Source organism: Protopterus annectens, chromosome 7.part0, assembly GCF_019279795.1.
Source record: "Protopterus annectens isolate FY-2018-M chromosome 7.part0, PAN1.0, whole genome shotgun sequence".
Classification (NCBI taxonomy): Eukaryota; Metazoa; Chordata; order Ceratodontiformes; family Protopteridae; genus Protopterus; species Protopterus annectens.
The window spans coordinates 1,817,780,022-1,817,852,110 of NC_056739.1; the positions used below are offsets into that span (position 1 = coordinate 1,817,780,022).

At 38.9% G+C, this 72,089-nt stretch overlaps 1 long non-coding RNA gene across 1 annotated transcript; it reads left to right on the forward strand.

Annotated features, from left to right (window-relative positions):
• The first annotated feature begins 31,337 nt into the window (after window positions 1–31,337).
• Window positions 31,338–40,391, forward strand: LOC122805876. Its single transcript, XR_006365480.1, has 3 exons — window positions 31,338–31,394; window positions 31,853–31,909; window positions 40,318–40,391. It is a non-coding gene; the product is annotated as an uncharacterized LOC122805876 (long non-coding RNA).
• Window positions 40,392–72,089: the final 31,698 nt, after the last annotated feature.

Sequence of the window (72,089 nt, forward strand, 5' to 3'; positions counted from 1 at the left end):
CATTCCCCATGGCCTACTTGTTCTCTAGGATACCTACAGGTCGTCTCGGACATAAAATCTGCCATAGCAAGTTCACACCAAAATATGATTACTTACCCAGCTACACTCATCTAAATCCCTTAAGCTCCTCCCACCCTTATCTCATTTCCCTCCAATCAATCCTCACACCGTTTAACCCTTTCACCTCCCCAACCCATTGAACTCCCATTAATATCAACCTAACACCCCCTTGAAGATGTCCCAGGACAACTTGGCCTGTGCCAAGCCTCCTTTATACTCCATCTGTCCTTAAAAAATTTGGCTACCAAAAAGCAAAAACATGTCCCTTTTGCTCCGAAGAGAATGTCGATATTCTCCACATTTTCTGAAGCTGTAAGAATATTTTCATGTTCTGGTGCTCTTTAAGAGTGCAACTTGAAAAAAAATTGGTTACAAAAAATCTACATTTGTCTGGGAAACAATGATTCTACATATAATCCCCACCTCAGTCAGAGGAATCCGTAAACATATTCTAGCCACAGTATGTGCCCTTCTTAAATTTTATATAACCAAAAATTGGGTAATCAACAACAAAATCTCATGGACAAACTTTAAAGACATGGCAGTGAAATATATCACCTCCCGCAAACCAGCTACAAAAAGTTTTAAAAAAAGAACATACTTTCAAACTCTCTTCTCGACAAAATCTTTGAAAGCAAATAAAACCCAAATACTTAAATAACATTCAGGTGGCTTTTATTTGAACTTCCTTATATTTAAACACAATAAGTTAATTGCTCAAAATGATATGCTCAAGATTAGTATTATCTAGATGGCATCCAACAGTGTAAATAGTTTATTTTTTGTACATAGTTTTAGGGTTTTTACTAAACCTTCTATAAGGAAGGTTACCATACTTTTACAAATCAAAACTTATAAACAAGGCCACAAAAATAATGTCACACTCCACTCTTCAGATATAACGATAATAACTTTATTCTGAAAAAGGGGTTTGTAACATATCAGTCAGAAGTAACAGATAAACTTGGCACTCTTTAGCCCCAGTACCCTCAGTGAATGGTGAATTTATTAGTTTTTCTTTTTTGTATTTTCTTTTCTCTTTTTCCTTTTCTTTCCTTTTTCTTCATTTCCTGTAAGTCTTCATGAAGCATTGTGAAAATTGTATTTGCTGCTACTTGACGTTTTTGCTGTAAAAGTCTGTTTACTTTGGCTGGAAAAAGCAATAAAAAGTATACTGGAAAAAAAAATTATTTACAAAATTCCAAAGAGCTGTGCTGGCAGTATCTCCTTTCATGATGAGTACTTTTCTTTTTTGATGGTTACCTTATGTTTGTTTTACAGTCTGAAGAATTAATTATGGTTTGTTCATTTTTGAAGCTTGAAAACCATAATTTAAAAAACATAAAAAAATCAAAATATTTTTTGAATGGGGCAAGCCACTCAGCATCACAATAATGGGAAAGTCAGAAACCAGTTCAAAAATGCGCTTCTACTGTTTTCTTAACTTTAATGCAAAAAGTAATAATTTTTCCCGAATTCACCAAACAGCTGAAACAAAGCATCAAAAGCACAGTTCTGCTGCCAAAGATTGTTACAGTTCTTCAAGATGAGAATGTCAGACTACAGGTGTGTCAAACCGTTCTACTATATACTTACAATACAGCTTTGAAGATCAGACCTGAGGTAGATATGTTCCACGTTAAGGAGTTTGGCAAGCTAATTTAATGGAATAAACTAAAAACTTTCTCTCTTCTGTCAGTATCTTGTGGGCGGTCGTTAACCAGGGATGACTCAAAACTTGAAAATTAAAAATATGGAGCAGCAACAGTGAAAATGGGCTTCTGTGTACCGACACTGATAATTGTCTAGCATGTTTTGCTAGTAATACGTGACCTCAATGGGCTGCAGCAGTCCCTGTCTTGAGCTTTTGTTTCTTCTGTGTTAGATGGCACATGAAACGTACAAAAGCAGTCCTAATCATGCCATTTACAGTTCTACTGAGAAACTTTTAACTTAGACATAAACATAGCAGTTGAAAGATTTAACACTATAAGTATATTATAACTCTATATAGCTCATTGCAAGTAGGCAATAAAGCAGACTATGCAAACTCAAATTCTGATCTTAAGAAGCACATATCATACCTCCAGCAAGAGTCCTCCCTCAAAGATCTTCTGTTATGATGAATGTCTCACACAGCTATTTCTCTCATACAAGTAATTATAATAATCATAGGAAAAAGGCAACTGAGTCTTGCGACCATTTACATCTTGCCAGTAATCACCATTAGACTTCCTTTTTCAGTGAAGGCTATGCAAGTCAAGCCATGGCAATTTTGTGAATACCTATCCAACCATCACACTACTTAAAGACTGGTGGCATCCCAAACAGTTTTTTAAACTAATCTAAGGTAGGGGATTACATTTCCCTACTGTATTACCCTATCAAAGCCTGTCCTGTTCCCAAGCTGGGCATCTGGCTTTCTGTGTTTAGTGAATTAATGACCAGAAGTCCGTGTCACAGTTCTGCGTATGTCTCAAGCAGGGACATTAATCAATAAAAGTAGCAACAACAGCTCAACTAAAACATGCTGAACATGGTTTCTCCCAACATTTTGCTGTATTCACCATAATACTGGTGACACAGTCAACAGCCACGCTATTTTGATAAAGCATATTTGGTCACAGCTGGATTGTGTCTTACCTTTACAGAAGATGCAAAGGATTGGTCATATTTCTGATATCTTTCTTTCTAGCCAAATAATTAGCAAGTATTCTATGCACAACAAAGGCATGCAGTAAACTTTTCCTTTGTTTTTTGATGATTTAGGAAGAAGAACGGCAGTCACACTGACTGTTAGAGAAACTGTTGAAATGACTTTAAGCTTGAAGAAGGATCTGTTCTCATAATTATATTTTTACTAAAATGATGTCGCTGTATGCTTGTCTCATGCTTTCTTGATTTCATTTGCTATTTTCGAACTGCCTACATATTCATAAAGGCTTTTCTATTTGACATCTACCCTATCAGTGAAACAGTACTTCCTTGTGCCTACCTTGTACCACAGACTTTGGCTCTTCTAATTGCCCACCTATGTCCTTATGTATTTCTGTTTTGAAATATATACTTCCTTAAGCCCTGTTGGGGGTTTTGAGGTATCTGGAAGCTTCAGGTATACATCTCCCACTGTTTCTTCCTAGTTATTATGAACACTAAGCTTTCTGGCTTATGATGCAGATCATGCAACATTTAGGTGCCTTCCTCTGAAATGGCTCTGTCCTATCTGTTAGTATGATGATGGTTTCTCCAGAAATACATACCTTACTCTAGACAGAAGGCTTACTAGCTATCTATAAAGTGAGACAATAACTTCACATTTTCTACTGATCTTCATCTTTTACATTCTCGGTATTCCACCTGCATATTCTGCTCATTTTTCAAGTTCATTGCCACTACAGAATCTTATACAACTACATCATATCCTTTTTCTCCTTTGGTTTCCATTACCATATTCTCCCAAGCTATCAACAGGTGCATGATTTAAGCTTTTTTTTTTTTTTTACAGTAAATTTAGCCTGTCATAGTTTATTCAATTTGTGAGAATAAATGAAGATGAATGAGTGTGGAGTTAATAAATATATGTTGTGTTCACGTCTTACAACATACAGGTGCTGATATTACTTTGTTTTTTTTCTGAAAACACTGGACCAATGATCAGGACGACCACTGATCACTGCAGCCTGAGACAAATATCATAAAAAAAATATATAGCAAGTTAAGTATCGTGTTAGGAAGATAAGAAATTCACCCTGGGGATCACGTCAATCACCCTGCTAGACAGGCGTCCATGGAAGTAAGTACTGTGGGAAGAAATAGCCAGGGAATTGTTACAGACAGGATTGCATAGGCCCTAGGGCCGACAGCCTAGTACCAACCTATGAATCTATGAACCTATGCTTCAGAATGACTAGATTTGCAATTATACTGATGTGATGAGTCAAGTAAAGATGACTACCTAATCAAGAAGCTGCTTGAAAGAACAGTTAGTAGTATACTTCTGCAGTAGCTGGTTGGAAGACATAGTGAGGAAATTTAACTGTTAAAGGCGCACATAGGTAAAAGCTTATAGAGATGGACCTCTGAACCTTTGGGCAAAAGGATTGTGGCTTACTAGGTACAGCAGGGGGCAAGAATAAGCAGAATGAAAAGAAAATGCTCTTCCCTAACATCTTTAAAATCAACAAAATAACCCTTTTTTTCCATGCTTGCTTCCTCTCTATTTTCTGCTGATAGCCTGGATGCAGTACTACTTCTGAAGATGATTTTGATCGTTATGAAGAAAAACATAAAAGGACAGTTATTAAGTTATAAAGGACAGTTAGAAAAAAAAAACATAAAACATAAAGGATTTCCTGTTGCCAGCAGCTGAGAGGGAGTATACCTTGCAAATGTTCTATGGAGTCTTTCAGCACATATATACCTTGTGATTAAATTGAACCAGTCAATAAAACTTAATTCAACAGGTCAGGAGATGGCTGAGTGTTCCATGCTTTCACCAACATAAAGGGTTTCCATGTCCTTCCCAGTGGAGCAAAAAGAGACACTCACAGACTCTAAGAGTATGATAAAAATGGGTCTATATTATATCTATATTTAGTTGGGGGGGTGAGCGCAGACCCCCGCATTGGGGGGTATGGGGGGCAAAGCCTCCCCACTTTGTTAGGTTTGTAATGCTGTGTTGTTTCTGCTTGGCCAAGTGATTTTTCCCCTAGGGAAAAGTTCACTGTTGTGGCCATTCAGGGAAATTACACTTCGCTGTATATTGATCAGCGAACTGGTGTTCGCTGACCTGAGCTATCAATATCGTAATATAGAGCACATAATAACCTTGCCAACAGCTGAAGTGCAAACATTACTCCATATTTCAGGGCAAAAATCCTCAGGTATGTCAGAGGTATAAAAACAAAGTAATGCAGTGTACGCAAAAAATATCAGAACAAATAGCAAGCACCATTGAACATTAGTACAACAGACACTACAAATATAAGAGAAATCAATCAGCACATTTCATAACATACTGAGCAGATAGCCCTACCTGTAAAAGAAAATGCTGAAAAAACAAAGGCATTGGAATATGCTCGAAAGAACTACACCAGATTATAGTGACAGTCAATGACAAAGTAAAGTGCCTACTTTTAGAGCAACAGGCAAATAATTATAATCTGCATATTGTTGGGGAGGGGATCTGGGAATAAATAATCCTTTGTTCTTTTATGGTAAAGTAGCTCATATAACAGTTGAACATGTGCAAGAGACTACAATGGTGGATGTAATTTACAGGACTTCAAACAAAGTTAAGCAAAGTTATCAGAGTCATTGCAGAGCTGTTTTAGTTAAGTTTCTCAGGCTCTGAGATCAGATTATAGTTTGCACATCCTGTTGGCAGAAAAAACTAGATTCTGTTTCAAGATATAGCTGTAAAGTACTTCAGTGACATTTAAAGGGCGCTTTGTGACAAACAAATAAGAAACATTTTTAAATATCTAGTAATTTAGTTCTTATATATAAAAATACATAACTGGTATATTACTCAGCCAAAGAAGCAGATAATAAACTGAAAACATTGGCTGTTATTTAATTAGAAATATCACAAAGTTGTGTATTTCATTTACTAGAAATAGAAACAAAGATGTTAAATGTTAATTATTATTATTACTAGTAGCAGTAGTAGTAGTATTATCTACTCTGATGGGCAAAGTGTGTATTGAACCACTTCAGCAGAACCAGAACCTAAACTGAAAGCAGTGCTACGGGCCCACATATAATAAGTAAGGTATTTCAGAAGATACAATAGGTAGAGAAGTTTGTGTGAGAAAGATACCACCTGCATAGTGATCCAAGTTCTGTGCGAAAATCGCAGTTAACCAAATAATATGACTACTATGTCTCAGTGTACGGAGAATAGCTCAGTGCAAAGCAGACATAAACAGCCATATTTGCACAACCTCAAGCAGTCATGTCAAATCTATACGCCAAGAAAAGTTGTTTGTTAATGGAAATTATTCAAGCTCAATGCAATTTACTGTAATATTTGAAAATTACTAAAGGAATAAAAATGTGGAGCAATCTATCTAGAAAGTGTAAAATATTCAGAGTTTTGGATATAGTCATAATTCACAGATGGGTATATATATATATATATATATATATATATATATATATATGGGTTACCTTTAGTTCATCAAACGGCCACACCATCGAAACCCACTGCATCGATACGGCGTAACATCGAAAACCTGAGAGCCAATGTTCCCCTCACGGTAAGTAACCATTTGGCCATCCAGAAGTCTTAATCTACTATTTAAACAAACACACAGATGTGGGGGGGCTATGCCCCCCACCCCCTTACTTAATATTCCAACCCCGAGAATGCACTACACGGGGGAACAGGGCAAAGTTCATGTTTATGGCCAAATGGTTACTTACTGTGAGGGGAACATCTGCTCTCAGGTTTTCGATGTTATGCCGTGTCGATGCAGTGGGTTTTGATGGTGTGGCCGTTTGATGAACTAAAGATAACCCATATATATACATATATATATATATATATATATATATATATATATATATATATATACGCTCACCACAATTTTGGAAATCTGACGGAATCCGCAAAATTTCTAATAAAAAAAAAATACTCGATCACAGTCTCTTTTGCCATAGCAAACCTTAGCCACCAATTGGTGCAGGTCATGTGTGGGGAGCACAAGTAATGCATACACCCAAAGAAACAGGGTGATAGAAAAGCAGATGTGGGATGAGAGTGAAGAACAGGGACACACAAGAGGTATGATGGAATAGGAAGTTAAATGGGAGAGGCCCAGAAGCATAGGCAGCTTTTATTTTGGTGGGAATAGGCTCCATTTTTTTTTTTTGTTTTCTGGAGAATAGAAGGAATGGAAAAAACACAGAAAGAGGAGGAGGGTAAAACAGCAGGTATAAACATATAACAAATATCACAAGGCATGAGAAACAAAGGTTGGAAATACACATAAAGGAGAGGTAAAGTTTACAGACAGCATACATACAGACTATACCACACAGGTGAAGGAAAATTGACAGACAGTGTAAGGTTGTGTACCAGCCATGGTGCAATGCTGAAATACATATGTATCAATGCAAAAGTCATTGCTCAAATGTTACAAACTGTATGATAGTCATACCAGAATATTTATGACCAATGTGTTGTTGGAGAACACTAAATGGGGAGTACAATCACTGCAGTACACAGTGGATACTGAATACAGTAATCTTCTAGGCTGTCAGCAATGCAAGTCTAAGCCAAGCAGCAGCAAGGATGAGCAAATGCAGGAAGGAAGTGCAGAACACAAGCAGAGGGCAGACTATAACTTCCATGAAAGCAAACAACCAAGCACAGTGTCAAACTGCAGTATGCAGCAAACCATTAATATGGCTGTGTAATACACAAAGAAGTGTACACAACATAAACACAGGCAAAATGTGATTCATATGTCAAAGACATATGCCATGTAGAGGCAACACATATGTGTTGTCAGGCAGACAATATATTTATATATATATATATATATATATATATATATATATATATATATATATATATATATATAACATGCAATGAAATAGCATGATCCATTCAGAAAGAAGTTTTATCACACATATACATGCCAATGACATGGAACAGAAAGTAACTGGTGATACGTATATGAATAATGACAGTTAAGGAATGCCAGCCTGTGCATATACAGGAATCATACAAATCCCTGGATAATGCTCAACACACAAGTACAACATGGTTAATGATGGAATCAAATCATTTGCCACCGCCCTGCTTACATATGCCTTGTATGTATATGATACCCAAAATGGCAGCACAAGGTAATATTGCACAAGTACACATACCTGACAACAATGGTAAAGCAGAGGAAGGTAAACCTACACATATCATATACCAAAGCTATAAGAGGGAAGGGAGATGGGCAACACAGGCCTATATCAGTGTGGAAATGCCAGCAAGAGAAACTAGGCACAGAATGAAGCAGGACAACCTTATCTAAGGAGACAGTGCATATGCATGTGTCCACAATGCAGGATGGACTGCAAGTTTTTGCAAGGTACATTGAAGCAAATGGCCAATGCCTAATACATGGGCATAGTGGATTGGTGATGGATTTAAACACATCTGTGCATAAATGACACAAACATAGTAATGTGCAACAGTTAAGCAGCAAGATGCATAGTTACACAGCAAACGTACTTTGGAGTAAAACATATACATATATACTGTCATGCAAACATAATATGAGAGGAGCCACAATTAACACTCATGATATAAATAGCAACATACATGTGTAGGACTGATCAAAGGACAATCCTGTAAACAAAAGTACAGGAAATAAAAATGGAATAAGTGCATATAACCAGTTGCACATTACAAAGTCATTTGTGTGTCAATCATAATATGGCTGTATATATGTACGTCCATGTACATCAGTGCATATGAACTACAAATATATACACATAGACTTGTATGGAAATCTGTGTATGCATGTCATAATAAAAGCGATTATCAAAAAGACTGGTCATTGACAAATGCAAGAAACGTACAAACAAGGGAGTCATGAATGATGCTAGAAAAGCATCACCTTGGTATATTCAGTAACGCACCACTGAATGTCAATGCAGTATATAAAGGATACATGCTTACATATACCAGTCAAAGTAATGTAATACAACATGGCACAATATTTGCCAGCACATGCCACACACAAGGCCATCATGTCAGTGTGTCAGCATGACTTAGCAATGTTACATACATCACATAAGCAAGGACCTTGCATGTTATTGAACATAAGACATTAACAACCAGTACAGAAATGGGTGCAATGCATACACATGGATAACATACAACTAAACACACCAGGCCCAACTCATTGTGTTATGTGAGAACAATGGGAATAATGTAGTGTGTGAGTTGTTGTCATTCCACCTAAGTATATGCCAGAACAATGTGAGCAGAACAATTGTGTCTTGTTTGCATTATGCTAACTGCAGCTATCATTTCTGTCACATACAGGGCCAGAGTGTACTGGGTATAATAATATTAGGCTGCACTGTATGCATAGGAGTATACATACACATACACATAGACTTAAGGAATAGCATCCCTGCCCTATGGAGCAATGTATGCAGTAATTAGAGTATGATCATATAAATCAAATTAGTTGCTGCACATGCAATTAGGTAATCTGTCATACTGCAGCAGCAGGATCACACCACATTACATGATATCTGAAGTGTACATTATGACATATGTCAAAAAAGCATGGCAGCAATATGCAACGCATGCACAGTTGTGCCTATACCATAAATAGCTGGATATGGAAAACACCTTGGTGGCACCATTACATAACTGAATCACACAGACAGTACTTACGGTCCTGAGAAGTCACTCAGACTGGATCAAACATCACAAAATATCTCTCTAGTGATCCCCTGGAAGGAGTTGCACATAGCCCAGGCTGTGTCCTGGAAGAAGTTGACTATCAGGTCCTTCACCTACCTCTGGTAGATGTCTGTCATCACATCCTGGATCCGGTCCCAAAAAATCATCTTCTTGGCATGGTGGCAGACACGTCTATGATGGGCAGCAGAAATGATGGCATGTGCAGATCCTGGTCTTTTTTAATCATCATCACCTCCATCATGGTTATCATCCTGGCCCTCAGAGTCAAAGTTGCCAGGCAATGACATGTCATCACATTCATTGTATGATAGGAGAGCTGCCACAGATCCCAACATGCATTTAATCTGCACAAATTTTCACAGAATGTCCAGATTTTTGTCTCATTTTTGTGGTTTATTCTGCATAACATTTATCAGGCCAATCAGTGAGAATTGAATTCACTAAATAATGACAACTATTTCAGTTTCAGACTTCATATCTCTCAGAAGATGTATGGTAACATGATGCCTTTTAGTCTAACAACTTTCTATGGTTATAAGAGCAATATTTAAAAATTGTCCCTAATTGTGGGCCTTTGTCCCTCCATTAATTTTGTTTTTGTCCAGATTTCTTTTACAAAGAGGTTAAGATGTATAGGTCTCACTCTCTGTCAAGGTTTAACACAGGGAAAAAACATTACCCATACATAACAGTATCCTGCAAAAGCAATAATTCAATAACATGTCATGCAAACTTACATAATCTACATGACCTTATGCAACTGTAACACCATATGTGATGAAAGACATAAATTCAATGCAGAACATTGTACAAAATGGTATGTAAAATATATTAGTTGTGTAAAACATTTCTGAAATAAAACACAATCAGATGTGGATCTACATAATGGTAAAGACAATATATGATATACAATTAACATCATCTAAATATATGAGACAGGATATGTGACATGTTTGCTCAAGGTATGTCACAGCTCAGTACATTTGTTATCACAACTTAATTGTCAGAAGATATGGCCCATAATGTTAATAAATAATTCACATAACAAATACAACACATATGATAATAACAAGTGTACTGTCATAATTGTGCAACATTTTCACTGTCCTAATGCCCATATATGGATGATCTGAATAGAAGATCATGTGTGGGCCATTGTGTCCATCATACAGTGTTAGTATGCATGTTACTGCTGTGTATCACATGTCATACAACACCCATTTTATCAGACAAGATGTTATTACTTTTTCATTTACTGGCACATAAACTATCCGCATCCATGTAAAACAGACGTGCACAGCCCACATTACATCTCAAGACAAGTATGCTATAACATCATACAAAACAACAATGAGGTAGCTTTGCCATTATTCTTTGCTCAAGGGGCACCTCACACATTTATGATGAGGTGTCAATATGCAAGTTCATTTTCCATTATGCTGTATTTTATGTGCACGTAATGTATCATATTGACATCTCATGAATAGAATATGTTTATTTTAAAGATACTGTAAGAGGAGCAAACAGTGTTACACTTAAAAGATATATGCAAATAAAATGAACAATGCAACATGGTTAATGGGTGACATTACAGCATCATAAATTGGAATGGAATAGAAAAGCTTAGAACCAATGGACAATCTGAGTACAGCAACAGCAAGTGACATATATATTTTTTGTGTATAACACACACATTAATGTTTCTCAACAAATGTACCATTGTCACTCCCTACATTTGTTTTATGCTTACATATGTACCTGCACAATTAAAACAAGATAAAGATGATTATGATTACTCTACATAACAAATCAGATGTACCAGAAAACATGAGCAGCTTATGTTGCAAAAACATTGACAAACAGTATGGTACTTTGTGTCAAAGAAATCATCACAGGGCAGTTATACAGCATTGCAACATATGTAGAACACAAGTACAAACCAGCAAATGTCGACCAACAGACTTCTGAGACAGTAGACACCCAATCAATAATAGAAAAGACAAGCTATACACAGCATAACAGTTAGTAAAAACTGCCCCCTGTTGTTACCACCAGAAGTAACAATATAACCAACCAACATACAAAACATTCTAGCTAACATCAGTATTACAGTTATACACAGATATCTGTCATTTAGGTTGTGCCAACAAAAATCTCATAAACTCCAGTCATCAAAACATCCTGTTGATAACACCAAAAGACATCTAACTTAAACTACTGTTATTCACAATAAATCATTGACTATTACATTTGCCTTGCAGATGTATTATGGGTAGGCTGGCATTAATATTACCATGGCATAAGGTCCAAAGAATATACATTTAAACCTGAAGTTTTAACTATGTTCTGAGTCTTTCTGGAGAAATAAATGTTTACAGTGATAATACATACTTCTTTCCCTCCACTGCTCCTCAAACCTGTGCAAACACTTTATGTACAACAAACAATTCCGGGCAACGTCTTCATCAACTGCAAACAGGAAAACAGGATGTATTACTGCAACTGAAGAATTCCAATGTACAACAACAAAACAATGAAAAATAGGAAACATTACATGTCAGCTAGCCTTGACATGTAATACAATATCATCTCTCAATACTGTACACACTCAAGGTTCACTGTATACAAATTGGAAGAACTGAGTTTCAAACTGACAACTCTCACCTGTCTTTTCATTAAAGACTTAAATCCTACCTATCTAACTAATCCATCTTGGCTGTGAGTGCATGGACTGATGGAAGTTAAAAAATGTAACTGCATGAATATGCAAGGAAAGTATAGTTGTGTAAAATCTTACCATAATGGTAGATGTCCTTGCCTTCACTGCTGCAGTATTCTTAAAAGATGGGATTCTCTGCCATGGAAGCCCAATGTCCAGCCAGTCTATCAAAGCATACCGTTTCTTTTAAGGTATGCTGAACATCACTCAAATGCTCTTTGCATAGCATAGGACATAGAGGTAATGTTCAGGCATACCATCTACAGAACTGATTGCCCCAGTAGGAATACCAGTCCAATGAACCCAAGAGGTAACTTATACATCCAGGAAGACAAAGGACTAGGGGGATGGAGGGAGGCAGTGAATACTGTAGCAGTGAAGGCAAGGACATCTACTGTTATACTAAGATTTTACACAACTGTACTATGTCCTTACATTCACTGCTGCAGTATTATTAACAGATAGGAGAGTGCCAAAGCTCAAGAGGAAACTTGGGAGGAGGAAGGAGCAGAGGACTCCCCTAAAATGCCATGAAGAATGGTATAAGGAAAACTAGCCCTAGCTCCAGAGATACAGTCCAACTTGTAGTGCTTGGTAAAGGTATGTACAGAAGTCCTGGTAGCTGCTTCAAAAATATAATTAGTATCTAAGCCCTTGAAATAAAGCACCAGAAGAAGCCACAGCTCTAGTAGAATGAGCCTAAAATGAAGAAGGAAGGCTCTTACCATGAAAAGTGTAACAAAAGGAGATAGCCTTAGAAATCCAAGACAAAATAGTTTGCTTGGATACAGCTAATCGCAAAAATTTAGGATGAAAAGAAAAAACAGCTGATCAGATTTTCTAATAGCCTTAGTCTTGTCTAAATAATCCTCGAGTTGCCTATGCACATCCAAAGTATGCAGCACCCTCTCACTGTCAGATTGCGGAGAGGGGAAAAAGTAGGCAGATTAATAGATTGATTAAGAGATAGCTCATTGGCCATATTAGGCCTAAAAAAGGATTTGTGCCAAGGACACCCTGTCCTCATGAAAGACAATAAAGGAGGAGGACAAGCCATAAGTGACTGCAACTCAGACACCCGTCTGGCAGAAATAGGAGCTAACAAGAGAATAGTCTTTCAAGAACAATGTTGCAAGGAAACTGAAGTAGCAGGCTCAAAAGGAGGCTGTCAATTTCTCCAAAACAAAATTAAGATCCTGGGGAGTAGAAACAGGATTCCTGAGAAGGTAAACAGGTGGATTATTGTGTTCTCAGTGTTTTTGGATCCACCTGACTGCTCCATGCTTAATATTAAGAACACCTTTAAGAAATTGCTTAACCTCAAATCTAGAGGCTAAAGGAGGAGAAGAAGGTAGACAAGCAGAGACAGCTGATAAGTGGGCCTTCCTGCAGGACTTGCAGCATGCCCTCAGAAAAAAAGATGTCGATAAGGAATCAGAAATCCTTTCACCCACAGTGGCAGCTGATACATGGACAGGTGAGTATGGATGAGAGATCCCTTGTCTTGTATGAGTAGATACCCACTGTGAGGTACCTTGTGATGATTACCCCTGGCTAGATGCAGAAGTAGAGAGAAACAGTGTTGTCACAGCCAAAATGGATTCACCAACAAGATTCTATTGAATCTTGAAAAGGACTTTCAGTATAAGAGGAAGGGGAAGTAATGCATTAAGAAACGCCCCCTTCCAAGAGAATGACAAGGTATCCATGTTCCAGAATAGAGGACCTGGACCTCTGGAGCAAAACAGAGGAAGTTGTCTGTTCATAGGGGAGGCAAAAAGATCCATTTGAGGAGTACCCCACTGGTGGATAATGTCCAGAAACACATCCCTTTGAAGCATCTATTCATGGGACTTATTTAAGGACCTGTTCAGAGTGTCTGCCACAATGTTCTGATCAGAAAGGATATAAACTCCCTGTTGAGTCACTTGATACTTCACAGCAATATCCTAAACCAGAAGTGTCAACTGGCAAAGAAGATAAAATTTCGTTCCTCCCTGTTTGTTGATATACCACATCACAGTGGTATTGTCTGTGAACAGCTTAAGAGGCTCTGGACAGAAAAGATGATGAAAGGTCTAAAGAGCCAGCAGAAGAGCTATCATCTCTTTGACACTGATGTGCTCCTTCTACTGAGGTGACCACACTCCCTGTACCTTTAGGGAGCCATATGTTGCCCTCCATCCATGTCTGAGGCATCTGTGAACAATTTCTGAAAGGGAAGAGGAGAATGAAAAGGGATCCCTGGATTCAGAGACAACTGCTGAATCCACCAGTGAAGTTCCTGTCTGAGACGAGGAAGAAGAGGAACTACAAAGTGTAGAGGATGTGCATGCTGAAGCCATACTGACTTCAGAAACCACTGAAATTTTATCATAAGAAGTTTGGCCAGAGGCAGCATCAGAATAGTGGATGCCATGAAACCCAGATCTCTCAGAAACCCCCTGATGATAAGGAAGCCAAAGGAAAAAGTGTGTAAAAGAAAGAAATGAGAGTTAAGGCAAGGAGGAGGCAAGGATGCAAGCACTGGCACCGTCAGTATCCTGCAAACCAGAAAAACATGATCCTGAGGAGGAGTCAGAGAAGCCTTTTTGAAATTTATTGTGAACCCCAGGCTCTGAAGAAGGAAATGGCAAAATGAAGATGAAGATCTCTGGAGAGGACACCTGAATCAGCAGGTCATCTAAGCAAGGGAATATTTGGATCCCTTAAAGCCTAAAAAAACTAATCACAGGAGCAAGGCATTTGGTGAATATCCTCAGGGGCAGTAGAAAGGCCAAAGTGCAAAGCAGATAACTAAAATTGCCGGGAAAACAGCAAAGAGTGGCACTGCAAAGGACCAGTAACTCGAAAAGTAATGCCAATGACCAAGGACTGAGTTCCACAAAAATTTATTCACTCAACCAGTAGCAAACAAAAATCCACATAAGCGCCTTTATTTCACCAACATATATCACACGCGTTTTCGTCCTAAAACAAGGACTTCTTCAGACAAATTAAACTAATTGTTTTTGGTTTAAATACATTAATCATGTTAAAACAATTTTCCAAACTCCAATAAAAACATTTCTTAAAATTTAAATGAACTAATCACACTATACGTCTCATTAATATTAATATCTATTCAATTCCAGATTAGTTAGTCCCCTAACCCATCTCATTAATATTACTGCCTTTTTCCAAGATGCTTGGGTGCTTTGATTTCCTAAAGTGTCCAAGTGCTTTAATTCCCTAAAAACCTTTTACTTCATTTGTTAGTTATATAAAAAACTTTTTTAAAAAGAAAATAAATATATAGTTATATATATAAATATCATATAAATGTATAAATAAATGCATAAGAAGATTTATTAAAAATTGTTATAAAATTCATATTTGTTGGTTAATAGTTATGGTTTTTATTAAGTACTCGAGACCATTGAACATTTTGTAGAGACAAAGGATAAAAATGTAAGTAAAAAATATAAGTAAAAAAATGTATGAGAGATTTGTAGGTATCAAAATAGTGTTTTTTTATATATATTATATACACGGAGCATATACGCCCTCTAGTGTCCATAATGTTAATTTAGCTGGAATCATTATATTTTGCTGGCTCTCAATTTGAGTAGTGGGGTAATGGTTACAAATTCATTCATTCCAGGTTTAGTACTTGCATCCAGCTTGACCTGCCACCAGAGCTCTTTGCTTTCTAATATTTCCTCCCATAAGCCCCCTCTTGTGTTGGGTCTAATCTGGTCCAACACAAAAAATTCAAATTTAAAATCAGTACAACTCATGGTATGTTTATAAAGTGTGTTAGTGTGTTTACCTCTCAAAATGTCATATGTATGCTCGTATATCCTTCTCTTTAAATACCTTTCTGTTTTGCCCACATAGAAGGACTGACATTTTTGACAAATAACAAGGTTGGTGAAATAAAGTCGTTTATGTGGATTTTTGTTTGCTCCTGGTTGAGTGAATAAATTTTTGTGGAACTCAGTCCTTGGTCATTGGCATTACTTTTCGAGTTACTAAAATTGCCGGGAAGCAACAGAAAAATGCAAAAACTTTCTGAAAAGAGGATGGATCAGAATATGGAGATACAAATACATGATATCCAGAGACACCATAAAGACCTGAGGGAGCAAGAAAGGAAGCAGAGCTGAAGGAACAACACCCAAAAGGAAGGCACCTTCAGAAAAGTGTTTAGATGAGAGAGGTCTAGAATAGGTCTCCAAGTGTCCTCTGTTCTGGGCAGCAGAAACAGTCTGGAGTAGAACTATTTCCCCATGTAGGACACAGGCACCTCTTGAATAGTACCCTGAGTCAAGAGATCTTGAAGAACCTCTGGGAAAAAGGGAAGTTCTTCCCGAGGAAGCTGAGGAATGCCCATAAAAGGAAGACAGGCCTTCCACACCATGAAGTACCCCTGACGAATGATAGACAAAACCCAAGAATCCTGACTGATCTGAAGTCAAATAGGAAGAGAAAGGTGAAGAGAAAGAGGAATGTGGCTGGGAAGAGATGGAGAGACAGTACCCATTCTTTCAGGAAAGGAAGGCTTCGGAATCCCTGAAAACTGAGTAGCATTAGCAGAAGGAGCCCGTTTGCCACTTTTACCTTTAGTTAAAGGACAGGATTGCCCATGAACAAAGGTTGGCTTAGTGGGATAGTTTCTCTGAAATTTATGGACAGGAGAAACAAGCACATGTTTAAATTCCTGTAAGGCCTTATCCTTATCCTGAAGGGACTTAAACAAACCAGCTGCAGCTTCCCCAAGCAAAAGTTTAGGATCTAGAGGAGCATCCTTCAACTTATTCTTAATATCATCAAGTAGAGGTTGAAGCCTAAACCAAGAATAACTCATCACTGAACCAAAAACAGCAGCCCTAGAAGAGGCATCTGCCACATCATAACTACATTTAATTGAATGACAAAATACTTGAGAATAACTCCCTAGCAAGGAAAGAACAGAAGTTTTATCCTCAGAGTCTGGAAAATCAGAAAGAAGTTCACAGGCCTGAGAAATAAGAGCCAACACATGCCTAAACATATGGGTCAGATAATTAGTAGTCTCAAAAGTTAGGGTAGCAGAAGTGTAAACCTTCTTACCCAGCCTTTCCATGGTTCTGCTATCCTTGTCAGAAGGAAAAAACTTGCCAAGGGAAGCAAAAGAGATGGCTTATCAGAGCTTACAGACACCAGAGATGGGTCAGTAGCAGGACATTAATACAATAAAATAACAATCCTCAGGTACCCTATAAAACAGATTGGGCTTCTTGGGAGCAGAGGGCAAAGAATTAGGTGCATGAGAGGCAATGGAAAAAGCATCCAGCAAAGCAACTAAAACAAGAGGAATAGCCACAGGTTTAGGAGATTCCAACTGCAGCAACTCATAGTACCTCTTATGGATATCAGAGACCTGAGCACAATCCCACTGAAAATATTCCAACATCATAGAGATTGTATTCCCAAAGGAAATTTTCTCAAAAGGAACATCAGTACTAATAATCCCAATCCCTCGGAGACACACGCTCCAGGGATCTAAACCTTGTCATCACAATGAACAAAACATGCTGGAGGGATAGGTTCCTGATCCAGAGATTCCCCCAACTCTGGAATAGACTGCCCATACATGTCAAGCAAAGCACCTCTTTGGCCCTCTTCAAAAGGAAGCTTGATGATTGGATGGGAGATAGGAAATTCACCTGGGGGAATCACGTCGGTCATCCTGCTAGACAGGGGTCCAGGGAAGTAAATACTGTGGGAAGAAATAGCCAGGGAATTGTTATGGCTAGGCTTGTATAGGTCCTAGGGCTGATAGACTAGTACTAACCTATGAACCTATGAACCTATGAATAGGTTCCTCCTCCTCTGATCCATAGTCCAAGGGAGAAGGAATTTGCGTAGACTAAATCAGGGATTTATCATTAGAATCAGACTCTTCCTCAGAAAAATCCTGTTCTCTAGGTGTTTTGAGGGGAATAGAGGATCAAGGCAGAGGAACAGGAACTGAAACCCTCTGAAGAGGCTTTAATGACATTAAACCAGTAAATAGCCCCTGAGCAAAGGCCTGCCACTCACTTTGTGGATCTCGAGAAGCAGAAGAAACATTTATTTTTTTGTTTCTTTTTTAAAGGAGCATCCCCCTATAAAACTGAGAAGGTTCAGACCCAGGATGGCAGTCAAAACCTTAGTAGGAACTTCTTCATCAACTAAAACCTGAGGAACTCCCCTAGTCCCCTCAGAAAAAAATTAACTGTAGTTCCTGAACATCTGAAATGGTCAGCTGCAATGCCTTTTCAGATGTGCTTCCAGGAAGATCTTCACTGGCCTCCAACCGGTCATGGCATAGGAGTAAAGTTTTCTTTAAAAAGGGTAATTGCAACACTAGGGGGGTAGTCTATTTGGCTTGGTGTATAACTAGTGGACATTTCTATGTAGGCAAGACAGAACGTATGCTTAAACACAGAATTTATGAACACTTAAATGACATTAAGAATAGTAAAACTACCAATGCCTTATATAGACATTCCCTGTGTTGCGATAATTTTGAAAAATACATGTTTGGAATTTTAGAAATAGCACACATTAACCCCAGAGGAGGTGATTGGAAAAATATTTTAAAGAAAAAAGAGAGCCAGTGGCAACTTAGACTGGCAGCTATGTTTATGCCAGGTCTTAACGATTATGTTTCCCTGGCACCTATGTTACATGAAAAAGCCAACATTATATAGATATATTAAACAATTTTAACATATAAAAATTTTAAATATATGGAATTTTATATATATACATATATAAAAAACAGTTTATAAAGTTGTTCCAAGGCTGTTTTATATAATTGTATTGTGTTTAGTTATTCAAAGGAATTTTTCCTGTGTGTCATTGTCTTTTTAAATTGACTAAATGTGATGTCATAGGACTTTTAGTATTTAAATGTAAATTGAATTATGTTCTGGTTTTATTTCTGATGAAGTCTCTTAGGAGATGAAAGCGCTAAAATGGTTTATTAAATTCAGTATTTCATACAGTTTTATACTCCGTTTTTGTCCATACTAGTTTCCGGTTTTTATGGGGTGTTTTTTTTTTATTTGTTTTTTTTGGTTATGGCATAGAAATCTGACAACACAGCCGGGTGAGCCTTCAGGTTTGTAATGACCTCAGAAGAAACACCAGGCTGAGGTTGGACAGTGGAAGATTCCATTCATACCTTTTTCACCTTCTTCTTCCGTAATGGCTGACCCTCGGGGCAGGAGATTCCTTACATTGCATCTTTAGCAAGAAGCTTAATACAATGGTTCTCAAGATACAAGGAAAGGGAAGAAAGCTACTGCGAGGGGTTTTCAGGATGAATGCCTGGCAAATTGAACAAGATGTATGGTCATGAGAAGCTCGAAGGCAGAAAAGACACATATCGTGGCAGTCTTTATGGGGAAGCTATCTCTCACATTGGCATTTACCCTTCCTGGCTGACATTAACCTCAAACAGCACATAAAAAGGCAAGAAAAAAAAACAAAAACCCCAATGGGGCACTTATCTGTAACTTGCTAGGATTCATCAAACAGGCATAGGCATTATCCATAGGATGAAAATGCATGCAGCTGGTGAAAAACAGACATAGGCAAACAGAATAATGGTAAAAATAAACGTTCATTCTGGCGGCAAAGAAGTTTTGTAAATGGTGCACCTGAACATCACCTTTATGCCCTACACTGTGCAAGAAGCATTTGGGTGACGTCTGACATACCTGAAAGCAATGTTAGGCTTTGGTAGACTGCCAGAACAATGGGCTTCCATGGCAGGGAATCCCAACTGTTAGGAATACTGCAGCAGTGAATGTAAGGACATGTATTTCTAAATTAAATGTCAAGCAAAGGAAAAGTACAAGCGCTGCCATGTGCTGTGCATTTGAACAACAAAAGTATGCAATTGTGAGTGCATGTCAGCACACTGCTCACACCAATAACAAAACAACTATAACACGTCAGAGTTCCAAGTGTCATAGGTGCAATAAAACATGTAACTGCACTTGAAACACATTACACAATAAGAATTGCTGTTTATCTGTGTTATTTAGTACATAAAATGCAATTTAGGTAGGATGGCAGCCAACGTTAAAAACTAATGGACTATAACATGATCCCATAAATTTATAGGTAGCATATGTATGTATTATCCAGCATTTACGCATTTATGTCCCTTATTGTCAGAAATATGATTTTTCCAGAAACTTTGCAGATAACAGAGATATCTGTAGTTATCCACAGCCTAAGCACTACAAGTGTCGATGCACCACAGAAATGCTAGAGGTGTAAAAAGCTGTGCTGTATTACTTACTGACAAAGTATAGATCTCCCATATCTGCTGTTATATAGGAAATAAAGAACTGTAAAAATCTCATCCAAAGCAGTTAACAGAGTTTCAACCCCACACATATTCACAAAGCTTTCACACTGGTCTATTACATAAACCTCCCATTAATAGTCTAAAACTCTGTTCAATAATTATGGAAGACACATTTATCCTCCTTATAACATTAGCATGTATCAACATACTGAATTTAACTGTCATAGGTTGCAAAAATAAACAGCAGTAGGTACTTTTAAAATAAACAAACCATTAATGACATTAGTGCACAACCATGTGATTCAATAACACATGCCTCCACATACAGTGGTAAACCTGCAGCCATAAGACAAGAGTGTGGATTACAGATCCACACTTCTTGGACTCATAGTTTCTTTAACTAACTCCAACATATTTTATACATGCTGGCCTGCATTAGTATCATTTTCATGAAAGTGATTAGAACAAATATGGATATTACAATAATGTAATTTCTATAATGTACAGCTTACTAATGTATATATTACTCAGCATCAACACATATAAAAGTATACTAGGTGATGGTTCTAGAAGCTTTGCAGATAACACAGAAATGCGTAGCCATCTAAGGCCCAAGTGCTATAGGCCTCAGTGAACCACAGCCAGGCTAAATGTGTAAAAAGCTGTACTGCACAACTTGCCAAGCAAACATAGGTTTTCCATATGTGATGTGCAGTATTACCTAAATTGCCACCAATATTTTCAAAAATAGGTTACAACTGGATTGGAACCCACACATAAGAGATCAGCTATTACTTTACCCTAATGCTTAACCCTTTGAGATAAGCGACATAAAAGTTCATTACAGATTATAAAAGCATAATTTATGTAATATCAGTTAACAGTTATATGTGTAACATCTGTATGAATGTACAGTCATAATCAAAGATCCTTCAAAATATGTACACTGGCCCAGTACAATTGCTGATAACCTCAGAATGCATCTAAACCCTAATGGTAATTTTAATGAGTGTAACTTAAATTCCTACATTTGCATTACTATTATCACTACGGATACCCATAAAACATATTTAAAACAGTCTCAGAAACAGATATGTTTTTCAAATACATTTATGATAATGTAGGTATTAAGGTGTGTAAAATGGAAGTTACTGTAGGCATCTGCTGACTGTCGTTGGACCTCTGTAACTCTCCAGCAAAGATCCTCTGCATCTCTCCAAGACAGGCCATCATAGCAGTGATGGACCTGTATGTCAGTACAGTAAATTCCAGTCCCATCTGTGGTGCTTCCTCACAATCCAGTTCCAGACAGTGATCATTGCGAAGTTCCTTGGGTGTGCTCCCATTCCCTGCTTATGTCCAGCATCATGAGCATCATGAGTGTCTGGGTAGTATCCTCAGTTCACTTCAGCACACAAACATGCCAGACCCTCTTCTCAGTTGAAATTCTCAACATTTCTCAATATTTCTGTTGACGCTGGTAAAAAAAAAAAAAAAATGCCTTGAAGACATCCTAGCTGAAGTCCCACGCAGTTTGCAGGTAGCAACGGTAAATGTATCAATATCACATTGTCAAGTTGGCGCAAATAAGATGGCAGCAGACTACTGAAGGAAATCAGGCATGTGTTACAGATATTTCCTCTTAGTGATACCGACTGGGTGTACCATACAGTTATGCTGGACTATTGGTTAATGCACAGAATTTCAAGAACTTACATGGATGTTCAAATGTGAAATAGTCTGCATTACAATCTGTCTGTGACATAAAGGAGGGGGTAGAATTCAACAATATGCATACAGATGGGTAAATGCCCATCAGTGACAAGGAGATTTTTCCCCATATGCAGTTGTATGGCTAAATAGGAAACAGCCCCAGTAAACTATAGATACGGATGGATGAAAAATATATCCATGGTTATTTCTGATTAATCTGTAATCTCTGTGGTATGTTTATGGAAACTAATGATGTCCAAGGATTTCTGTAAATTGCATGTTAACTGACTAGTTTACAGGTACTCTCTGATGCTTTGTAATATATTATTAATTGTTAGTACATTCTATCTGATAGACAGAACATAACATGGCTTTGAAAGTTCATTATTTATTGAGTTGATATGTAGCCATGAGTGCATAACAGTTCATTTTAATACACTGACTTTTGTCTTCAGTGTATCTGTATAACGTCCATTGTGCATAACATATAAATTACAGCAGCATTTGTTATAATGTGTGTCATTGACTACAGTTGTATATGAGAGTCATCCAACATTCTTGGGGTACAGTTCTGTTTAAATGTGCATGCAACAGTAGGGAAACCATTGCTAAACTGTTTTTTCATTGCTTTTGTGTGATATCTACTGACATGAGTTCAAATCCTATGTATGACCAATACAAAACCTTTTAATGGATTGGTAGATGTGATGATGGTGTTACAGATTACATATCCATATGTGTTTCATTTTCATTCTGATTATCTGTGCATAATACTGATATACGTGAAATGGATTGTTTTGCATAGCTTAGCTTTGCTAATGGGAGGTGAGAAATTCAATTCACATATGTTTCTAACATTATCATGTCAATCTTTGAGCCCTTATATAAAGTCTAACATGTGCACATCACACTGTCTTCCACATGTCAATCAGAACTAGGGGAGTCAGTTTCTCACACAGAGAGAATGAATCTATAATCAAGGCTCTGTGTCAGCATGACCACAACCTTCTTGGACAGACAGGTAAGACTGCCTGGAAGAAGGAAGTGTAGATAGAGCTGACACACATAGGTTCATAGGTTCGTAGGCATTTACTAGGCTAACAACCACAAGGGCCTTTTTAAGCCTAGACATGCATGCCAAATCTCTGACAAGTTTTGGTATCCTTAATAAGTATAAGCAGGGGCATGGGGGTGAAACATTTACAAATAGGGGCCTGTGAGATGACCAGTTTTACAAGCTGCATGTGTTCATTAGAGAAATAGTTACCAAACAAGGGATGAATTTCCTGCTCCCCATCCAGTTGTCTAAATTACTCTTGAATTGTATTCGTGAGGAACTCTTCTTCACATGAATGGGGAGCCTGTTCCAGAGAAGTGGTAGTCCCTGGGATTAATACCTGTCTCTCCAGCAGGTCCTATTTATATCACAGCAAGTTTTAAGTCTTTAGAACAGATAATTCTGGTGCTGTTTGTTTTGCCAATAAGCAGGAAGTCCATCACAGTGGGGTTTGACAATGCCTTGTATGCCAGGCATAGATCTCCCCTCAAGAACCTGTAGGAGACAGAATACAAGGATAGGGACCTGAGACGGTTTACACAGGGCATGCTACTTATGCCCTGTATTCTTTTAGTGAGGAACCTCTGTGGATAAGCCTGGTTAGGTACATACCATAGGGGGCATTGTACTCAATGATAGGTCTGAGGAATGCCAAATACAGTGGAACAATTACTTCCTAAGACCTAAATGCCATACCTTTGTTTACAAGTTGTACAACACTACTGTGGACACATGATGGTTAAAGGTTAGATTACTGTCTATGTGCGTCCCCAAGTCCTTAACTACTGGGTCAACTCTTAGGGGTGTGTTGTTGATATGATAGTTACCAGGGGCGAATGACTTTCTGTAGGATATTATTATGCATTTTTTGGCATTTAGGTTTAGTCCATGGCTATGGCACTAGCTGTTTGTCTATGTCAGCCCTTCCTGGAGAACATTGTGTTGGTGGGAGATTCAATCACAGCTCCTAATTTGCAATCTTCTGCAAATTTAGTCAGCCAGAGGCTATTGATATTGGCTTGACTTCAGAGAAGTAAATGTCAAAAAGGAGCAGTCCTAGGATCAATTCCTGATGAACTCCGCTTGTGACTGCCCTCTTTGTAGAGGTAGACACCCCAATTCTAACTTTCTGGGCCCTGTCTGTGAGCCAGCTGGCTATCCTCTGGGTGACATAAGAGTTTGTACCTAACCTCTTAAGTTTGTCAAGAATGCAGACTGGGGGATTGTGTCAAATGCCTTGGCCAGGTCAAAGTATGCAATGTGAACCATTTTGTCCTCATCCATTGCTTTGGTGACCTTCTCAAAGAAGTCCATCGGGTTGAGTAGGCATGACCTGCCCTTGATGAAACCAAATTGGGTTGGGTCCAGTGTCTGGAGGTTTCTTATGTCATTATTTATCATGTCCATGATACTTCTTTCCATAGCTTTGCATATCAGACTAGTGAGACTTATGGATCTGTAGTTTCCATGGTCTGTAGATGGCCCACCTTTGTGCGGAGGGATAATAGTTGCTGTTCTCCATTCATGAGAAATGAAGCCTGTTTGGACAGTTAAATAGCAATTCCAGGGGGCCTGATAGATCATGTTCCATGCTATTTAGAAGGAATCTTGGGATATTGTCTGTGCTCATTGATGTAGTGTTCTTGGCCTTAAAGACAGCATTAAAGACCTGTTCCCTAGTGAAAGCAGGGGCAAGTTATAGTTCATGGTATTTCTTGATGAAACGTTGATGGGGAGAGAGGCATAAAGATGGAGCTGAATTTGTCGGCCAGTAGGTTTGCTATATCGTCTGGTTCAGTATAGGTGGCTGCATTTACAATGAGATCTGCACAATATTGTGTATTGTCTTTGAGGTTGTCTACATAGCTGAAAAATGCCTTGTGGTCGTCCTTGGCATGGGAGGCCAAATTGACCTCAAATTTGGCTTTGGCAGACTTTGTCCTCTGAATTGCTTGTTTAGTTTGATGAGAATGCTTTTTTCCTGCTGGGTGCTGCACCTCCTAATTTTTGCCATGATTTTCTTTTTTTGAGTTAGTTCTGTATTTCTGTCTGGTGGGTATGGCTGCCTCTCTGCAGCTATTAACATGCTTGTATAGGGTTTCTGAGAACAGTTCTGTATAGGCAGTAGTGTTCTCAGGATTTATGGGGGCCTGAAATTTTGCCAGGTTATCACTTAATAATAGGAAGTTAGCCTGAAAGTAGTCACTGAATATTCTAGGGTTAGCTGGGGTTCCATATTTTATTTATACTTCAGCGGAGAACCATTTTGTGATCCGAGCTTACCAGAGAAGACATTACACAGGGGGTGTGCAGCACTCTCCCATATTAGTGAAGACCACATCCAGTGTGGTTGCACCCCTTGCTGGTGTACTGACAATCTGGTTCAGGGAGTTTGTGTTTACAAAATCAAAGAATCTCTGTGCCTGTACATTTGGAGTCATATATGATTCCCAGTTAACAGTGTGGTAATTAAAGTCACCCATTAATATGGTATTGGGTTGGATGGAGAGTGTTTCCAATAAGTTTAAATACATGGTATAGGTGTCCTGGGTCATAGAGGGATACATATAGCTTGCAAGGAAGTGGTACTGGAGTTTGCCCATGTTGATTTGAAGGTGGAGAAGCTGAAACTCATTGTGCTGCTTGACCAGCTTTGAGGTATATTTATTTTTGATGTAAACTGAGACACCTCCACCTTTAGTCCCTGCCTGTGTAGTAGCTGATCTAAACATGTGGAAGGCATTGTAACCTTACACTATCAATGTGCTCTCTGCAGCTTTAAACCATGTCTCAGTGACCGCACATATGTCAGCATTCTCTAGGGTGAAGAGAGCTTCTTGGTCGTAGAGTATTTTGTTTAGACTCCTAGCACTGAGCAGTAACATCTTTAGATTTTCTTGGATTTGATTTGCTTTGTCATAAGTACCTTCAGTTTGGCATTGCCTAAAAAAAGCACCATAGGAGAACACAATATTTTAGGTAATATCTGAAAGCCTAGAGGGGAGACATGCAGATCATCCCTGGCAAAGCAGCATGGTCTGTTGACCATCTCTTTCCATGCTGACAAATATTGCATCCCCTTAGAATGACACCAGAAACTGAGCCAATTATTAAAGTCAATCATCATTTGTTCATATTGTGGCATGGAATTATCCTTGGAGAGTGTAAAATGCTGCTCAATGCTAGGCTCATACCAGCCTGGGACACATATTCTGAGAGCTCCACAATGTATTTCTTCATATTGTCTAGGGGAGGGGGGGATATCTCAGGTCATTTACACCATCATGGACAATGATTGAGTCATACTGGCACTTGTGGTCTAGTGACCTAAGTGCATGTGTAATGTGGCAATTCCTGGACTTGATCAGCAACTGACCGTGACTTTCTCCTTACTCCGCCTGGTGAGATGGACATCAGTGAGTCTCACAATGGAGTCTCCAATGAATAGAATGTTGGATTCTGTGGTGGCTTGCCTTATGGGCTTAGAAGAAGAGGCTCTGTGAGATATGAATCGTGCCATCCCAAATAGAACCAAAATGCTCTCATCCAAAAAAGGAAGCCAATCTGGTGGTCCCCTGCCATAAACAAACTTTACAACAAAAGGAAGAAACTTTTGCAGAAAAGAGGAAAATCCCAGGATGCAAAAAACTCCCTTACTAGCCTCAGTAAGAAACTGAGATGCCTCATAAAATCCTCCAAAGCTAGTTACGAAAATAAAATTGCCAAAGATTCCAAAGACAACCACAAAGCATTCTATAACTATGTCAAGAATCTAAATGGCAATGCTCAGATCTGCTCTGAGCTAAAACAGAATGGCATTAAATATACTGATCCGAAGGATATTGCCAATATCCTGGCAGATCGATTCAGTGCCAACTTCACCCCCCTCTCACCCCCTAAATGGCCCATCTCAATACTGGAAGATTGCCAAATTCCAGTAATAACGGCCACACAGGTACAAAACGCACTCTCTAAAGCCAAGAATATAGCATCCATGGGACCAGATGACATCCTGGGCTGTGTACTACATGAACTACAATATGAACTGGCACCTCACCTAAGTGTCATGTTTAATCGTAGCCTCATCTCAGGTTTCGTGCCCACTGAGTGGCGCAGAGCTACAGTTATCCCAATCCACAAGGGGGGATCCACCTTGGATCCTGGAAACTACCGTCCCATCAGTCTGACAAGCCTTATCTGCAAGGCCATGGAGCGTATTATCATGGAACTTATAAACAAAGACATTGGCAACCTTCAAACACTGGACCCCACCCAGTTTGGATTTGTAAAGGGCCGATCTTGTCTCCTGAACCTGATTGACTTCTTTGAATCAGTCTCCAGAGCCATGGACAAGGGTAAGGTGGTCCACACAGCCTATCTAGACCTTGCCAAGGCCATTGACACCATCCCCCACTCTGGAATCATAGATAAACTTACTAAGTTGGGCATTAATCCCTATGTCACCCAATGGGTTGCTAAATGGCTTACTGATAGAACCCACACTGTAAAAGTAGCCGACTCCAAATCCAGCTCCAGGCAAGTGACAAGTGGAGTACCTCAGGGTTCAGTCCTGGGGCCGCTCTTGTTTGGCATCTACTTCTCTGAAGTACAGGTCAACACTAAGGGACTCTGGCTAACAAAGTTTGCAGATGACTGCAAACTGGGAGCCATTATTGAATCCCCAAATTATGTGGATACTCTACAAAAGGGCCTTACAGAAACAGATGCTTGGTGCCAGAGCCATGGGCTCAAGCTCAATGCCAAGAAATGTACTGTTATCCCCTTTGGGATAAAGCATGTATCCATGAATTACCATATAGGTGGCAGTACACTAAACACAGAAAGTGTGATAAGAGACTTAGGGATACAAGTGGACAGTGGTCTCACCTTCGATAACCACATCGCCACAACAGTCCGGAAATCCTTCTATGTGGCACACCTCATCACGAAGGGCTTTTCATCTAGAAAAAAGGAGGTCATTGTCCCACTGTACTCATCCCTCATTAGACCCATTATAGAATACAACGCCCCATTTGGTATGTACCTTTCAAGACATCTGCAACAACTGGAAAGGCCTCAGAAATACCTCACTAAAAGAATCACAGGCCTAAAGCAGATGCCCTACACTGACCGCCTTAAAAAACTCCAGCTATACTCTGTCACATATCGTCTACTCAGAGGCGATCTCTGCTTAACATACAAGGCCATGTCAAACCCAGAGCTGTTGGACATGCTACACTTAAAGAAATCCCAATCCCTCAGAGCTACACGCTCCAGGGATCTAAACCTTGTCATCACAATAAACAAAACATGCTGGAGGGATAGGTTCCTGACCCAGAGACTCCTTAGACTCTGGAATAGATTGCCCATACATGTCAAGCAGAGTGCCTCTTTGGATCTTTTCAAGAGGAACCTTGATGATTGGATGGGAGAAAGGAAATTCACCCCAGGGATCACGTCAGTCGCCCTGCTAGACAGGGGTCCAGGAAATTAAATAATGTGGGAAGAAATAGCCAGGGAATTGTTATGGCTAGGCTTGTATAGGCCCTAGGGCTGATAGCCTAGTACCAACCTATGAACCAACCTATGAACCTATATGGGTATATGTGTTGATATTGGTGTTGTTTTGACAGAGTGCTTTTGGGGTGCTGAGGGTGTTTGTTATGTGTCTTTGGAGTTTAGGTATGTTGCATTTAAGTGTCTCAGTGGAGAAAAGCTCAGCATATGTGGGTCTATGTGTCTGCTTTGAATTGGGTGTGATGGGTGCAGTGTACTACGAACAACCTTATTGGCATTAGGAGTGCTTTTATGTAAGAACTTTGCTTCCAGTGCCGTTATGTAAATGCATCTCTCACATACCATATCAGTTTGTTTGAGCATTAGCTGGTTGCCAGTAAACATGAGGCAATTTCTACATTGCCTCAGGATGCCCATATCCACCAAGCTGGTAATGGAAATAGTGGGAAAGTTCATTTCCATGGCAACAGTCCTTTTTTTTATTGATTAGACAGTTGCAGTGAGAATATAAAGTAATATCAGGAGTACCTGGTTTTCTGCTCTGGGAGGCAGTACTTGTGACTGCAAACTAGTTGTCCTGTGTGCAACTAGGTATTGGTGAAATTTTAATGGTGCCTTTACAGAAAAAAATGTCAGCTCAGAGTGTCTGTGGCTATACAGGGCACTGCCAAATACTTGAGGGGAAACTAATAAGTAGAGCCTGATGATTTACAGATAAAGTATTTACACAGATATTCTGAAGTTAGAAGTGAATTAAGCAGCACTTACTGAAAAGAAAGAATCATCTGAATGGCTACTGCCTGACTACTACTAGTGTTGGTCTCACCACAGCTTCACTCTGCTGGGATACAATGCTCCTTTGCTTCTTCTCTCACCAGAAGCAAAACAGTAGCACTAATCCTAAGATGAGAAGCAGGCCACAGCCTGTTTCATGATCCACAGTCTTGTCCCAGATGATGCAAGGGTGTGTGGGTTTGTTGTAGCCTTTTCCTGGTAGAAGCCCTGAATATCAAACAGACCAATCAGGAAGGTTAAGCACAGACTCTCACTTCCCAACCAAAAAGAGTCAGAAATCTATGCAGTCTGCTCCTTCTCTCACCAGGAGCAAAATGTAAGCAAAAATTCCAAACTGGCACTATGAAGCAGTTATCAGGTATTCTGGTGATCAGCAGTCCCCAGGAAAAAATGTCCCTGTACTCCTTCTCTCACCAGGGGGAAAACAGAAGCACTAATCCCAAGATGACTGATGAGAGGCAGAATGTGGGCTCTCCAGTAATTGGTGGTCTTGGAGCAGATGTTGCAGATTTTAAAGGTAAGATGGAAAAATGGTATATTATCCTAAGATCTTCAGTGTGCAGTAAGCAGTAAGATATGAAAAAGGGGGTAACTTAAGCTTCAGTTATCTAAGTGGAGAGCCACTCATTTTAAAAGAGTAAGATAGATTGGAAGGGGTGGGCACTTGGTATTCTCGTTCTATGGAATACAGTGGGATGGACAATAAATTTGAATAGATGAAGAGAAGTGATTTTACAAAATGATAATTTTGTGCTTACAATAGCCAATGAATGAGGAGAGAGAGAGGAGGAGATATACCGTCAAATTAACATAAGGGGCTGTCAACTAGAAAGACAATTGAGTTTAAAAATGCAACAACACCGGGTGGGAGGGTGAAGAAAAACTTAATTTCTGTATGACTCACAAGAGGCACAGCTGTGGTCTCTTTCCTAGTGTAAATATGCAATTAAAATCAGAATCCAAGTAAAACACAGTGCAAAGAAAATGAGTCACAATATGCAAAACAGAAGAAGGCAATAAAGCAACACAAAATAATAAAAAGCAAAAACAAGCTAACCTTTCCCTCACAGCAAGTTTCTAGTGAAGATCAATGCCGTGGGTGGTTACAACAGATCCAGGAAGCCTCTCACTGACATTGCTGTAACATGATCCTCCATGCAGACAGACTTCCCCCACTATGAGAGGATGAGGAATGCCATTGGAGTTGAGTGACCCTTTCCTCCCCTGGATGAAATAATGGTGTTCCTGACTTGACATCATACCACCAGTCAGAATCATCAGATATTCCAGGGAGGTATTGAAACAGGTGTTCCAGGATGTACAGGTATGTTCTAACTTCCAAACCAGTGCAGCATGTACCATTTTTCATTAAGGAACTGTATTTCACAATTATTATTGTATTGTTATATTTTTGTTCCAGTAGCAAAATTACACAGTGCACTTGGAAAAACACCTGATGTGGATGTGCAACATAAGTGTTACAGCCTGTTATATTACCAACAAAGTACATACATACATAACACTCCCAGCAATGTGTGATTGTTTTTTTTTTTTGCTGCATAGGTCCCTCAACATCTGCACAGCAGCAATGTCATGTGTCTCCACATACTGTTAATATTATCCATAGGTTTCTGTGCCACTGTCTCCTATCATAACTGTGGAGTATACTCACATGTTGGTGTTTTTGTGCCATTTTAATCTACAGATACACCTTCACAAGACATGGGCCTTGAAGCTGCATGTACAGACAGACCAGGTAAGATTGTTTATCTTGTTGATATGATGCAACACCTTTTAGCACACATGATCTAAGATATTCATGTTGCCTTGTTCCATGCACAGGTACATCTGGGCAACATGTGCACCATTTGTCATGTAAGTGTCTCCATATGATGTTAATGTGAGCCATATTTGTTCTGTGTAGCTCCAGTTATGACTGTGGAGCATGCTCACATATTGATGTTTGTGTGCCTTGTTATACTACAGGATCCGTATTGCAAAATATTTGTTTACCAAATGAGACATTCTTGGTAAGACAGTGTATCTGTTTGTTACATTTCACTACTGTTCACCTGCCTTGGATACCTGCAATCTGCAGATTATCCTTGCCTATCCAGAATGTGTCTGTACCATCCCCTGTGTGTTATATTTCAGATGGAATGCTACATGATGTTTAGCATGTGCTTAATAATGTTTTTATGTCTATCTTTTCAGATGACCGTTGCATTTCAACTGTCACCTCTGGAGAAGAGTCACAAGAGGACATGTCAGGTAAGTTTTAGCATTTGTATTACCCTCATCTGTCATATTTGTTTGATATGTAATGTACATTTCAACTCTGTTATATAGAGCCCCTGAACCACCCACAGACGCAACGTCCTGGTAAGTCCATATCATCATTATCATTGTAGTCATATAGTTGTTGTATTTCATTACTAAAATGCATCAATTGATTTCTGTGAAGGTATGCAACGTGTCATTTGTCTCTTCTTGCAGCATGTCCACTGCCTGTCTTCTCCAGTAGCCCGTTCATTGACCCTGAGGTGGGATATAATGTGCCTAACTATGAAAGCATGGCCCATGGCACATAGGCTAATAATTTCTTTTCTATTGTCCGCCCCAAAAGGTGATAGCCATGTGGGTCATGGTGTAATTTCAAATATGGAGGATAATGTAGCCAGACATTCTGATGATGTGGGGACATCAGATGGACATGATGATGACCATGACCCACTGTCCCATGTAGAGTCTGGTAGTGATGGTGACTCTTCTCCATGACAGATTGATAATGCCAGTCAGGTTACACTTGTGTGTGTAGCTGATATGCATGGACATGTGTCAAAGGGTGCCTGCCTACTATTACAGGTGAATGAATGTTAACAGTGATGTCATGGATCTGACTTGCATGCACTTGTCTGTGCCACTGATCATATAGCACACCAGCTGAGTGTGTTACATGAAGGTCAGGACTGCAGACATGGACAGGTCATGGTAACTTTGGCTGCAAATCATGATAGTGTGTTATCTGTTGCATGCTCTGTTGAAAGCATTGTTACAGTGATGCAAAAGCAGTGCTATAGTACTAACTAGGAGTAATGAGCCCTAACTGCACTAAGCAGATTGTCTCCAGTGGGGAGAGGTAGTTCCTCTCTCATAAGACCCACACATGGTGCTTGGGCATCACTTTCTGCACTGAATGTGCTCATACATCTGTTGCAGATCACTCAGGTGTGAGCCCAGCAGTGATGTCCAGACTGTCACATCACAGTCATGTTCCTGCCCACACTGTGTCCCAACATGCTAGTGTCACCAACACCAGCTTCTCAATAGAACACTATGGGCCTAGTGTTTCCAGACATGGCAGTCAGGACAGCGGTGTGAGCCATCAATGTGGGAAATCTAGACTGTGTTAGAGTAACACTGACAGTCGATCCAATATGTGTCCTGTTGTGTCATTCTAACCTTGGGCAATGATATCTACTGTGCTAACTGCTGACCAATTAACCTCTAGGTTTTTTTTTTTTCAAATGACTGATGCCGCAGTTTTTTTTTTTCTGATCTCTTATCTGACCTGGGTGAATGGCTTCAATTTATGATATGTAGTACATCTTTGTCATTGGTGTATGTTAACAGAGATATTGACACAGTAATGCTACATGTGGTGTCATGCTTTCATGTTTGCATCAGTTGCTAGTGGACATATAGAAGATATATATATATATATATATATAGTTTCATAGGTAGATACTAGGCTATCTGCCCTAGGGCATTTATAAGCCTAGCCAGAGTGTATTTGGCTTCCGCCTCCCTATTAGATTAGCCTACTGTGCCTCTGTAAAGTAGGTCACAGAAGGTACCCTTTTAAGATTAGTTTACTGTGCCTCTGTCTAGCAGGGACACTGGGGAGATCCCAGGGGTGAATTTGCAATTTCCCATCCACGCATCCAAATTTCGCTTGAAGAGGGTCAGCGAGGGGCTATGTCTAACATGAATTAGGATTCTATTCCAGAGTGAGGGGAGCCTCTGGGAAATTAATCTGTCCCTCCAGCATGTCCTATTTATTTTTGTGCTGAGGTTTAGGTCCCTGGAGTGTGTAGCTCTAAGGGACTTGGATTTTTTGAGGTGGAGCATGTCCATTAATTCTGGGTTTGACATGGCTTTGTACGTCAGGCATAGATCGCCTCTGAGTAGGCGGTAAGCAACTGAGTAGAGCTGGAGTTTCTTTAGTTGAGCTGCATAGGACATCTGTTTGTAGCCCATGATCCTCTTGGTGAGGTACTTTTGGGATCTCTCCAGTTGCTGCAGGTGTCGGGTAAGGTACATCCCAAAAGGGGCATTGTATTCAATTATGGGCCTGATGAGTGACGAGTAGAGGGGCACAATGACCTCTTTTGATCTGGATGCAAACCCTTTTGTGATTAGGTGGGCCACATAGAAGGATTTTCTAACCACTTTGGCAATGTGATTATCAAAGGTGAGATTACTATCTGCTTGGGTCCTCAGATCCCTTTATGTCTTCTGTATTTAGAGGGCTACCACCTATGTGGTAGTTTTGGGGACTTTGTGTTTTCCAAAGGGTATGACTATGCACTTTTTGGCATTTGGCTTGAGGCCATGGTTTTGATACCAAGTATTTTTCACAATGGTTTCTTTGACTGGGGGGGGGGGGGCAGAATGTGGATATCCAGAGTGATTAGTTTATGGTCAGATCTAACCAGTGAGGGGTTGATCTCCGGTGTGGAACACCGGTCGCCCATGTTGGTCATGACCAGGTCCAATATGTTGTCACCTCTGGTGGGGGTGTTGACAAGTTGATCCAGGGCATTTGAGTTTATAAATTCTAGGAAATGTTGGGCAAGGGAGTTAGCACTTGAGTATTTCTCCCAGTTAATGTTTGGGTAATTGAAATCAAACAATATCAGGGTGTTTGGTAGGACCTTTATGTTTCCCAGTGTTTCCAGAAATGCAGACTGGGAGTCCTGGGACATGGTGGGTGATCTGTAGCAAGCTACAATTTTAATTGCAGTTTTGCCTTTTGTTAGTTGCACGTGGATGATCTCTGAAGCATCATGCTGTGCCACTAACCTGGAGGTGTGGTTATCCTTGATGAATATAGATATGCCCCCCGCCTTTTGTATTTTGGTCCGGGTTTTGTGGCTGAAATGTATGGTATGAGTTGTAGCCTGGTAGTGCTGGGGTGCTCTCTAGAGCCTTAAACCAGGTTTCTGTTACTGCACATATATCGATTTTCTCCATGCTGAGGAGTGCCTTGAGTGCGTGCATCTTGAAGTTTAGACTTCTGGCATTGAGTAGCATTAACTTTAGTTTTTTTATCCTTGGGTTGTCTATGAAGGTGGGTTTGTCCCTTGGCCAGTATACGAAAGCCTAAGGGTGACAGGTGCAAGCCGTCCCTAGTGAAGCAACGTGGCTTGTCGAGCATATCATCCCAGGCTGACAGACACTGGATCCAACATATGGTTCTTATTTTATTGTATTAAATCTTTTTTATACTATTTGTGGAGTTTGGACAATATTTATCCCTGTTTTGGATTCTTGTAGTTGTGAGTAGATTAGCGATTATTAGCGTTCTGTGTTCGCTGCTTGCATTTTTGTATGCATCCTTGGAAGGGGATGATGGGGCTCTGTATGGCATAAATGTCTAACTCTATAGCAGATAACCACAGACATCTGCTTGTGGGAAGGAGATAACACATATGTTTTCCTTATGTTTATTGCTGAGAGGTCTAGATTCTGTTTACATCATAGCTGTGATCCCATACTTACCAAGTAATAGGCCGTCAGACCTCTTTTCTTCCATACTATGGCATCATGCACACTACAAGGGTGTATTGCCATGATATTAGTAATGAGGCTATTTGCTGCATACCACCTGACAATTGAGTGATGGCCACCCCTTTCTATTGATATATTATTCAGCATCAGGTATAGCTGGGGTTTTAACTGGGACGTGGGTGCTGTCTATTGCACCAAGAACATGGGCGAAGTTGGCTATGGCATAGAATTCTTATATGACAGTTTTTGATACATGGCTTTTGTTGGGAAGAGGATGAAAATGCAGGAGGATGCAACTGGCAGCTGTTTGGACAACCCTACATGAATCTCCCATACACCGCTGAAATGTCCCGGAGGCTAGTATACCTAGATTCAGACACACTTTTGTTTCTATCAGTATTAGGTTACCCCACAGACTAACATCATATATGTTGGGCACACATGTCCTATACACTGCCTGCTCCAGTTTCTTTCTAATCTGTATCTATCTATTATTTCCTGGTTAGAGATCTGTCCTAACTGTAGCCTGACTTGGCACCTAGCTGGCTGTCTTCTAGCATGGCTTGCAGTAAACCAGCCTGCTGTAGTGCATTAAATGCCAGATACATTATTTTTATGTATGGTTTGTGGATTCTGCAGGGTTCCATATGAATCTGTCGAATATGGTGGTGCTAAGATAAGCACATATGGCCTCCACTAAGTGCTTTCCTAAAGTTATCAGCAAAGTATTCTGTCTCATTTAAGTTGTGTTGGACATGCCCATTGTGTTCAGGAATCCAGTGGGTGTGTGCAGAGACCATAATTGTCTTATGCTGAATAAATAATAATTGGTTTTGTTTTAGCGTATGTTATAGAACTGAGTCTACCGCTGATGAGCTGGCATCTTTCTTCGGTGTGCTGTGCTGTCCACACCTTTCTTTTGGAATTTGACCTATTATGTATATTATATATCTCTGCCTTTTGACCTTATAGTTGCTTTTTTTTTTTTTTTTTAATTTGGTCCTCAATTTTTTACTTAATGGGGGTAGGTGCCATTTGGGAGTTTTACTAGGGGCACCATTTGACATAGCTACATCTTTGGACTTCAGTATATTTTATTTAATGGTCCATTCAAGTCTATGAAGGCAAATTATAGGAAACTATTTGACAGAGTACTGGAGGTTTTAAAAAAGAGGGCCATACATATGATGTGTATGGATTTGAACAATATTTTTAAGAATATGCTATATTTCAGTCTCTAAAAGTATGGCAGGCCAAAATCTGTAGGGCAGCACTGTATCCATACTCTGATTATACCATTCTGATATAAGATTATAAACTAGAAGGACAGATTCAAAAAACTCCTTTTTTTAGAGAAACCTACTCCTAAGGCATATTCTGTTACTAGATACTGTAAGGAATTCAAAATGCAGCAGCCCGATGAACCTTGGAAAAAGAATAATGCTCCAAAATGTCTTTCCAAAGTAAGTGAGATAAATATAAGTGCTCCACTTCACAGCAGATGGCAAACCATGTTACAAGACACAGAAGAAAACAACACAGGTGATGATAAACGAAGTTACAAGAGACAGGAAAAAATCAGAAGTAAAGTTAGTAAGTGTTGAAAGATCCCTCTACAACACAGGATGGGCCTATGTTTCCATACTTTTAAAAGAAACATACTGGTAGGTTTAGAAAGCATTTGATGATTGGCCTGTTTTCATAATATAAGAGACCAGCAATCGTGAATATATGAAGCAATTAATAAATGATAATTTTAATTCTAGTAGGGTATAACTGTACAAAATGTATGAAGACTTGGATATTCATTTCTTTGTATTTGTTAATGGGGGCAGAGCACTGATGTACCTGGACCTTTTTCAGACCCAGTCTGGGTAACAGACTTGATCAGAGTCACACAATAGGCAAACAGATGCTGAGAGAATCAAACTCTGAACTACAGGATAAATCTCATTTCCATCTCACAACCATAATTCTTTACAGTAACTGTGAGTAGTTTCCTACCTAGATATTTATTGGCTCCACCTTCAGGGTATTAGATTTGAAAATGTGATGAAAAAGTCTAAATCAATTTAGAAATAAAGACATGAAAAAATGCTCTTAAGATTTTGGCAGAAATTTATAAGAACAATGGTCACAACTACACCTAAGTCCTTTGCAGTAAAGCATCATGATATAGGTCAGATCACAACTTATCAAACATGGAAGAGTGTAAGAACATTTAAACCACCAAGAAATGAAATTGTAAAGATCAATGCTTTTAAAGCCTGACTATATATATCCAGTCTGAGAAATGGAATTAACTCTGGATTTAGTCAGCATAGCTGTGATGAAGTTACATTGTGATACACTTTTTTGGAGGATATCTTTGGTAATAATATTTGGATCTCTGATAATATTTGGATCTCGTGTATAATTAAATTCAAATATAACTCTATTGGTTCCAAAAAGTCTTAGTGAACAAGAAAGGAAAATTCTGCAGTTAGCTCACATAACTAACTGTTTATACTGGAATATTGGAGAAAAAACATTAGGATTTTCCTTTACAGAGATGGGGAACAATTTTGTCCATACACTTGAAATGCAGAAACGTATACAGCTCTCCTGGTTAAGAAATGATTGGCTTGCTAATGAAAAATTACCCATATGAAACCACTATCTGTATTGAAAGGTAGAAGAGGGTAGGGAAGGTCATGTTGTTTCAACAATGCTATTGCTTGTCATTGCATAATTTTAGCACTTATATGCAAGAAAAAGTTATTATTTTGTAAGAGGAATTGTGCAAGTTTTGAAATTAAAAGCTGTGAAAAATGAAATTATGACAGATTATGATCCATTGGTTTATAATGCACACACATGAAGAAGTTAAACTGAGTCTTGTTAAAACTGGATGGGTTGTCATCCTAGGTGGTGGGCAGGATAAAAGGCTTGGCAGTAGTAAAGCCAAAGGTTGACAGACTAGAAGCAGTTCACAAGGTGATGGTATAAGAGTTCTGAAGCTTAAGGGAGAAAATGTTACTATGCAATGGAATTAAACTGAATAAAAGGAGTTATTTAGAAAAAAAATATGTATCAGGACTCAGAGGACTGCTACAGCAGTGACTTCCCATCTAAAAATGTGAAGATCATAGCACGTGGCATGAAACCTCAGTCCTCTGGTGATTCCATATATACACAACAGGAAAACTATGTTATATAAACCTTTATATTGTCCCTGTAGATGCCAATAGGGTTGTCCAACATAAGCCCGTCCTTTTTGATAGAGAGGTTGCACAAGTGAGGGCAAAGGTAAGTGGAAGTAAATTAATATGAGAATGCCACCAGCACCATGAGAAAAGTAACAGGGGCAGTAGGTGCTGATTTTAGTGTCTGCTTGAACCAGATACCGTTGGGAACACTGGTTGAACTTAGCTAGGCTTGCAAGGGCCCTGGGGCCGTTAGCCTAGTAACCTACTATGATCCTATGATCCTACGAACAAATAGTTCATAATAGGAAGAAACCATACAGTAGGACAACAAAGAGCCCCCACCAATGATTTTGCCAACATTTTGGCACAGAATTTACTCAGATTGGTTGGCAACTAGCAACTGTAAAGGGAGAGAAGAAAGCAGTATTAAAAATGGTAAAATTCAGTTCACAAGAGCCGTTCGACTTTTCCCAGCCATCAGCATGGCAAATATGGAAGCAGTGGGTTGTGATCTTTAGAATTGCAGCCAAATTAGACAAGGAAGTCCACAAGGGTTAGGCAAACTCTTTTCTTTATGTTATTGGCAAGAGTTTTTGAACCTATTTTATCCATTATATAAGAGGCTGTAACAACAAAGCTAGAAAAGAAAACATGAAATAGTATGCCTCCATAAATGTGTTCCGAGTTGGAGGTGAGTCTGTAAAAGCATTTGTGAATTACTTGCATGAATTTACAGAATTTTGTGAGTTTGGTAGCACTAAAGAAGAGCAAATAACAAGCAGAGCTGTCATTGCCATTAGCATTGCAAACAGTTACAGCTTCAGCCAAATTTAACATTAGATATTTAATGCAGAGGATTAAGGCTTTTATGAACTATTTCCTCTGGTAAAAGCTTCAAGTCCCTCAACCTTCATTTACCTATTGTGTGACTTTGAGCTTGGTCATTAAGTTAACTATTCAGAACCTAACAACCAGACAAGCCATGCTCTACGACCAGCAGACACATTGCCTGACAGTGACTTGTTACCCAAAAGTAACATTTTGCCTAGAAGAGACATATTGAAGGACAGATACACTCTAGATACACTCTAACCAGTACTGATTTTTCACAAATGTTCACAACCTGTGGCAACTACTTTATGAGGACATGAAATAAATGCTTCCTGCCAGGTGCCAAAACCTGCAAAGGTTGTAAAACACACAAAAAAGAGAGAGAATGATTAAGGAACTGTAACAGGTACGTGTATTTATAAACAGCAAATACCTAAATATTTTCTATTTTAGTGGAGACATAAATATACAAGGGGGAGGATGATGTAGTAATATCAGATCAATGTGAAGATCTGTATGACGATCTATGCGGTCTGTGTTAGATTGATCATGCCTGTATTTAAGCATATAAGCACAGGAGAGTATTTAAGCTAGCAGCCATACAGTCAACTGCAAAAGATGTGCTTTATTTTATGTTATGTATTTGTGTGTACAACTGGATAGAAAATAAATGAGACAATCTATGCATGCTAAGTCTGATTTTCCATATGTTTAGTATCCTGAAATATGGTACACAGCATACCAGCATTCTAACTGGGAAAAAAGGCAACTTTTGTTATTTTGAATTACCTTTAAAACAAGTTAATTGTATTATTTAATTTTGTGTGCCTGTTCCTTTAATTTGTTTTCTTTCTCTGTCTCTTACAGCTTATTGCTTGGTGAAATTTGGGAAGTGGAAACTGACTTATGGGAGCGAGACAATGCATGAATGAAGACTATTTAAAGTTTTGTTTGGTTTTATTCTGCAGTCTGTAATTTAATAAGAAAGTCATAGACTAAATCTGTTTTCATCAAATCTGCTATTACATTTCATATTTATTTTCTGCTGTGTGTGGCTTACCAAAGGACCAGAACTTCAGAGTTAAAGTCTTATCTATGATTTGTCAGTCACCTCACTAACAAATCTATTTGATTCTTCTCCCAAAATCAGATTCTTTCTCAGCCTGTCAAATAGAGTCTTAGATTCATAGATTATTACTAGGCCAACAACCCAGGGGGCTTTCTATCCCTGGCCAAGTTTTCCCAAAATAATAATAACGTCCTAAATGGATACAAGACATCAAGGATCAGGCATTTATAAGCTACCCTGTCGATAAAGAACATGGGTTCCAGACCCAGTGTAAATTTCCTATTCTCCATCCACTGGTCTACGTTGTACTTAAACAGGGTAATAGACAAACTCAGCTTCACATGGATGGGAAGCCTGTTCCACAGGAGGGGCAACCTCTGGGACATATATCTGCCTCTCCAGCATGTTCTGTTTAAGTCAGAGACAAAAATTCAGGTCCCTATACCTTGTATTTCTGGTATTGTTTCACTTACAAATATGCAGGAGATTCATGTGTTGGGTTTGCGTATACCTTGTAAGGCAGGCATAGATCACCCCTCAGCAATCTGTAGGAGACAGAGAAGAAGAAAAGGGCTTTAAGGCACTCTATATAAGACAGGTTTGTTATGCCTTGTATTCTTTTTTTAAGGAACCTCTTAGGGCACTCCAGTTGCTGCATATGCCTGGTCAGGTACATGCTGAAGGGATCATTGTACTCTATGATTGGTCTGATAAGGACAGAGTACAGTGGCATAATGACCTCTTTAGACCTAGATGCCATGCCCTTACTTATAAGTTGCATGTGATGGTCGGAGGTAATACTGTCTTTGTGCGTACCCAGATCCCTGACCACTGGGTCAACTCTTAGGGGCGTATTATCAACATGGTAATTAGCTGGGATGGTTGACTTCCCCAAGGGTATAATTATGCATTTCTTAACACTGAGTTTAAGACCGTGGCTTTGGCACTATTTGTTAGTCAGAAATAGGCCTTCTTGAAAAATACTAATGTCTGCAGGGGAATTGATGATAACTCCCAGGTTGCAATCATCTGCAAACTTAGTCAGCCATAAATCTTCAGCATTTACTTCCATTTCAGAAATAGATGCCAAAAAGGAGTGGGCCCAATACAGAGCCCTAGGGGACTCAACCAGTGACTGGCTTCTTGGTGAAGGTGGCCTTGCCTATTTTGACCTCCTGGGTCCTATCAGTGAGCCAGATGGCTATCTGGTAGGTGATAAAGGGATTTATGCCTAATTAGCGAGCTTGTCTATAATGCCTGAATGGGGTATTGTATCAAAAGCCTTGGCCAGGTCAAGTTAGGCTGTGTGCACAGTCTTGCCTTCATCCAGTGCTTTGGTGGCCATCTCAGAAAAGACCACCAGATTTAATAGGTATGATCTTCCTTTAACAAAGCTGAACTGTGATGGGACCAGCACTTGCAGGTTACCAATGTCCTTATTTATCATGATGATTCTTTCCATGGCCTTACATATGAGGCTGGTCAGACTTATGGGCCTGTAGTTACCTGGATTAGTGGTTAGACCTCCTTCATGCAGGGGAATGTAGCCATCTTCCCTTCCTTGGGCACAAAACCTGACTGTAGGCTCCAGTTGAAAATTGATTGAAGTGGATCAGAGATGTCATGTTTCATGCTATTTATTAAGCATCCCAGGATGTTATCGGGGTCCACTGATGCAGTGTTTTTGGCCTTGGAAAGTCCCTTGATGACCTGTAATGGTTGGGGGGGTGGATTGTGGTATGCATTAATTCATTTGGACTATTTGAGAGCAGTAGGGGTAGAAATTTGAGCTGAACCTGTCAGCCAAATGGTTGGCAATGGCCTCTGGTTCAGTGTGGGAGATGACAATAAGTTCTACGCATTGTTGCATATTTCCCCTGAGGTTACATACATAGCTGCAGAAAGCTTTGTCATTGTCCTTTATCTGAGAAGCTATTTTTTTTTTCAGATGTAGCCTTTGAAGTATTATTAACCTTCTTACCTGTCTGTTTAGTCTGGTCAGGGGGCTTTTCATATGTATGGCTTCTTTCTCCTACACTTGACCAAGATTTTTTTTCTTTTGTTGTATAACCGATTGATATTGTGATTCTACTAGTGTGGCATGCCTTTTGAATTTGTCTTAGTCTTAATACAAGTGGGCACAGCTCACTCTGTACAGTTATATCAATATGGATGTATAGAGATTTTGTAAACAGCTTAGCATATGCTATGGCGTTTACTGGGTTTTGTGAGTGCTTGGAATTTAACCACAGTGTTGCTTAAGAGAGATAGATTAGCATTGGAATAGTTCCTAAAGGTTTTTGGTTTCGCTAGAGCCTGGATTTAATTTTTATTTCCAGAAATACTGCCTTATGGTCAGATCTGATGAGTGAAAACATTACATTGGGTGAGAAATATTGCCCCCCCCCCCATATTCATGAGTGTGACATCCAGTTACTATCTCATTGGACTGCCACCAATAATGTGACATCCCACACTTAAAACCCAGGTCAGTAATTAAGGAGCCTCAATTCTCACTACTGACTCTAGTCATACCTTTCAACTTTTAGAACAAGAAATCTGGACAAAGTCATAAATAAAACTGGGACAAAGGCCTAAAAATAGGGACAATTTTTAAATATTGCTCTTACAAACTTAGAAAGTTGATAGCATAACAGGTTTTGCATTGCCATGAATTTTCTGAATTGTATGAAGTATGAAACTCAAATATCTATCATTGTTTTCTAACTTCAGTATTTATTGATTTGCCACTAATTTGCCAGAAGTCCACAGTTTTATGAAAAAACAGACCAAAAATATGAGGCAAAAATCTGGGCATTCTGCAAAAATATGTACAGTTGAATTGCATGACTCAAATGTGAGAGCATCACTGAAAACACCATGGCACAGAGCACACAAGTAAAATTCCACAATTTCCGTTAAGAGCACAACAGGAACATGCTCTATTTCCTGGGACTGGACTATATACCTCTGTCCATCCCAAATGTATTTCCTTTTTATACACTTCAGTGCAATGTGTTTCAGTTTAAGACTTCTGACTCACTCACACTCAAAATAAATTCAAATCTCACACATTCAAACACTTATGGTAAGCCAGACACAGATTTCCAGCTGTGTTCCCTCCCCAATACAAATGGTAAATGCTCCCACCAGAGTCAAACAGGTCTACACACCTTTCAAAGGGTAATCAATTATTAAAGATTAAATATTAAAATAAATGATAGCTATGTCCAGAAGCAGCCAGACATTCAAGGTGACCTGGGGAGTATCAAACAGGTATAAACAATCTCTAAACTCTAAAGAATACACTGATTATCCAGTCACAATGTAAAGTAATGAAAAACATTTAATAAGAAGAAAAAATATTATTAAAAAAATGTAAATCAATAACTTTCAATAAACACCAGAATTTAATCACCAGAAATGTAAAATTAAACTGTAGGATAAAAGTCCATCATTTTAGAAAAACTCTATAAAAATAACTAAACTTTCCTAATCTAACTACGGAATACTGTCCCTAATATAATCTAAAACATAACAGCAAGGCAAAGGCAGGTTTACAATTTTTGGTGAGTCCTTTTTCGGGTGTCCACTGCACAGCATTGTAACTGACTGCAACTCTTAACTAACTGCTCTTCAACTGACTTCAGCAGTGTCTTTTAAAGTCCAGATGAACAGCCTCAACTGTCTTATTTTAAAAATAACAATCAGCTGTTTGAAAAAGTTATTTTTCCTGTCAATCATCTGTTCAAATAATCACCATTGCAACCAGGAACATTTTAATGACATCACAGGCTGAGCAGCTGATTCTCCACAGACAGTTTGTGCTTTAGAATTTCCCTCACAGGCATGCAATTAGAAATGTATCAAAATACTGACATATTCTTTAAACATTTTGTATAAACAGGGAAATACTCAACATTTTAAAAACGTCTTTACATTTTCACAATTAAACATGCTGGCATACAAGAATATACACAAATCTCCTGCCAGACATGCTAACACAGATGACATTGTTTTCATTTTCTTCACAATGAGCACAAAGTCAAGGATGTTTGTACTGCTAGTAGGAGAATGGACCAATTGTTCCAGGATGTTGATATTAAAGTTTAGGAATCACTGGTCTTGTGCATTAGAAGTGGTGTAGGATTTCAAATCTACAGAGCAGTAGTTGAGCTCCCCCATGAATGTTGTATTGGGTTGAACAGTGGGGGACTCTAGTACATTAAGATAGGCAGTATGGATTTCCTGAGACAAGGAGGGAACCTATAAGTTGCAAGGATATGGTATAAGTCCCTGTTTATGGTGAGATGCACATGTATGAGTTCCAGTGGGTCATACACTTTAACTAGTCTGGATGTGAGGTTGTTTTTTATATAGACTGAGATTCCTCCACCTTTAGCTCCCTCCTGTGAAGTAGCTGGTCTAAAGGTGTGAAGGCATTATAACCTTTCATTACTGCAGTACTCTCCATGACTTTAAACCATGTCTCTGTTACCACACAGATGTCTACACTCTCCAGAGACAAGACATTTTGCAGGGAGTGAAGTTTCTTGTTAAGACTTCTATTGTTGAGCAGTACCACCTTCAGATATTCCTTCATAGGTTCAGTTAAGTTAGGAGGTTTATCAGTTTGGCATTGCCTAAAAAGGAATTATGGGGCTGGAACAAGTCTTTGACAATATCTGAAAGCCTAGAGAGGATAAGTGCAGACCATCCCTGGCAAAGCAGTGTGGTCTGTCAACCATGTCCTTCCAGGCAATCAAATATTGTACCCCCATTGGACTGACACCAGAAGCTAAGCCAATTGTTAAAATAAATCATTTTCTGTTGGTAACATGCTATCATCCTTGGACAAGGTAGTATGTCACTTAGATCTAAGCTCATACCTGCCTGAGGCACATAATCAGTGAGCGCAACCATGTTTAACTTCATATAGTCAAGGGAGGTACATCTCAAGTCATTAACACCCACATGGACTTTGACAGAGTCATACAGGTACCTGTGATTTAATGACCTGAGTGCCTGTATGACTTGATGGATCCTAGCCCCAGAAAGACAGCTAACCGTGACTCTCTTCTTGCTCATTCTGGTGAGTAATATCACTCCCCGGTCTATAACAGCTCTTTCATGACTACTTTTTGAGTTCTGCTGCTATCAGTGTACTGTTTAACTGCAAATATTGCTAATGTGCAACTTCTTCTTATATGTACCAGAGTTTTATTAATTTAGAATCCGTTTTGTGTTTTTTTTTTTTTTTTTGCTCATGGGAAAAAGAAAATTGCTAGTGTTCCGGATGCCTGTATGCTTCAGGGCTAATACAATTTGATAGTTCACTGCCATCTGTGTAAATAGTGCTTATCTGTAACTACTGCATAGTATAGCTTATACCTTATAGCTTATACCACAGCTGTATTCATTTAGAACACTTGTTGCTGTTTTCCTTTGTTTGAGAAGAAAATTGTCAGTGTTCTGGCAATTGTAAGCTTCAGGCCTTAACATAGGTGGTTTTCCCATTGGCTGTTTTCTTTAAACTTGTAGCTTTATACTATCCTGCATAACAAGGCCTAGTATTTGTGCTTTATATGGTCGTGGTTTACCTTGTTGGTACACTGCTTGTTTTTACAAGGCCTAGTATTCTATTTTGGCTGGACTGCTCTGGGCTGCAAATGACTGTTACAGTTGCTAAGTAAATTTCACTTACTTTTATGTGACTGATTCTTTTATCAGTCCAATTGAGGTGCGCAAAGCACAATGGTAGGTCAGCATGTAGTCCAAAGTCTCAAGCAGTGTTTATTAAACTGATATAGGCCTCCTTAGGAGGTACTACCTACCATTTTTTAGACTTATCTTGATCCCCTCCCATCTTTTGCTTCACTGCACAAAGTTGCTACAGGTTAAACCACTGATGGTGTTGTTTGTAATAGCTCCTTGTTATTGTTATTGGCTGAGCATTTCTGCTGTTTTTTGTTTATAATAACATCAGACCACTTTATAGGTGTCTTGAAATCTATATTGACACAGTGCCTGACATCTCAGTAGCATGAGGCATCCCCTCCTGATATCTCACTACTGTGATACTGAATGTACTGCAGTCATATTTTATTGTGCAGAGAAACTGTGTGCAATACTGTGTATATTGCTCTCATGCCATACTACAACTACAGCTATACTATACCTATACTTATTGGTTCAGTTATTATTGTACGGGTGCTAGTATTTTATCATCTTATCTGGTCTTCTGACTTTCTCTGCTCACTTGTTAGGGATCCTTCTGCACACTTACAATTGTTACAGTATCACCATTTGTAATTATCTGCTAAGTTCTGTTTGCAATATCTGTCTTATCTGAAAAATCATCTGCAACTTGACCGACTAGCTTATCTGGCCAGTACAGAAGATCAGTCTACTTCCACTTCCTCTGTTGCTAGACATATAGGAATTGGTATTAAGGAGTGTAGAAACTGCCTTATGCTAAGCAACAACCAGCTACTGCTAAATCAATATGCTTAAATTTATGAGAGGTATAAATATTTTCACAACCTAGAAGCCCTCCCTCACAAAATACAATTATCAGTGAGTTTCACACTTCTTTACTCAAACCTCTGCACAAACATATATCTGTATAAGGTGCAAATCACTTAGTAGAAGAAGCATGCAAGAGTACAAATGGTGTGTGTGTGTGTGTGTGTGTGTGTGTGTGTGTGTGTGTGTGTGTGTGTGTGTGTGTGTGTGTGTGTGTGTGTGTGTGTGTGTGTGTGTGTGTGTGTGTGTGTGTGTGTGTGTGTGTGTGTTTTATTTAGTGTGTAAAAGTGACTTTGTCGCTTTCTTTTTTGGAGGGGGGTCACTATTTGTACAACCCTTAGACTAATGGTTGTACAAAGAGTGACCCCCCTCAAATAAATGGATGTATCCTCATCCAACTTTCGAACTTTTTAAGTTTGATTACTGTTCTAGACCCATCAACCTAACATGCTTAGTACATAAGACAATGAAAAGATGGAATGTACCATATTAGACTTCTTAAATATTGATATTAAAAACCTTATTGTCCTAGATCCGTATCACTTTGTCTTTGTCAGGTTTAGGTCATGCCTACTAGATCTAGTTAACATCTTCAGAATGGTTACAGAAGCACCATTGCTGGAGGGTGTGTAGTCTAAGGCAGCAAATGTAGATATGACCAAAACCTATGAAAGTATTGTAAGCAAGCTCAAAGACCTAAGCGTTGACTCTTATGTTGTGAGATGGTAAACAAACTGGCAGTTTGACAGAACACGTAGTTAAAGTAGCAAGAGTGACTTCAGAAAACAAAAAGGTGAGTAGTGGTATAGCAAAGGGTTCAGTGCTATGACTCCTGTAGCATGTATTTCTCTGATCTTGAAACTACAAAGCTGAACCTTTGTCTAATTAAGTTCATTGGTAACTAAGCCGGGTGTTGTAGTTCACTCAATTTCCAATACTTTCACTGTACAGAAAGGGCTAGACCATGCAAACCACTGTTGTAAAGGTCATGGCTCAAAATGAAATGTATATATATATATATATATATATATATATATATATATATGTGTGTGTGTGTGTGTGTGTGTGTGTGTGTGTGTGTGTGTGTGTAGTGTATTGTCGCATTTCAGGGATGTAACTTTTCTGGTACCTATAATACAGACCTCTCCAAATTGATTTAATTATCAGAGATCTTTGTTCCTTTGTAGACAGCTCGCTATTCTTTGACCACCATGTCACCACAGTAGTGAGGGAATCCTTCTATATGACCCATCTACTATCCAAATCTCATTTATGTCTCAAAAAATATTATTCCTCTATACCTAGCCCACATCAGACCAGTTACAGAATAAAACATCCCATATGGCAAGTATCTATGCAAACACTTCACAAATCTAGAAAGACACCAGAGGTTACTGGTTCACCCCTGGATTACCACCAATGGCCTTCATGGATAGGGGGAACATATAACTATGCATCATATACTTGTGTGGCCCATCTTTGGACATCCATATTCCAAAATGTAAGTGCTAATAGCTACTATTGGGATGTAGGGTTAGGCTTCTTAAAATCTTCACAGATCAATAGCCTAGTAAGTACTTATGAACCTATGAACTTCTTGAAATAAAATCACTGGTCAGGACACCCCACACTACCAAACTAGGGTTGATACTTTTTATTTTCTATTATGTCCCTTATAGACCCCTATGTGGTGATCTATGTCCGGTGTTTTATGACATGAAAGACCTTACCCTCCTCCATCTTCTTCACCTCTACAAAACAAATGATTCCATATACTCTAATACAATGGATCCTAAATCTCCATCAACAAATAAATAAAATCCCACTAGTGGGATAGATTCATCTCCCAGTGTTTACTCCATCTCTAGAACAAATTACCTATATATACTAGACAGAGTGATACCTTGATTACCTTAAAGAGGACTCTAGACAATAGGATGTGAATCCATAAATGTTTACTAAACCAAACCTGCTAAACCCTCCTGGAGGCAGGAGTTAGAGTAAGTGCTGGGTAGTTGTACAAGGTTCTTGGATTGATTCTGACTTGTACTGTCTATTGCATTATGGATACTTTTATATAATGTTAATCCCATCTCCAGTGAGAGCAATCACAAGGACATATTAGCAATGAATTCAGACAAATGGAGATATTATCATGATTGTAAGGTAAGAGAGTGTCCAGTTTCTCATTCTTCATTACATTTCACCACTAAAACAATAATGTATTTGAAATGGCACCAGATGCATCCAGACTGTAGGTGGAACCTTGCACTGCACAACAAAGCCAGAAACAATTTAATCTTACTTCATATCAAAAAATGACCAGCCTGTATCTGGTAAAATTACAGCAGAACTTCAAATATGGTAGTTTCCCTCAAAGGCACTGCAGCCGCTGAAAGATCAAATGAATATTTTGAGGCTGTAAAATCATTCATATGTATTACTAATCCAAGCACATGAGCTGCTCTTTCAAATTATTTTTTTTTAAGCAAAAATGGTATTGACTATTAACTATTGATGCATATGCACTCTCCCTCACACACATACATACACACACTTTGTAAACATGGTTTGGCAATGAGCAAACCAAATTTTATTGCCTTACATGTTTTCTTTTACTCCTTTCATTTCCATCTCAGCTCACCATTTCCACAGTGTAATATCCCTTTCCACTGTATCTAACATTAACCAGAATTCTATATAAATAAAATTACTTCATACATAAGAAGTGAAAATTCCTATCATTGCAATGGTGTCCTGTTATTAACTATCTTTGTGTGGTGGGTCTGAACATTGTAAAATTGTCAGTCTAGCACAATATAACTATTATGTTGTTACAGATATGCATTTGTAAGTAACCTAAGTCTAAAGCATTGGTACTCTATTCTTTTAATGATTTTATTGCTACTCTGTAGGTACAACATTTCAGAATTGCCTGCATACTGTAATATAGTACAGAATCACAACCTGCTGCTGGGCATGTAACTCTTCTCCCTTCATCTCCATACTCCCAAGCCTTTCCAAATTACCTCATATTTCATACCTTACTTGCGGAGCATTTATGACTTACCCTTACTTAAAAGGAATAGCAGGATCACATATCCAAGCAGTCCATTTTATGTATGAGACATCTGGTACAGAAAATGTCCCTCTGTTCAGTCAATGAGCTTACTCCTTTGTTTATTTCTAAATGATTGGGGAGTTACACATTTTAAAATGATTGCAAATCTTAGCACAATTTATTTTTTCATATTTCACACTTTGAAGGAAGATTCCATACTATATCTGATTAGTGCATTTATTGACTGTTTGATGGATTGCTTGATTTGTTAGCCAAGTGAGTGACTTGTTCCTCAGATCCTTTTCCATCACAACCCAGGCACAATGGTGGCACAGAGAATACTAATACATTAGCAAGATAGCAGGAGAATACAAATGCTTGTCAATAAGATATAACATAAATAAGTAAGAGTATGTACTACAATAGTAGTTGGAGATGTGTCTATGTTTACCCATCAAACAAAAATTAATCAAACAGCTATTCAATGAACACTAAGCCTCAAACATCAGTTTTATCGAACAGTCAAATCGTAAAGAAAATCATTGAACTGTAATAGCTGGCTAGCAACAAGAAAGTACCGCACTGCTTAATGTAAACTAAATAAAACCTTTTATAAATTTGCCCCTTTCCCCAACGTAGTGTGATCTTGAAGTTGGTATATATATATATACATATATATATATATATATATATATATATATATATATATATATATATATATATATATATATATATATATATATATATATATCTATATATATATATATATATATATATATATACATACACACACACATATATATATATATATATATATATATATATATATATATATATATATATATATATATATATATATGGGTCTAACAGATTACACCAAAAGCTGAGAAGAACGACAACGAGCTAACCAACACCGGAAGATCGGCAACAGAGAAGACCGACAGTTGAGAATCCCGATACTGAGAACACCGACATGTTAAGGTAAGTGTGCGACAGGGATGGACGTTAGGATCAGGGTGTGGGTAAGGTAAGTGTGTGATAGTAACGGATGTTAGGGTAGGGTGCGGGTGAGGTAAGTGTGCGATAGTGACAGATATTAGGTTTAGGGGCGGGTTAAGTGAGTTAGGGTTAGGGTGCAGTTAAGGTAAGTGTGCGATAGTGACGGACTTAAGGGTTAGAGGCAGATTAAGTGAATTAGGGTTAGGGTGTGGGTAAGGTAAGTGTGCGATAGTGACAGACTTAAGGGTTAGGGACGGATTAAGTGAGTTAGGTTTAGGGTGCGGGTAAGGTAAGTGTGCAATAGTGAAGGATCTTAGGGTTAGGGTTTGGGTTAAGGTTAGTGCATATATAGTTGTGTATGTAAGGTTTAGTGTAGGTTTGTAAGGTTTTTGGTGTGCTTGTGTTGTGTGTGTGTTTTTCAGGAAAGTTATTTGTTTTATTGATTGTCAGGATTGTGGTTTGTCGGGCATGTGAAGTTTTGTCTTTTTGAACTTTCAATTTTGTTGTGTCGGTTATTTCGTTGTCTGTGTTTTGGCGTGTCAGTGTTATCAGGTAGACCCATGTATATATATATATATATATATATATATATATATATATATATATATATATATATATATATATATATATATATATATATATATATGGGAACACTTCACATAATCGAAATACTGAAATCTCGAATTTCATATGGTCGAGACCATATGATCGAGATTTCAGTAAATCGAATATGTGTAGTGTTTAAAAATAAGAGTTTACTTACCTTAATACATTGCGTGCACACAGAGGCAAGGATTCTTGTACTCTCTGTGTGTACGTAATGTTTTATTTTTTTTTGCGGTGTTGACAGGAAATGAGAAATCTCCCGTTTTGCGCTTCCGCATACAGCGCAGATTTCCCATTTCCCCACTGTAGCGCGATCTTGGAGTTGGTATATTTAAGTAGGGGGGTTTGTCTTTTTTTTTTTTTGGTTTCGCTTCAGAAGTTCGAGTTTACAAAACTCGATCTTTTGGTTTTGATTATTTGCAGTTCGAGATTTTGTAAATTCGAGCTTCTGAAGTGAATCCATATATATATATATATATATATATATATATATATATATATATATATATATATATATATATATATATATATATATATATATATATATATACCATAGGTGAGCAGTTGCACCCCACACACACACACACACACACACACACACACACACACGCACACACACCAATGTGGGGAACTGCACCCCCACACCCCCCAACTATATATACCAACTCTAAGATCACACTACAGTGGGGAAAAGGACAACTTTATAAAAGGTTTTTGTTTAGTTTGCATTATTCAGTGCATTACTTCCTTGTTGTTGGCCAACTATTACAGTTTGATGATTTTCTTTATGATGATTTGCTTTTTCAATAAAAGGGACATTTGAGGCTTAGTGTTTGATGAACAGCCGTCCGATTAACTTTTCATTTGATGGGTAAACAAAGACCCATTGGAGATAAGCCAGCAATAAGTTTTACATTTGCATTATATGCAAAAGAGCAGGTGCATTTTGAAGTACAAACCAAACAACTGCATTTCAATGTACAGAAAGTTGCGTGTAATGTGTAAGCAGAAGACATAGTTTAATATCCAAACAGAACCATTTCAGCACATCCGACTGTGGCCCCTTATTTGGGGAAGTAAAGTTGACCTTATTGTCATTCACATGAAGGACGGGCTAATGGGATTTGTTGGGAAGAAATCCAATTCCAGCTTGGCTGCCAAATGGATAATGCTCTGCTTCTATGTAGGTGATACTTGGAAGGCATTCCATAATGAAAAGTACTGGTATTCTTTTATAAGCCCTTCTGGAAACAGGCCTAGCCAGGATTCTTGGACTCCTGGAATTGTACACTACTTAGTGCACCACTTTCCAGAATGCATTCCCCCTTGTGTAGCCATACCTCCACATAGTCAGTGCCCATTTCTGACAGAATAATTTTTCAGTAATGCAAAGAAGAATAGCAAGGCATTGACAGGCCTAAGCAAGAAATATTCATTTAGCCAAACATTCTTGAAAAAAAAATAAAACATAACTTAATCAAATAAATAAATAAGTATATTTACTAAAAACAAAAACTTTGACAAATAAAAATGCCAGAGTTTTTCAGTTTAAATTCTAACATATCTCACTATACACAATAAATAACATTTTGTTTTTTAAATAAGTATGTAATATGCTGTGCATGTTATTATCCTAGTTATGACCTTGACTCTGATCTTTCTTTTAGCTGCTTTGACTTTTTCTCTTTCTTGTTGCGAAAGCTCCTGCTATTTTAATATGTAAGTATAGAAATGAGGCTGACCTTGCCAAATGATTCTTGGAGTTACGTTTCTTCAGCTCCTATTCATCACTAGGTTCTGAAGATCCTCCAATATATTGGGGAAGAAATGGCTGTTTACAAAGTTGATGAGTAGCTACTGCCATGACGCCTCACAAACAATCTTTCATGCTCATTTACTTAAATGGGAGACACTTACAACAGTTATAAGATTAACTTTGTCTTTATGAATAAGAAAAAATAAGGACATGCACACTGCTGCTTGAAATTAAAGCCCTTTTCTCTTAAAAGGACCTATCCCATTCCTTCTGCTGGCAGAAAAAGTAGGTGCCACAGCACAAACATTAGGGCCAAGTCCATCACAGCACCTCTGTAGGTAGAGCTAACTCATCTCTGGACTGGTTCATAGGTTGGTTCATAGGTTGGTACTAGGCTATCGGCCCTAGGGCCTATACAAGCCTAGCTATAACAATTCCCTGGCTATTTCTTCCCACACTATTTACTTCCCTGGACCCCTGTCTAGCAGTCTAGTCTAGACGGAGCACATCTTTTGGTCTGCAAGAAATAAAAGTGCAGATTGTAGAGTCATACATTTTAAAATGAAAATCCAAAAGGAGAAGATATGCAGATTTATAAAGAAAATAAAACTGAAGAACATAGTGTGATTTCATCTCGTGTGTTTTTCTGGTAGTTACACCCACATGTACAACCACCACTTAATAACGAATAATGAACAGTGGGAAGAACTTTACCAAGATAATTGCAGCTTTAGCTTTAAGACTTGAAAAACTATTTCCCTCTCTCACTCACTCTTTCTCTTTTTCTCTAGAAAAAAAAAAAAAACTATCATTACTATACAACTCTCCCATTTCCAGATCATGTTTATATATGGACATTTTTTGGACAGTTTATTGTAGAATGGGAGCTGGACCCAGAGTAATGTCCTCCTAAAACAAGACTTATGTAATCTCCTGGTAGGCAGCTACCATAGCTTTCAACCCCTCAACACCAGAATCAAAGACAGAGCCAAAATTCTTAAAAGTCCCATTCTTAATCTCTTAACAATCATTTAGAAAGTTGAGAAAGAAAGAGTACATTAACCAACATCCATTTTCTGAATGAAAATAAATATTTAACCGTGATGAGTGCAGTATTTCTTGATTATAATCTACCATTTTTTTTTCTGAAAGTATCACTTATTTTACGAGGGGCTAAGGAAAATCAAAAGCCAAAATCAAGTAAGTCTTTAAAATTCATGGGCAGCTGAGAGGTATGACGATTATAGGTCTGTCTTATTGTTCAGTGCAGACCAAATTTTTTTTTTTCAAAATTCATGATCAATGAGCCAAAACCACTATCACCAACATTATTTACTCAGATCAGGCATAGGGGATTTTCTAGTATAAAATTCCTGCAACATACATTAACAGCACAAGCAGGGGTATTTTTTTTTAGTTTAGCCCAAACTTCAGAACTTGGTTTTCCACCCTGTCATCTAACTTTGGTGTTGGGGTAATAATTAGTGCCATGACCTCTTTATTCTCCTTTAGTAATAGTGTTCACTGCTGTACCTCAGATCCTTACTCCTCCTGAATTCCAGCTGGCTGCATGGTGCTGAGGGAATGTATCCTTGACTGCAGCCCTATGCCCAAGATTTCAGTGCGATGTGCATGTATCAGAAATTCTGCAGGGGTGACAGTGAATTGCTATTTGCAGCTACCCTGTTCTTGTGGTAGCGTGTCTGGTTATAAGCCCATAAGTGGGGATCTAGCAGGTGTGACCAGGAGGAATAGTTCTAACATGCATAGAACTTTAATGGGTGACATCTTGCAGAGGAGTGTTCAGCACTCTAGTCAAGGGTTGGACACAGAAGAATGAGAGCACATTGTCATGCAACCGTGAAGTAACATGGATTGAAGTTCACCTGACAACCAATACGGGGGTAGGTTGCATACTTTTTCAGAACATCTGAACCAGCCATATATGAAGGCATACCATCATCTGATTTTTGCTGCCTCTCCCTAGATGCAAGATATGTATACAGAACAGCATTCTCCCTAAAAGGAAGAGACTACCACAAAGTGATGGGGGTACTAAATTCAGGCATAGCAGAGAAACAAATGTGTCAGTGATTGGAGAGGTTTAATATTCCTGTGATTAGTCCAAACAAATCCTGGACTTGTACTCTGGTTTGTAAAATCACAAGGACAAAATTGAACTAGGTTCCTGCTCTTAAATCACACCAACACTTCTCTTCTACTGATGGTGTTACAGTGACATGGATACCAAGGTATCTTTCTTTTTATTCCTCAGTAAGACCCCAGCTGACCCAAATTTGACAAGGAGGAGGTGGGTTGGGAGGAGTGAGAAGAATTAGCTTCACCAGACCACCCCCTGGGAGAGATAGAGGGGTTTCTGCTTTTGATAAGGACACATCCTCAGTGATGGGGAAGATGCCATAATCACAGGGCAGATTGCCACTAACTTCAGCATTTGAGAGGAACTGCAGCTAATTCATATTATGTGTGGTGATGTGTATGATGACACCAGCTTTGCCCATTTAGACCATACCAAAAATACCCTGGCACATGGAGCTCTGCCCATTTAGGGCATTTCAAACAATCCCCTGGGACATGGGACCAGCATATGTGATACTACTGGCTCCTCTACTTTACATCCCCTTTCCTACCGACTGTTGGTGAAGTCCCAGCCGTGAGAGGTAGTACTGGAGACAGTGAAGCTAGAATGGTGCAGATGGGGAGATGATGATCAGTTGGGGGAAACCAATTGGGGAAAATTACATTTTTTTCCCTATGGGCAATTTACTTACAGCTATCACAGACAAGTATGGCATAGCTAGATAGAGTATAATTGCATTTGGATAGTTGAAAGTAGCTACTCCTGTCACTCATTGCAAGATTAGCAGAAATAAAGACAATGACATCATAACTAATTGTACTGGCTTGCCTGTACATGCAAAAGTAACAGTTTTGCTTCAATCACAAAGATGCTTCTAAAGGCCCACCAGATCAAAGTAGAACCGTATGAAAAAATTCAACTTCAAGATAATCAGCTGTTGATAAGAGCACATCATCATTAATATTAATGAGGAGATATGTCTTGCATAATGAATTTGAAACCAAAATCACTGCAGTTTTCTTCCTTATTAACATCTGTCTCTTCTTCCTTTGCATTTAAACACTATGATCATAGGAAGTTACTAGGCTATTGGCCCTGAGGCCCTTATAAGCCTAGCCAAGAGTTTAGCCCATGTTTAGACAAATCAGCACCTGATGGCCCTGTTTATCAGGGACATGGGTGGAATCCCAGGAGTGCATTTTCTGTTTCCCATCCAGTTATCCAGGTTGTGCTTAAAAAGGGCTAATGAGGTACTCTGCTTGATGTGGAGAGGGAGTCTATTCCACAAAACAGGAAGTTCCTGGGACACAAATCTGTCCCGCCAGCAAGTCCTATTGATGTCATAGACCAGGTTGAGGTCGTGTGTGCGGGTTACTTGAGTGGAACTTGACTTGTGAATGTGCAGCAATAAAGCAAGAAAAGCAAAAATGCACAGCAGTGAGTAGAATCCCAGGACACAAACTTTAATGAAAATAAGCAGTTCCATCAGGTACAAGAACCAAACTTCTTCAGACAAAGAAAAAAGTTATCTGTCCTACTTATACCACATTTGAAATACATCATGGTCCAACAGCCAATGAATCTAAAACAATGATAAAAAATGCAAACTGAAACCTGCAACCCTAATAGTAACCCTTTGTTTACTAAAGTCTTTAAACATGTAAACATTTTTTTTGTTTTAAAAACATATAGAACAAATATATAAAAACTATTAATGTGCTTACAAATATATAAACAAATAAACATTCATGCTTGTTGACAGAAATGAGTTTAAAAACTGTATTTATTATCTTTCAAACTGTTTTAATTTTAAAGTACTGGAGATGGAAATACTGTCATTCAGCCCAGGGGGGAAACATGCATTCAAATAAATTTGCCACCAAGTTTCTTTTTGTTCCATGTATAGCTTCCAAGGGCCATTATAGGGACTGTTTTGAACTTGATTTGTTTGGGTGAGACCCTCGTGGAGGATGTCCACATCACTAGGGGAATTAATGACAGCACCCAGCTTGCAGTCATCTGCAAACTTGGTCAGCCATAGTCCACCACTGATTTTGGCCTGCACCTCAGAAAAGTATATCCCAAATAACAGAGGCCCCAATACAGAACCCTGAGGTATGCCACTCATTACGGCTCTACTGCTTAAGATGGCTTCCCCTATTTTGAATAGGTGGGTTCTTTCAGTGAGCCAGTTTGCTATCCATCTAGTAACATACAGATTGATGCCTAGTTGAGAGAGTTTATCTATTATGCACGAGTGGAGAATAGTGTCGAAGGCTTTGACCAGGTCAAAGTAGGTGGTGTGCACCGTCTTCCCTTCATCCATGGCTTTGGTGACTGTCTCAAAGAAGACCAAATTTAAGAGACTTGACCTCCCCTTGATGAAGTCAAACTGTGTCAGATCGAGTGTTTGGAGGTTGCCAATGTCCTTGTTAATGAGGTCCACGATAATCCATTTCATGGTCTTGCAGATCAGGCTAGTTAGGCTGATAGGTCTATAATTTCCTGGTGCGGTGAACGCTCCACCTCTGTGCAAAGGGATGACCGTGGCTGTCCTCCACTCAGCTGGGATGAAGCCGATACTCAGGCTTAGAATGAATAGGGCACCTAATGGTGTTGTAAGTTCCTGCCTGAGTTTATGTAGGATGCAGTCTGGGATGTTATCGGGTCCCATGGAGACTTTATTTTTTGCCTTTGAGAGAGCAGTGATGACCTGTTCCCTGCATATAAGGAGAAGGGGGCAGGTACTGAGGATGTCCTGATTTACTGATGGGTGACAGAGGGGTTAAGTTTTCACTGAATCTGTCAGCCAGCAAGTTTGCTATATCTACAGCATTTGTATGTGTGGTGTCCTTGCCCACCAGTTCTGAGCAGATATGGGTGCTTCCTTTGAGACTGCAAACATATGTGAAGAAAGCCTTATGATTGTCTTTAGTAGATGTGACCAATTTGGACTCAACATTTGCTTTACAGGATTTCACTAGTGCTCTTATTTGCTTGTTCAGGCTAAGGAGATTGCTTCCAATTGGGCACCTGTTCCTTCATTGTCCTGAACAGCAATTTATTTTTCCTTTTGTTATCGAGTTTATTTATTGTAGATGACCACCAGACAGGTTTACTCTTTCTTGCAGAGGATGATTTAATCCTGTCAAGTATTCCTGATTCCATGCATCTATAAATGCTCGTATGGTGCTTTGGTGTAGTTTTGGATATTGGTGCCAGTTCCTACAGAGGGGTTAGGGGCTGTGAAGCTGTTTATACCATCCCTCAGGAGGCTGTAATCAGCTTTGGAGAATTTTGTTTTGTTTGACCCTAGCTAGAGTGGGGTCGGGGGAGATGGTGACTTCGAAAGTGACCGCTTTATGGTCAGATCATACCCGGGAGGATGATACTGTAGGAATGCTGCAGTGGTTACCCATATTGGTTAATACCAAGTCCAAGATATTATCACTTCTTGTAGGGGTATCGACTAGCTGTTCCAAGGCATTTGATTTGACGAAAATGAGGAATCCCTGGGCATTTGTGTTCTGGCATGAGTAGTTCTTCCAATCTATGTTTGGGAAGTTAAAGCCACCCAGGATCAGGGTAAAAGGTTGAATCTTGATAGATTCGAAGAGGTCGAGATAGGCAGATTGGGCATTTTGAGTCAGATTTGGGGGCCAGTAGCTAGCTATGATTTGAATAGGGGTTTTGTCAAGGGTTTACTGCACCTGGAGTGTCTCCTGTGTGTCATACTGTTTGACCAGCCTGGAGGTGTTCATGCCTTTAATAGATATTGAAACTCCACCTCCCTTGGCTTGACTGCCTACAGTTTGGGGTCAGAATGTATGATAGGATGAGTAACCAGGTAAGGCTGGTGTGCTCTCCACAGCTTTGAACCAGGTTCCTGTGACTATGCAGATGTCAGCATCTTCCAGGGTTAAGAATGTTTGCAATGTGTGCTATTTCATGTTTAGACTCCTAGCTTTAGCAACATCACCTTTAATTTGCGTTTTGTTGAAATATTTATGTTGGTAGTTTTCATCTCTTCACTTTTCCTAAAAAAGGGGGAGACAAAAGCCTTTGCCAGGAGCCTGAAGCCCAGTTGAGACAGATGCAGGCCATCTCTAGCAAAGCATCATGGTCTGTCGAGCATATCTTCCCAGGCTGTCAGGTACTGGATTCCCCTGGAATAGCACCAGAAACCAAGCCATCATTTTCTTTTGTTTGTATTGAGGCATCATTCTGGGTAATGGTAGAATGCTGCTTAAGGCTAGGGACATACCTGCCTGGGACACATATTCAGCGAGCTCACTCATGTCTCTTTTCATATAGTTCATGGAGGTGCGGCTCAAGTCATTCACTGCAACATGGACTATGACAGTCATAACATTACCTGCTGTTGAGAGACTTGAGTGCATATGTGATATGATGGATTCTGGCACCTGACAGACAACTAACCATGACTTTCTCCTTATCCAGCCTGGTGAGAGACACACCTGTGTGTCTCACAATGGCTTCTCCTATGACTAATATGTTGGGTTTGTAGTTAAGCCTTAGTGGCTGTGAGACACAGGTGTGTGGACTATGCAAGGTATGTGGTGTGGGATTGTGAAGATTGCGTGTGTTTTTGCCTTGGAGGTCTCCTTTGTTTTAGGATGTTTTGTGGAGGACCTCGGCATATGTGGGTGTGTGTTGTGTAGGTGTGGGTTGTGTTTAGGGTGTAGTGATTGTGTTGACAGCCTTTTCAGTGTCAGATATACTGGCTTGTGAGGGAGAGAGCATAGAATATAGGTTCCTAATGTAATTGCATCTCTCACAAATTGTATTCCTAGGTGGTAGTAGTAGATGGTTGTCTGTATACATGAGGCAGTTGCAATGCTGTCTCAGGATGCCAATGCCAAACCAGTCAATGACTGTACTCTCTCTGTCGTTTGGTACAGGATTCCAGGATGTAGCCGCACCAGATTCTTTACTGGAAGCTAAATATGCCACTTCTGATCTGCCACTAGGTTTTTACAGAGGTGCCTATCTGTGTAGAGTAGATGTTTGAGGCCATAGATTCTCTTGGTAAGGAACCTCTGTGGTCTCTCTGGCTGCTGCATGTGCTTTGAGAGGTACATGCCGAAAGGTGCATTGTACTCAATGATGGGTCTTATAAGGGAAGAAAACAGGGATGTTATGACCACCTTGTCCCTGTATGAGATACCCTTATTCATGACGTGGGCCATGTAGAAAGCTTTCTGTGCAATGAGGGAGGCAATATGGTAGTCAAAAGTCAGTTTGCTATCAATCTGGTTGCCTAAGTCCCTCACGACTGATAGCATGCTTAGGACCTTTTTTTTTTTTTGATTGGATAATTTGGCTGGTTTCAGTTTATCTGCCTTAAATAGCCAGTGTTTAAACTAGTTTGTACTTTTTTGCTCAAAGATAGGCCTTCTGCCATTGCTCTGCAGTGAGACTAGAAATGATAAGTGCTTATTTTCAACTGTTTTCTGCACTTCTGATTTACTAAAAACATTTTCTGCATATCTGGCTTTAATGTCTCACTATTCTGTACCAGAGTATGGTGCCTGTTGGATTATCAAGACCATGGCACTGCAAGTTACTTCTGTGTTATTCTTGTTTATATTTGGCTATAATTTCTGGTATCACTAAATAATGCTAATCAACCAAGACCATGTTATTGCATATTATTTCCTATTAAGTAGCTCACCAAATGGAATTTACAATAACAAAATCTGAAAAATGTATTTTGCTTATATCTGGTTTTAATTCTCACTGTTGAGTAATACTGTCTTCATATGCTAAGCAGATATGTGAGCAACTGAATTAATAGAGTACCAGAAGACTATATTAATTCAGCAGCACGTAGACAATCTTACCAGAGTGTATTATTTCAACTGCACACCAACTTACAACATGGTCCTGACTGACCAACGTTTACAATCATGTTGGTACATGTTGCTTCCCAGTTAGTGCACCAAATGATAGCCACAAGCAAGTAAAACAAGTGTATTGCTCCTCTTGTGTACATTTGTCTATAATTCCTTACTATTGATTATTGCAGAATAATGTCTATCAAGCAAGCAAGCAAGGCCATGTTGTTGTATGTTGCTTCCCTACTACCAATGCATCAAATGAAATTTTCAGTAAAATAAAGGGAAAATTACCATTTATTTCTCTTGCTTATATTTGCCTTTGTCTTCTGACAACAGAGAATGACAAAATAGCACTTGTCTAATGATCAAAAGCATGCTACTGTAATTTGTTTCTCCATTACAGCATGACAAATAATATTTGTGAACATGTAAAATAAAATGAAGTACTACTCTTGCTTATATCTAGTCAAAATATCTTAGTACTGTGCAAGCCAAAATACTGTTTGGCAATCAAGACCACGGTGTTGTATATTGCTTTCCCATTTAACAGTACCCCAGGTTAGATTTACAGACATAGATGTTCCAGATGTACATTTTAGGATACTAAATAAAATGAAGGAATGTACAGCAGAGGCAACAATGTTTAACTATTTTCATAATAAGTTAACACATAGCTCCTTAATTTTGTGCTATATACTGCAGGTATTCGTAATGTATACATTGGTTTTACTGAGTATTCATTCACTCACTTCAAAATAATCTACATGCTTTGCTCTATTATAGCCAAGGTTTCAAGGTTTCACTTCAATGGTGAAAGATTTAAAGTATCTGCAACAGTCAAATTATGCCACACCCTAGCTATCAACCTCCTAAAATAAACCTAAACCTAAACTGAAGAAGATTGCTGATAGGTAGCCATCTGCGTGGGTTGGCAGCAAAGGAAAATGGGTCAGGCCAGCTGTCTATATTTTTTAAGGTATGTGTATGGCATAATATTATTTGTTAGTTAAAATGATTGTGACATTTCAGGAAGTGGCTTGCAGGGCACTGTTTCCCAGTCTGAGGTCTGCATATAGCACTACATTATACAACAAAATAAAAACACTCTATGTGTTCCTCATGGTTCCCAACAGTTCACTCTGTATATCCGTTCAATTAAAATCCACAAAATGCATGTATTATCAAAGGCCCAGTCACAAGTGAAGATTAAAAACACACTTTAATGAGCAAAACAGTCATAAAAAATATATATATATCCAATAAGCACTTTGGTCTCAATAGTTTGAAACTTCATCAGATACTATTACATACTTCACAGGAAGTTTTATACCAAACAATAATCATGTGACCACCTTCTGCAATGACCTCACTTCCCCACCCCGAGCACTTGGTTTTCCCAAGTGGTCTTCCATCCAAGCACTAACCAAGCCCAACCCTGCTTAGCTTGCAAAAACATTTTCTTTTTCACATAGGTTCATAGGTAGGTACTAGGCTATTGGCCCAAGGGCCTACGCAAGCCTAGCCAACAAGGTTCCCTGGCTTACGCCACCCAAGAAAGTTATTTTCCTGTGCCACTGACCAGCAGAGACACAGAAGTGTTCCCCGGGGTGTATTTCCTATTTCCCATCCACTCATTAAGATTTTTCTTGAAGAATGCTAATGAAGAACTTTGCTTGACATAGATGGGTAGCCTGTTCCAGAGTATGGGAAGTCTCTGGGATAGGAATCTATCCCTCTAGCATGTCCTGTTTATTGTGGTGACATAATGTGATTTCTGACATGAACTAGTATTTGTTATTTATTTTAACACCTATAAAATGCATATTACCCATACAAAAAATATATATATATAATTTAATTCATTTAAGATAAATACATTCAAATTTCCAAAACTTAATTGTGTGTTGAAACATTTCAATATAATGTAATAACAAACCACCAAACAGTAACAATAGCAAAGAGACAGTTTTTATGAGGTCAAAGCAAAGAGAAAACATTTTCAAATATAAATAAAATATTTTAAAATACTAAAAACTTTTACAAAGATGTGTGATGCCCCTGAACTGGCCCAGTAATCAACGAGCCTCAACCCTCACCACTGGCAACAACTAGGGGATGTAGACACTGGGAGGATGACAAATACACACACAGTAAAGTGCAATTTCCCTTAAAAGCACAGAGCAACCACACTCAGTCTGGGGCTGGTTTCTTCCTATTTCTCCAGATCTCCAATAAGACTCCCTACTGGCACAACTATAGGGTTAAGATCTCAGCTGAGTGATCAAGACAAAACCTCCAGCACCCTCTCTGTCTAATCAGTGCTTTGTTTCCCTGCCCAAGTAGCTGACACACACACTTTAAAATTTGAGTTATATATAAACACACACACACACACCTGGGAAAGGCTGGTACAGGTTTACTAGCTATGCCCTCTTCTGCCTAGACTATAAGGTGGTCACCACTGCCACCAACCACTCATCAGCTACTCTAGGCCCTTAAAAAAGGGTGTCCAATCCTACTGTGTAATGTTACTAATAATCCAAATGGTAGTTTTGACCAAGCGCCAGGCTATTAGGAGAGATCTGTACAGTGTCACCAAATAGATATGCAGGTACTCTGAGCTTAAATATGTCTCACAAATATCACCCACAGATATAGGTTTAAGTATATTTATTAATGAATAATAAACGAATGAGACAATACTTTACCAGAAAGGCTCATCCAGACTCTGCTACACTTTGCTGTGAAGGAAAGGTTAGTTTGCTGTTATTTTTTGTATTACTGTATTGCCTTTCTATATTTTGAATACTGTAGTTTGTTTTCCTTACTTTGTGTTTTGCTTGCATTCTGTTTTAACAGCATATTAAAACTTCAAAAGAGACCACAGCTCTCTCTGTTCTGAGTCAGGCAGAAATAAGAACTGATTAATTAAGGCCTCATTCATAAGACAGAAGAGGTCACTTAAGGTTAATCACTTGTTAACAGAGGGGGTGGAGCTAGGAACTAAAATTTCTATTTAAGGAGTAAACTAAAACATTTCAGAGCTTTACCAGAAAGGCTCATCCAGACTCTGCTACACTTTGCTGTGAAGGAAAGGTTAGTTTGCTGTTATTTTTGTATTACTGTATTGCCTTTCTATATTTTGAATACTGTAGTTTGTTTTCTTTACTTTGTGTTTTGCTTGCATTCTGTTTTAACAGCATATTAAAACTTCAAAAGAGACCACAGCTCTCTCTGTTCTGAGTCAGGCAGAAATAAGAACTGATTAATTAAGGCCTCATTCATAAGACAGAAGAGGTCACTTAAGGTTAATCACTTGTTAACAGTGGGGGTGGAGCTAGGAACTAAAATTTCTATTTAAGGAGTAAACTAAAACATTTCAGAGCTTTACCAGAAAGGCTCATCCAGACTCTGCTACACTTTGCTGTGAAGGAAAGGTTAGTTTGCTGTTATTTTTTGTATTACTGTATTGCCTTTCTATATTTTGAATACTGTAGTTTGTTTTCTTTACTTTGTGTTTTGCTTGCATTCTGTTTTAACAGCATATTAAAACTTCAAAAGAGACCGCAGAATTTTTCCCGCCCTCTCACCCATTTAAGTTGTCTTGTTAAATACCAGTGTCTTTCTAGTTGCCCACCTCTTATGTTAATCTGACCATATATCTCATTTCTCTCTACTTTCACTGGCTTATGTGAGTAATCACAAAATCATAATTTTTGAAATCCCACCCCTTCAATTATTTAAATTTATTGGCAATCCTACAGTATTTCATAGTACCAAAATACAAAAGTGACCACCCCTTTCAATCCATCTTGCTGTTTTAAAAATAGTAACTCTCCACTAAACCTTAACTTTTTAAACAGGTAAAACTCAAGTTACCTACTTTCACATCTAACTTCTCTAGTGCACACTGCAGAGTACATTCTTTTCAATCTTACCTTTAAGCATCCCTGTGACTAGCACTTTCTCTAATACCTGCTGGAAAGCACTAGGAAGCCTTAAACTCATACAAACACTGAACTCTCCTTGTTAACAAGGAGAAATTAATAGTAGGCACTAAACAGCCTATAATTGCAAAGTACCTTGCTAAGGAAACAGCTCCTATACTTTACAAAGAAAAAAAAAGCCCCAAACCAAGCATGTCCAAGGGTCAGCTTCCGGTGATTTCTCCTGTCCACCTGGTGAATCTGGGCATACTGGGGCAATTCAGCAATTGCCTCATGTACACAGACAACCCTCTCCTCCTACCACCCAACACTACAACCTGTGAGAGATGCACTTACATAGCCAAAATGGAAGCAAAGCTCTCTCCACCCAAGGTTGTGCTAAACAGTCAAGAGGAGAAAGTTAACACCCACACTACATCTCAAGCAACACATAGCCCTTCTAAACCCGCACCACCAACACCCACATATAGCAACACTAAATCCACATGTGCAGAGGCCCTTAACTGTAACCTGCCCAAGCAACAACGACCTCTGAAGCTGAAACGCATAGGTGACTCTATAGTCCGGTACACTGATGTCCCTCTCACCAGGTTGAATAAGGAGAAAATTACAGTCAGCTGCCTGTCGGGTGCCAGGATCCGCCACATAACGCATGCACTCAAGTCACTCCACAACAAGTACAAATATGACTCTGTCATTGTCCATGTTGGAGTGAATGACTTGAGACGTACCTCCCTGGACTACATGAAAAGAGACATGAAAGAGCTCTCGGATCATGTGGCCCAGGCAGGTATGACCCTAGCCCTGAGTAGCATCCTGCCTTCGCCCAGAATGATACCACAATATAAGGATAAAATGATTGACTTCAACAATTGGCTAAGCTTATGGTGTCATTCAAAGGGGATCCAGTATCTGTCTGCCTGGGATGACATGATTGACAGACCACGATGCTTTGCCAGAGATGGTCTGCACCTGTCACCCCTAGGATTCAGGTTACTGGCTAAGGTTCTTGCCACCCCTATAGTGCCTTTTTTAGGCAAACTTCAAAGGACAAAACCACCACCGTAACAGGTACAAGCATGCAAAATCTGAAGGTAATGCTACTCAATGCTAGAAGTCTAAACCTCAAAATGCACTCTCTCGAGGCACTCCTAAAAATGGAGGACATCGATATCTGTGCAGTAACTGAGACCTGGTTCAAGGCTCCAAAGAGCACCCCTGCAATACCAGGCTACAACTCTTACCACACTTTTCAGCCACCAAACCAGGACCGAAACACTAAAGGTGGAGGAGTGTCAATATTCACCAAGGATATTCACACCACCAGGCTAGTTGGCCAACACAATGTGTCTGAAATTCTCCAAATGCAACTAACACTAGGTAAGACTGCAATCCAAATTGTAGCTTGCTACAGATCCCCCACCATACCCCAAGATTCTCACTACACCTTTCTAAACATACTGGAAAATATTAAGATAGAACCAAACACCCTAATACTGGGTGATTTTAACTACCCTGCCATTAACTGGGAAAACTACTCATGTCCCAACACCTTTGCTAACGGTTCTTGGAATTCATAAATTCCAATGCCCTGGATCAACTAATCCATAGTCCCACCAGGGCTCCAATATCCTAGACCTGGTCATTACCAACATGGGAAATCAATGCTCCATACCTATGGTCACCCCCTCGTTAGTCAGGTCTGACCATAAGCTAATCACCCTTAACATCCACATCCCACCCCCAGTAAAGAAACCACCATAAAAACTTCTCCAAAGCCAACTTCATGCTACTCAAGTCAGAAGTGACAAACTTCATAACACCCATGCAGACAGGAACTGAAAGTTCAACTGCTGAATCCTACACTAAGGCACTGTACGAGCACATCCACTCATGCATGAATCGTGCCATCCCAAATAGAACCAAAATGCTCTCATCCAAAAAAAGGAAGCCAATCTGGTGGTCCCCTGCCATAAACAAACTTTACAACAAAAGGAAGAAACTTTTGCAGAAAAGAGGAAAATCCCAGGATGCAAAAAACTCCCTTACTAGCCTCAGTAAGAAACTGAGATGCCTCATAAAATCCTCCAAAGCTAGTTATGAAAATAAAATTGCCAAAGATTCCAAGGGCAACCACAAAGCATTCTATAACTATGTCAAGAATCTAAATGGCAATGCTCAGATCTGCTCTGAGCTAAAACAGAATGGCATTAAATATACTGATCCAAAGGATATTGCCAATATCCTGGCAGATAGATTCAGTGCCAACTTCACCCCCCTCTCACCCCCTAAATGGCCCATCTCAATACCGGAAGATTGCCAAATTCCAGTAATAACGGCCACACAGGTACAAAACGCACTCTCTAAAGCCAAGAATACAGCATCCATGGGACCAGATGACATCCCGGGCTGTGTACTACATGAACTACAATATGAACTGGCACCTCACCTAAGTGTCATGTTTAATCATAGCCTCACCTCAGGTTTCGTGCCCACTGAGTGGCGCAGAGCTACAGTTATCCCAATCCACAAGGGGGGATCCACCTTGGATCCCGGAAACTACTGTCCCATCAGTCTGACAAGCCTTATCTGCAAGGCCATGGAGCGTATTATCATGGAACTTATAAACAAAGACATAGGCAACCTTCAAACACTGGACCCCACCCAGTTTGGGTTTGTGAAGGGCCGATCCTGTCTCCTGAACCTGACTGACTTCTTTGAATCAGTCTCCAGAGCCATGGACAAGGGTAAGGTGGTCCACACAGCCTATCTAGACCTTGCCAAGGCCTTTGATACCATTCCCCACTCTGGAATCATAGATAAACTTACTAAGTTGGGCATTAATCCCCATGTCACCCAATGGGTTGCTAAATGGCTTACTGATAGAACCCACACTGTAAAAGTAGCCGACTCCAAATCCAGCTCCAGACAAGTGACAAGTGGAGTACCTCAGGGTTCAGTCCTGGGGCCGCTCTTGTTTGGCATCTACTTCTCTGAAGTACAGGTCAACACTAAGGGACTCTGGCTAACAAAGTTTGCAGATGACTGCAAACTGGGAGCCATTATTGAATCCCCAAATGATGTGGATACGCTACAAAAGGGCCTTACAGAAACAGATGCTTGGTGCCAGAGCCATGGGCTCAAGCTCAATGCCAAGAAATGTATTGTTATCCCTTTGGGAAAAACATGTATCCATGAATTACCATATAGGTGGCAGTACACTAAACACAGAAAGTGTGATAAGAGACTTAGGGACACAGGTGGACAGTGGTCTCACCTTCGATAACCACATCGCCACAACAGTCAGGAAATCCTTCTATGTGGCACACCTCATCACGAAGGGCTTTTCATCCAGAAAAAGGAGGTCATTGTCCCACTGTACTCATCCCTCATTAGACCCATTATAGAATACAACGCCCCATTTGGTATGTACCTCTCAAGACATCTGCAACAACTGGAAAGGCCTCAGAAATACCTCACTAAAAGAATCACAGGCCTAAAGCAGATGCCCTACGCTGACCGCCTTAAAAACTCCAGCTATACTCTGTCGTCTATCGTCTACTCAGTGGCGATCTCTGCTTAACATACAAGGCCATGTCAAACCCAGAGCTGTTGGACATGCTACACTTAAAGAAATCCCAATCCCTCAGAGCTACACGCTCCAGGGATCTAAACCTTGTCATCACAATAAACAAAACATGCTGGAGGGATAGGTTCCTGACCCAAAGACTCCCCAGACTCTGGAATAGATTGCCCATACATGTCAAGCAGAGTGCCTCTTTGGACCTCTTCAAGAGGAACCTTGACGATTGGATGGGAGAAAGGAAATTCACCCCAGGGATCACGTCAGTCGCCCTGCTAGACAGGGGTCCAGGAAAGTAAATAATGTGGGAAGAAATAGCCAGGGAATTGTTATGGCTAGGCTTGTATAGGCCCTAGGGCTGATAGCCTAGTACCAACCTATGAACCAACCTATGAACCAACCAACCTATAATCAACACAGTTACTTCAGAATTCAAAATCACATGAAATATTTAAAACAACACTGCAGGACAGTGTCAAATAAATAAAGAAAACATATAAACTGATCTTTATTATATATATATATATATATATATATATATATATATATATATATATATATACATACATATATATATATATATATATATATATATATATATATATATATATATATATAAACTAATCTAATTCCTTTCTGAGTCTAAAAATAGTTACTATGCCCAAAAAACGTACTTACAGAGAAAGTGCAGATGTGTTGATGAGTGGATGTTTCCCGGTCAAAGACAAAATACAAAATGCACAGTCTCCATCTGAGTGTGTTCTTAAATTAATATCAGATATTACTGCTGGGTTAGCTTGGATGACATCACTTTTTGTCACCTGACTTCAGTTCCCAGGCTAAAACAGAATTTCATATCTCTGTGTTAAAAATACATATCTCTCAGAGGTTTGCAGATCCTGAAAGAAAGACATAAAACAATAAAACACTTACAAAACAATGCAGAAGGTACCCTAGTTCTAGGCATCCTCTCTCCTTGCTGCATCGAAACTAACTTTTATAGCACAACAACAAAACACTTAAAAAACAATGCAGACGTACCCTAGTTCTAGGCATCCTGTCTCCTTGCTACATTGAAACTCACTTTTATAGCACAATCATAAAGCACTTAATTTCAACTTATTTTCTTGAAGTTTTGTAAGATAATCTTCTATGTTCCAGCAGGGTATACTATGGTTACATTCTTGAAGCTCAGTACATAGCATACAATTCTGTATAAATCATATTAATATTCATAAATGACATAGAATTATTTACAAAATTCAAGATAGCTGGGCTGGCAGCATGACAAGGTGTATGCAATAAAAATAACTATCTTTCTAGAGTTTTAATTTTAATATGCAAGATAGAGATAGTTGTTAATACAGGCCAGATGTTGCATTTAGCTGCAACCACCAAATCAATTCATATTTTCTAGTAGGAGTGTCCAAGCCTCTCTTCTTCTTTCAGAGATGTCTAAACCTCTATAAAAAAAACTTAAAGGAATGGGTACCAAATTCAGCACAGTGTTTGGCTAAAGAATTCCCATTCTTCTATCCCTTAAATATTCATATATACAATTCTTAAACTTTCTATCAGTCTTCCCTATATAGAAGACTGGACACTGAGTACAGATTGAGCAATAAACAACTATTTCTGTATGACAATAATATTTTCCTACTATCTTAATCCAAGTATTGTTAACATGCACCTTACTCCCTTCCAAAATAGATTTGCAAAGAACAGGAACCGCATTTTTTATCATTCCCTGAACTTCTCTTTTTGTTTTTTGTTTCAAATATATTCTTATGGGTTTGTCCTTTTCTGTATATTATGGATGTTTTCCCCTATACATTATCTTATTTCCTTATCATCCATTAATAGTTCCCAGTTGTTGCACGATATACATTCTATGCCATAGCTTTTAGGCTTTTTAGTATCTGATGAAGTTTCAAACTATTGAGACAAATGCACTTATTGGATGTGCATATATTTTTTATGACTGTTTTGCTCATTAAAGTGCTTTTTTAATCTTCACTTGTGACTGGGCATTTGATAATACATGCATTTTGTGGATTTAATTGAATGGCCATACAGAGTGAACTGTTGGGAACTGTGAGGTACATTTTCTTTATGACTATTTTGCTCATTAAAGTGCGTTTTAAATCTTCACTTGTCAATGGGCCTTTGATAATACATGCATTTTGTGGATTTAATTGAATGGATATACGGAGTGAACTGTTGGGAACCATGAGGAACACATAGAGTGTTTTTGTTTTGTTGGACTACATTATACAAGCTACCCAAGTAATGCTGCATGATACAAGATGTAAGTCTATGACATAATTCATATTATAATAAGACATCTTGCTCTCACTTATTATGCGTGTCAGTTCCCTACAGTTCAGCCTGAGTATTTTATATTGGGGAAGGAAAGGTACAGTTAAGAGATGTGACATGTCAAATCCCAACATCCATCCTTCTGGGAGTGACTAATAAGTAAACCAGTTCTTAATAGTTACTTTTCCTATTATCTAGGTCAGTAAATTAGTCAGTGAAAATGTTGTCACAGAATAGCCACCAATTTATGCAATACATGGTAATGCTTTACATTTTTACATACCTGTTTACATGAATTTAATAGGTCAGATTTAATCTCTATCTGTAACTGATTGTTACTATAGGTAATTTCACATTCTAAAAAGGTAATCACATCTGAAGAGGAATAATATAAATCATATCAAATTATTTACTAGAGAGGCGACAGGAAGTCAGTTTTTCTCTGGCTGGTCAGGTAATTCACTTCATTTGTAGATTTTAATTAAAAACTTTAAATGCATTCTGCCATTTTTCATAACTGAGTCTTTTATGTGTCAGAAATGTTCTTGCCTGTTTCTTGTAGTTTACAAAACCTGGATGAAGGACATCAATAATTTTGCAGTAATCCATCTTTCTTTTTTATTATGCTTTTATCACAAAAGACCTGCTACTAGTTTTGCATAATCACATTCTAAACAAAATATTTAGTGGTGTCCACAGCATGCACGTATGCACTCATGCAAGCACGCTCATGCACACACACACACACACACACACACACACACACACACACACACACACACACACGTATGTGCACACCACAATACTTAATA